Here is a 72089-nt window from a genome sequence, read left to right on the forward strand (position 1 = left end):
TCATTAAATAAGGTGATAATACTCACACCTCTGCCGCTAAACAATAATGAAGATAATCCATAATCTGATAGCTTGCATTGCTTTCTATCAGCTATTAACACATTGTGAGCGCAAAGAGTTCCGTGGATGATCTTTGTAAACAAAAAAAAACAAAACAAAAACAACTTAATGATAACAATAATAAATAATTAAATGAATAAAATCCACAATTATATAATCTGGATGTTATTCATACACCTTTGATCAGCGTAATAACCCTCGTACCATACTGGCTTACTCCTCTCCTATTCTTCCACTTTCTTAGTCCATTTATGTAATTCTCATCCTTCTGGTATCCCCTCTGTCCTGTCCCCCTCCCTCTTTCCCCTTCTCCTTTGTTAATTTTATTCTATTGCAAGTCATGAAATAAGGGTACCTTCTTTGATGCAAGATACTGCATCCCTTTTGCAATTTGCCAAGCCAGGTTGAGTAGACTACCTTCATCGATACGAACTCCGTTTGGTTTGAGATTGCCGTATGTGGGTTGGGATTGCACCCCTGTGGTCTGTAGATGGGTGAGTAGGGTACCTCCAGAGATGAACTCATACAGAATGCTACCTGCATCATCGGCAATTCGTTCAATTGAAGAAATAAATGTATGAAACTGATTTGTAACATGTTTCATTAGACATCATGATATTATATTGGAAACGTTTGGGTTTATTACTAAATACAAATGACTGTTCTTCCAAGACCCTCTTGTTTTACTGATTGAATCGTTTTGGGTTCTTCAGAGGCGGAGTCTACTTAAATTGCTACGTACCTTCAGGCAGGATAGAATAGCTATACTGACTTGAATACAAAGGTTGCGCTCCACATTATTAGAAAAAAAACGCTCATATTCAAAATAATATGTATATAATTAAACAGACACTCGAAAGATTATTAGTTGACCGAGGGGTGTTTTACCTTGTTCTTGACAATATCCCAGGCACTTGACAACATTCGGTTGATCCGGTAGCTCAGAAAGGACCTTGACAGCTCGAAGAACGTTGGTTGATATGGTCACTTGATCTAAGAGAAGATACATCTTATTTATAACTATTTTGACTATTTGGGTTTTCAAATTCGAAGAGAGTGGTGCCGTAAGATCATTAGCCAGAAGTCAATCATACAGCTGTAAATACAAGATCGAGGTAAAACCGTTTAGATAAGTATTTATAGATACATAGGGTTAACAGAATTACTGTTCAAGCGAGGCGTTACTTTATACGTTTGTTCTGGTCATACTGAAATATAACTTTCTAGAAAGCTGATGGCATATCTCTGTTTATCAATGATAAAACAACATCTCGTAAAGTTCCATTTTATTGTAGGGTACATTGATATACATCAAAGTGATTTGCCTTTAGGTCTTTTTTTTTTTTTTTTTTACTCATTATTGTTTTATAGGGAGTGGTTGGCAAAACCCACCTGGAATCTGCCTGATAGCAACGTCTACTTGACTTTGATTCGAGCGGAGTTCCCCCTTCCATACTCCGCCGAAGTCACCCCGTCCAATTGAACCGAGTCTGGTGAAAAACGTCACGTTTTCAGGAGCAATGATGGGAGAGTCGGATGGACCGAGTTTGAGAGATGTGTATGCTACAAAGACAAACATTAGATTCTTATTAAAACGATTAAAATACTTGAAATATCAAAAATACAAGCAATCTTTCACCCTCTAAGCAGGAATAAGGCTACCCTTGGATAATTTTTTCTAGATTTCTTTCAAATATAAATCGAAAGTGAAAAAGTATTCACCATAAACTCATAAGTGGTATGTGTATGTGTGTGTGATTGTGTGTGGGTGTGCGTGTATATGTGTGTGTGCGTGCGTGTGTGTGTGGGAGGGAGAGGTAAATTTGCGATATTAGAGGTAAGTCTTAAAACCCCTGTTAAATTAGTTGGCCTAGCACAATTCTGATCAGGGAGAATGATTAAGCTTTTAATGTTTCCTGTGGAATATACTTTAATTACTGTAATTAATCAAGTAATACCCTTAATAGTTACGATGTAATGTGCAGTTTGGGATAAAATGATTATCATTAAGTACTATAGTTTTTGTGTGGTTGTGAGACGTTTTGTCTACGTTGTTATGGCAATTCACAACCCTCTTTTACTTCGTGAGTAATCTTCGTGGTACTAATGCTTACCTCGTTGTAAACTCTTGAATGATTTTACACATTTTCTCACCTTTATCTCCGTTCTGAATCATCTCATACGCCGTGTTGTCGTTTGCCTCATGGGATACATGTCTTTCTTCTCTGTGAAAAAATGAACAAATTGTTCCTTAATGAGGCATTAACAGCGATACTGAACAAATGACCTTTCTGCCTCATCCTACTATTCAGTCAGGCGCGGATCCACGGGCTCAATTCTACGGGCCCGGCTATGGCAAGCCCATTGTGTAAAAACTAGATAAACTCAGTTTATCAGAAAAACTGTGTTTATCAATATTCAGAGCCATCTATATACACAGAATTTGGTCAACCCGATTCGAGTCGGACACAATATGGCGACTACTGCTTTCTTGGGCAGGCACAAAACAAAAGAATATACGCCATGCTGTGACCCAGTGAAACCAAGATGGCCAAACTCTCTGCTCCTTTTTTATTTCACAGCGCCATCTCATGGCCATCTCACCGAACTAATTTCCAATGACTCGTATTAGAGCAGTTTTTTTCGTCTTATGTGATAAAGTACATAGGTTTATCAACTTCGTTTCCAAGATTACGAAATATGTCTTCATTGTGCATTCAAATGAACTACTTTTCAATGCCCTTAAATGTTGTTTCATATAAATACTAACTCGAGTTTCTGACTTTACTTTTTACGTATGTGAAACGGAAACACATGAATAATGATATCATCCTAAATTGCAGTGGTTTCTCATATTTCACTACATCCGAATATTGATGTGTGTGACTGTGTGTATGAGTAAGAGAGAGAGAATGTGTGTGTGGGGGAGAGTGTTTGTATCAATATTTATCGATTGATACATATATCTCAATCTTCTGTAGAATATTTCTAACTGCTAAATACTAACCTAGAAACAGTTTTGTGTGACTCTTCAAAACCTGAAAAAAGACAAAGAAGAGGATGAGGCAAACATAGAAATGTTGTAACATTTTCTACGCACTCTAAACATATATAGCACATTTATCAAGAAGGAAGTAAAATTTAAGCTCAAGTAAATGGATCTCTATCCTTAAGGTGTTGATATGGTATGGGTAAATTCATTGAGGAAAGCGATAGATGTTATAATATGCAAGAAAAAAACTTTCGCTATCAAATTCCAGTAGTATCTTTCCTTAACCTCTTTAAGCAATACCAAGTTAATATGCTCATGTGCTTTGGTAAGGCCCCATCCTCATTTCTAGTTTCTAAGCCGTCAGGTAAAACAATCATAAAACATACATTTACATAGCTTTTCTTTGTTCTGATTCCATCGTTTAACTATTCTAGTAGAATTGATGAATGTAATCACCTGGTCTGGTCTCATGTCTCCTCAACATGATGAATTGAATGATGTTGATGATGACAGAAGCCACTAACAGGATAGCTAAGACAGCTATACCTGCAGAAGCCCCAGAACCCAGACCAGTTGGCACACAGGTACATGGTGTGGGATCTGGATGGTGAACAAAGTTGCATGCAAGATCTAAAGACACAAGCTTCTACACTGTCGCTCATATAGTTGGAATATTTTAGTTTTACCCCAATTTATGGAATTATTTTAAAAATAATTTAAAAATAATAGATCTAGATAATAGTATACATTCTCAGATTTTATTGAATAATAATTTGACGATGTGTGTTTTGCGTGAATGCTAAAGCATGTGTATGCTACTATGCTTATCAAATAGGGGACCTACATCCTTTAGTCATAAATGACAGTTATGAGGATTAATGCCCCACAAAAGGGCAATAATATAGCACATCGACACGGTTTTGATCCTGGGGCCTCACAGTTACGAGGCCATTGCTTTGTCACTTAATCATGACTGTACGAGGCGGGGGCTAGGGTAGGGGGCAGTTTCCATAAATAAAATAAACACAGAAAATGCAATAAATTTTCAATAATTTATTGCATTTTACCCCGGTCCCCAACATAAACAAATCCTCTGGATAGCCATGCGTTATGGTACAGTGACAAAGCAATGGCCTCGTAACTGTGAGGCCCCAGGATCAAAACCGTGTCGATGTGCTATATTAGTGCCCTTTTGTGGGGCATTAATTCTCATTACTGTCATTTATGACTTAAGGGCGTAGGTCCCCTATTTGATAAGCATAGAAGCATACACATGCTTTAGCAGTCACGCAAAACACACATTAGCAAATTAATATTTAATAACATCTGAGAATGTATACTTTTATCTAGATCTTTTATTTTTTTTAATTACTTTTTAGAATAATTCCATAAATTGGGGTAAAACAAAAATATTCCACCTATATGAGCGACAGTGTAGATGAAATCATCAAACCTATGATGACACATTCTAACGGGACGAATGCTCCAGATCCATTCCATACACTAACCAAATACTATACTTCATCCTAACCCTTACCCTTAACCTAACCGCAAAATCTAATCGCAACCGTAACCCTTACCCTAAACCTAACCTGAAACCCAGTTACAACCGTAACTCTTAATCTAAACCTTACCTAAAACCAAATCACAACTGTAACACTTACTCTAAACCTAACCTAAAACCCAATTGTAACCCTTACCCTATACTTTTGACGAAAATAATAACAGGATAAAAATTTCCCCCGAGCAAATGTAAGATCACCATACCTCCTCAGCATCTGTCTCGAAAGACAATAATATAACATATAGGTTTCTATATATATATTTATATATATACAAATTCAATAATCAAATTTATGCCCAATAACTGTTTGTTTTTTAAATACAATAACAACCGTGTTCAAGCTATACAAAACAAAAATACTGTTCATCAAAAAGAAATCTGTTCACATTTTACCGACAGCAACCCTGAATTTTTCTATAGTAGTTTATCTAATTACCTAAGCATCTTACACATATATCTTCTAATTACATATTACAGAGCTTTATTCCCAAGGGGTCTAAAAAATACAAGCCATGCTTTTTAAATAGACTCCTCCACTATTCTGTACTTCTGTGCCAATCTTAAATGATTTATTAACATAATTTTATAATAATTTGTAAAATATTTTGTTTATATTATGTTATTGAATTTGTATATTACTTATTTATTTGATTATGTTTATATCTTGTGGAAAATAAAGAAACATTGAAACCTTGAATCTTTCAGATACTGAATCAAATATATCATTGGGAGAATTCCCGATTGAATTTATTCTGATCAAAACAGGAACCTCCTGATGAAATTGAGGAACAATTTTGTATGCGTATTCACTTATACCATGATGCCTCGCTTCAATCAATGCATTAACATGACTTTGGACTCTGGTCCGTGTTCACAGATACATTGTAGGTTAATATTTGTAAAAGTAACAAGGAAACAATATACATTGCTTGGATGAGAACACATCCTTTGACAGTGATCTTTCTGATATTTGTATATCGCATATCATAATTTATACTGGCATAGTTTGTAACAATGGCTTATTCATCAGATGCTTAAAGTGATGAATTACTTGTATTGTAAAAAAAAGTTCATCAGAAATATTGTGACCGAAGCCTCCCTCTCTCTCTTTTTGAGGAGTTCATCTAGCAACGTACTGTAGTCTTTATATTCAGATCTTAAAGAGATATATATTACTATAAATTCTGTTATTTTCATCAGGTGTTTAAAGTGATAAAGTACTTATACCGTTGAAATTGCACAGAGAGTTTCAGTTTACACTCCAATCGAAAAGCTAAATTGTAATGTGAACTCAAGCTTGTATCTTCCCTTCATCTACCCTTCTTCCACTAACGTTCTATATCAGATGATAATAAGGAGAATGGACGGGTGTGTGAGACAAATTCAACATCAAATTTACTTCTTTGTGTTTAATCATGATAAATATTTACCCCGTATGATTATGTCTATCATTTAAAGAAGTAATTGATAAGACATATAACACGCGCAGACACCGAATAAAGCAATATCAAACAAATGAAAGTCATACATTCCATTATTTCCCCTCATCTCACTAAAATGTATTGTTCACCTATTCATCATTGTTTAGATTTGGAGAGATAACAATCACAATAATACACCTCAGTTTATTACCTTAAAACGTTAGAAAAATAACTATATTCTTGTAAGTCAAACAAAGACATTTTTTCCACAAAGATGTTCAATTAAAAATAATGAACAAATAACCAAAATGAGAATTATACTTTTGAAAGTTAATTCAAATATTTTGAACAAAAATGTCCCCTCACCTGACGAACTGCTCGTAGTTCCTTCTGTTGTAATTGGTTCTAGTGTTGTGAGAGCATATACAGAGTCGTTAGAATTGTCATACTGTATATGGAGGATTATCTTTTTGGTGTAATTGTCATTTTCAAAGAGAAACAGGAATATCCTATCATTAAAGCTTGCAAAGTCCACAACAACAAATATTAATTATATATAATAATAACTTCAACTTTATATAGCTCTTTCCACATGACATTTTTCAAAGCGCTTCACAATACTGATGCTAGTAAAACTATAGAGAGTAATGGCAAGAGAACAAAATTAAGATTATCAAAAATAAGATAACAAGGTAAGGTTACAATACAAATTAATAAAAATGAGAATAACACTTTTGAAAGTTAATTCAAATATTTTGAACAAAAATGTCCCCTCACCTGACGAACTGCTCGTAGTTCCTTCTGTTGTAATTGGTTCTAGTGTTGTGAGAGCATATACATAGTCGTTATAATTGTCATACTGTATATGGAGGATTATCTTTTTGGTGTAATTGTCAGTTTCAAAGAGAAAAAGAAATATCCTATCATTAAAGCTTGCAAAGTCCACAACAACAACAAATATTAATTATAATAATAATAACTTCAACTTATATAGCTCTTTCCACATGACATTTTTCAAAGCGCTTCACAATATTGATGCAAGTAAAACTATAGAGAGTAATGGCAAGAGAACAAAATTAAGATTATCAAAAATAAGATAACAAGGTAAGGTTACAATACAAATTAATACAAATGAGAATAACACTTTTGAAAGTTAATTCAAATATCTTGAACAAAAATGTCCCCTCACCTGAAGAACTGCTCGTATTTCCTTCTGTTGTAATTGGTTCTAGTGTTGTGAGAGCATATACAGAGTCGTTAGAAATGTCATACCGTATATGGAGGATTATCTTTTTGGGGTAATTGTCAGTTTCAAAGAGAAAAAGGAATATCCTATCATTAAAGTTTGCAAAGTCCACAACAACAAATATTAATTATATATAATAATAACTTCAACTTTATATAGCTCTTTCCACATGACATTTTTCAAAGCGCTTCACAATATTGATGCTAGTAAAACTATAGAGAGTAATGGCAAGAGAACAAAATTAAGATTATCAAAACTAAGATAACAAGGAAAGGTTACAATACAAATTAATAAAAATGAGAATAACACTTTTGAAAGTTAATTCAAATATCTTGAACAAAAATGTCCCCTCACCTGACGAACTGCTCGTATTTCCTTCTGTTGTAATTGGTTCTAGTGTTGTGAGAGCATATACAGAGTCGTTAGAATTGTCATACCGTATATGGAGGATTATCTTTTTGGGGTAATTGTCAGTTTCAAAGAGAAAAAAGGAATATCCTATCATTAAAGCTTGCAAAGTCCACAACAACAACAAATATTAATTACAATAATAATAACTTCAAGTTATATAGCTCTTTCCACATGACATTTTTCAAAGCGCTTCACAATATTGATGCTAGTAAAACTATAGAGAGTAATGGCAAGAGAACAAAATTAAGATTATCAAAACTAAGATAACAAGGAAAGGTTACAATACAAATTAATAAAAAATGAGAATAACACTTTTGAAAGTTAATTCAAATATCTTGAACAAAAATGTCCCCTCACCTGACGACCTGCTCGTATTTCCTTCTGTTGTAATTGGTTCTAGTGTTGTGAGAGCATATACATAGTCTTTAGAATTGTCATACCGTATATGGAGGATTATCTTTTTGGTGTAATTGTCAGTTTCAAAGAGAAAAAGAAATATCCTATCATTAAAGCTTGCAAAGTCCACAACAACAACAAATATTAATTATAATAATAATAACTTCAACTTATATAGCTCTTTCCACATGACATTTTTCAAAGCGCCTCACAATATTGATGCTAGTAAAACTATAGAGAGTAATGGCAAGAGAACAAAATTAAGATTATCAAAAATAAGATAACAAGGTAAGGTTACAATACAAATTAATAAAAATGAGAATAACACTTTTGAAAGTTAATTCAAATATTTTGAACAAAAATGTCCCCTCACCTGACGAACTGCTCGTAGTTCCTTCTGTTGTAATTGGTTCTAGTGTTGTGAGAGCATATACAAAGTCGTTATAATTGTCATATTGTATATGGAGGATTATCTTTTTTGGGTAATTGTCAGTTTCAAAGAGAAAAAAGGAATATCCTATCATTAAAGCTTGCAAAGTCCACAACAACAACAATATTAATTACAATAATAATAACTTCAACTTATATAACTCTTTCCACATGACATTTTTCAAAAGCGCCTCACAATATTGATGCTAGTAAAACTATAGAGAGTAATGGCAAGAGGACAAAATTAAGATTATCAAAAATAAGATAACAAGGTAAGGTTACAATACAAATTAATAAAAATGAGAATAACACTTTTGAAAGTTAATTCAAATATTTTGAACAAAAATGTCCCCTCACCTGACGAACTGCTCGTAGTTCCTTCTGTTGCAATTGGTTCTAGTGTTGTGAGAGCATATACAAAGTCGTTATAATTGTCATACTGTATATGGAGGATTATTTTTTGTGAGTAATTGTCAGTTTCAAAGAGAAAAAAGGAATATCCTATCATTAAAGCTTGCAAAGTCCACAACAACAACAATATTAATTACAATAATAATAACTTTAACTTATATAACTCTTTCCACATGACATTTTTCAAAAGCGCTTCACAATATTGATGCTAGTAAAACTATAGAGAGTAATGGCAAGAGAACAAAATTAAGATTATCAAAAATAAGATAACAAGGTAAGGTTACAATTCAAATTAATAAAAATGAGAATAACACTTTTGAAAGTTAATTCAAATATTTTTGAACAAAAATGTCCCCTCACCTGACGAACTGCTCGTAGTTCCTTCTGTTGTAATTGGTTCTAGTGTTGTGAGAGCATATACACTAACGTTAGAATTGTCATACTGTATATGGATGATAATTTTCTTTGTTCGTCATTGTCAGTTTCAAAAAGAAAACGAAGCATCCTATTGTTGAAGCTTACGAAGTCCAGAACAACAGAAAATATTCAACGAGTATAAGTATGTCTAAAATGATTCAAATCAAAGGCGATTCATGTACAATTTAGATTTGAGTTTGATTCTAACTTAGTTATAAATTAGGAACAATTCGTTGGTAACTGACAATATTAGCATATGTTTGAAAGATAACGTAAACAAATGTTTGTTTTTATAATGAAAATAAATGAATTAAATAAATGATAACAGAACAGAAGACAAAGAGTATGGACATACCGGCCGATGGTGTAGGGGTAGTTGTGCCTGTTCATGGTTTGAGGAAAAAAGCAAAAAGAAAAAGGGGATTTTAGAAGAAAAACGGCAACCCAAGAACATATGAAGCTGATCTAAAAGACAGATAAGATTGCGGACAAGGAAGAACGGGTTCCTTCAAAGGAGTGTCCTTTCTTCTCTATTGTTTAATATCTACACAGTGACCAACCCATCCACCCAGTCACCAGGAGCTTCCTCTATCATGATGCTTATGCACTGCATCTCAGAAGCATCTGTTTTAAGAAGTAGATGTTTCACTTAGCAATGCACTGGACGGTCTCATCCCTTTCTATACCCCTTTCACCAATCATCCCAGAGCTAACCCAGACAAAACGCAAATAATCGCCTTTTATCTGAAGAACATCGCTTTATATCAACTACAGATTAGCTGGTATGGGATACGGTTGCAACACACCACCAAGCCAGTCTATTAAGGGGTCACACTTGACAGGTCCTTCACATGCAAGTATCACCAAGACTAAGGCGAAGGTGCGATCAAGGAACAGTATCCTCAGGAAGCCGATCAATATAAAGTTGGGCGCTGATGCTAAGACAGTCCGTACTATATAGTGCGTCCCAGAAAAAACGAAACCGAGAATTATCGATGTTTTATCATAACTTAATAATTGATAAATGACACATATTGTTAAAGCTTAGATCCTCCTCTTTCTTTTGATGCAACTCATATGATGCATATTTCACGCATGAGTGATTAAAAAGTGGTATGTATCTTTGCCGAAGTCGACCACCTGTCACAATATGCAATACAATAGCAACATACAAGTTGTTATGTCAGACATGTTGTAGCATCACCAGGAAGACGAAGGCAATGATCATGTATTGCACATATGTATGGAAGCATTCAATTATATTATGAATGTGGGCTAAGCAATGTTTCATACAAGGTCTAAATACACAAGCTTCTAGATAAAATCATTCAAACCAGTATTAGTATGACACATGTTAACGGGATGGTTGCTCCGGATCCATTTCATACACTAACCGAATTCTTTGCTACAACTCTAGACTAAATACTATACTTAATCCTAACATTTATCCTAAACCTAACCTAAAACCTAATCGCAACCGTAACTCCTACCCTGAACCTAACCTAAGACCCAATCGCAGCCTTACCCCCTACTCTAAATCTAACCTAAAACCCAATCGCAACCCTACCCTAACCCTTACTCTCAACCTAACCTGAAATCCAATCGCAACCCTCACCATAACCCTTCCTCTCAACCTCATCTGAAATCCAATCGCAACCCTCACCCTTACTCTAAATCTAACCTTAAATCCAATCGCAACCCTAACCCTTACTCTAAATCTAACCTTAAACCCAATCGCAACCCTAACCATAACCGTTACTCTTAACCTAACCTGAAATCCAATCGCAACCCTCACCCTTACTCTATACCTAACATTAAACCCTATCGCAACCATTACCCTTACTCTAAACCTAACATTAAACCCAATCGCAACCCTAACCCTTCCTCTCAACCTTACCTGAAATCCAATCGCAACCCTCACCCTTACTCTAAACCTAACATTAAACCCTGTCGCAACCATTACCCTTACCATCACTCTCAACCTAACTTAAAACCCAAATCGCAACCCTAACCCTTGACTTTAAACCTAATCTAGGACCCAATCGGAAACCCTAACCCTAACCTTTACTCTAAACCTAACCTAAAACCTAATTGCAACCCTGACACTAACCCTTACTCTAAACCTAACCGTAAATCCAATCGCAACCCTAACACTAACCCTTACTCTAAACCTTACCGTAAACCCAATCGCAACCCTAACACTAACCCTTATTCCATACCCTACCTAAATCCTAATTGCAACCCTTACCATAAATTTTGACGAAAAACATACCAAGAAAAAATTTCGCTGAAGCAAATATAAAATCACATACCAATAATATACCATAGAGGTATCTATATATATAAAACAACTTTAAGAATCAAATTTATACCCAATAACTGGAATTTAACCCTTACTGTACCCTTACCGACATTTTCGGAGATCGCGCCGCAACCGCTCAGAATTTCGAATTGTCGTTTCATGACTTTTTTCCCTCAAGTCTTACGCACATTTTAATACCATTTTCGTCGAAATCGGATATACCTGTAAGGTGTTACATAACAATTAGTATGCGCATGTCATCAAAAAAGTGCTATAATTGCATATATTCATGTACAAGCAGAAATGTGAAGATATGAATTGATATCAAATTGCTTTTATATGTTTCTCAAAGTAACTTGATGTATTTCAGAACAAAAGAATACATTAGAAATAAAACAATAGATATAATAAGACAAAAAAAACAATGAAATACATAAGAAAATAAATAGTTGAAAATCGCATTAAATTTGCATAAATTATCATTATTAATTACATCAAATAACTATTTTGTGTTAGACAAGAAGTTTCATATGAATAATGAGTTTCAACATTACAAAAGTGGAGTCTGACAATTTTTGTAATGATTCTAGTTCCCTGTATATTTCCAGATTTTGAATTAATGAATGCGTAATTTGCATATTCATAATTTATGCAAATTAACCTATGCATTTTCAAATATCATAAAAATAATGAAACCTCATGAATTTGAGATGAAGGAAAGATTTATTCAATACATTTTCAAGATTCTTCACAAGTCTACGGACAAATATGTAGAGTTTTCTGTAAAATGCATAAAATTAGCATTTTGCATAATTAATTAGGCTATAACGACAAAAATTTGCATATTAGGAAAAAACTAAGTATACCATCTTGTTCCTTACGTAAATATCTACAAACATGCAAATTTTCGCGTTCATCGGACATTCGACGGCCGAGATCATAGGGGGGGGGCCTCCCAGGCCCCCCCCCCCCCCCCCCCAGTCAGAGAGTGCTCGAAATAGCCCAGTACAGTAAGGGTTAAACAATACAATAACCAATGTGTTTAAGCCATACAAAACGAAAATACTAAAAAATAAAATAATAACCAGTTTCATTCTAAATATGAAATTTAAGATTTTAAAAATCAGTTCACATCCTACCAACAGCTACCCTGATTCGGTTTAAAGTAGTATACTATTCAGATACTGAATCAAATAAATAATCAGGGGAATTCCCGATTTAATTCATTCCGATCAAAACAGGAACTTCCTGATGAAATTGAGGAACAATTTGTGTAAATGCGTTTTCACCTACTATATATGATGCCTCACTTCAATCATACAGCATAAATACGACTTTGAACTCTGGTCTGTGTTCACAAATATACTGTAGTCATATATTTGCTGAAGTAACAGGGGAACAATATACATTGCTCGGGTCAATACACATCCTTTGATATTGATCTTTTTTAATATTTGTATATCTCTTACCACACTTTGCAATGGCATACTTTAATACAATGGCTTATTCATCTGGTATTTAAAGTGATGAAATTACTTATATTGTTAAGATTGTACAGAAAGTCTCAGTTTACACTCTAATCGAATTGCTAAATTGTTATGTGAATTAAAGCTTGTTTCTTCCCTACATGTATGCTCCTTTCATTCACGTTCTATTTAAGTTGGTAATATGGAGAGTGGATAGGTGTTTGATACAAATTCAACATCAACTTTTACTTCTTTGTGTTTATTCATGATAAATATTTACCCCGAATGATCTTGTCTATTACTTTCTGAAGTCAATGTTATGACATAACACGCGCATACATCAAATAAAGCAATATACAACAAATGAAAGTCATACATTCAATTTTCCTCCTGATTGAAATAAATTGTTCACCTATTCATCATTGTTTAAACTTGGAGAGATAAAAATAAAAATAACAAAATTTGGTAGAATAAGTTAGCCATTTGTTTAATGAATCTTTACAAAATGTAAGCTAGATTCTTGTAAGTCAAACAAAGACATTATTTCAACAAAGATTTCAATGTTCAGTTTACTCCACACACAAAAATGAGAGTAACACTTGAACATCTTGAACAAAAATAATTCCCGTCACCTGACGACCTTGTAGTTGTTCCTTCTCTTTCAATTGGTTCTAGTGTTGTTAGAGCATATACATAAACGATAGAATTATCATACTGTATATGAACAACATAGAATCCTATTTTTAAATCCAACAGAAAAGTATTCAAAGAGTATACGTCTAAAATGATTAAAATCAAAGGCTATTTATTAGGCACCTGTTGTTAAGTGCAAATGGCGGCTGTAATACAAGCAAAGAGAGCCATCTTAGATATCTTAAAGCATATTAAATGTACCTCTGAATGGTGCCCTTTCTACATACATTTTATAAACTTTCAGAATATTTTATTTTATTATTAACAAGTTACACAATGGCAAGTTAAATTACCACATTCAATTTAGTTCCACAATAATGTTTAAAAGCTAACCTTTCATGTATGTTTTAAAGAGAAATATATGGTTTTAATGTAAATGTATGAATAGCCTGGTGTGTACAAAAATTTTTTACTTGAACAGATTCAATACGACACATGAAAAAGTTTTATCTAATAAAATGAATGATGATAGAACGGAAAAAAAATATGGAGATACCGGTCATTGAAAGAGGGGTGGTTGTTCCTGTACATGGTATGGAAAAGAGCAAAAAGAAATTAAACAATAAAACAGGGGATGTTAGATTAAATAGATGTTTGCATGACACATGACATATCTTGCCCAAGAAAATATTGAGTCATGTTCATGTTCACTACATGTAAGTCTGAAAATAACTAACTAAGTTGTGCTACAGTTTTGTGCATTACGCTTTCTACCTTTGTACCCATACTCATAATAAAAGGATGAATAATATTTATTTTTAAAAAGATAAATATTATGGCTACAAATCCTTACATTTTTGACAACTCTGATGTATCTTTCGAGAGTTAATTCACTCTCCGATTATATGTCTTTTATATACAATGGGACAGTACAGTTATGTAGATCACATGAAAATTCTCACACACGGGTCCTTTTCAGAACGATTCACGACTGAAGCTCAATCACACTTAATACAGGAATGGCTGAGGATTACTCTATAAGACCACATCTCTTGCAGTGCGGCGGAACGGGGTGCACAGATGAAGACCTGGCTCTTGTTAATGAAACGGCCATTGCAGCAATCGAGCGATGGAAGAACTTGATTGAATTTAATTTAATTTTAATTAAGGAACTTTACATAACTATCTTGATGTAAGGAGACACGAACGAACGAACGAACTCTAAAAGCGCTCATACGGCTGTATGGTTGCCAAAACAGGTTCTGTCAAGATCAGTCGAAACACGAAGGCGAATATACCGTTATCAAACATCAATGATCTGGGCCCTGTATCATAAACAGTCCCGATTGCTCTGGATCAATCACAGCTTAATATTTATCGAAACTGTGTACTTCAGAAATATGAGAATGGGAATCAGCATGATAATTTAAGCATACTCATACTCGATAAAAAAAAAAATCATTGTACATGTGTAGATATCTTTGCAACAGCTCCGTCATACATATATTTTGCAGGTAAAAAGCATAAGAAACAAGAACTGGGGGAATCTATAGGTACCTCGAGACAAACAAAAATGAACCTGTATCATATTTCATATGAGGTAGAATGTAGAATGCAGATTGTTGTATTTTTGTGGGATATTTTGATCCTCTGGTTTGATGAACAAATTGTACATTTTGTTTGACAGTAGAGAATGCAAAGTAGCGACTGAAACATTTGCCACATGTTAATGTGGCTTTGCAGTGGTCGTTAATACCACCTGCAACATGCACCCACAGCGTCAAGAAATCAATTTCTTTCAAATGAATTATATTTTCCGCTCCTTACTTTAGACGCCCTCTGCAGTCCTTTCGCTTTCACCACTCCCAGTACGTCTCCCTCTCTCTCTGTCACCAGGCACCCCTCCCCTCCTCTTTGTCTCCCCCCCCCCCATTTTCACTCCCTCTCTTCCTCTCCCTCCCTCCTTCTGCCTGCCTCTTTCTCCCCTCACCAGCTCTCTCTCTCTCTCTCTCTTTCATTCTCTCTCCCTCTTTGTTTCACTCTCTCTCTCTCTCTCTCTCTCTTTCTACCCCTCTCTATGTTCTCCCTCTCTCCCTCCCTCTCTATCTCTCTCTCTATCTCTATTCCTCTCCTTCTCCATCTCCCCTATACATGTATGTGCGAGGGTGGGTATATGAGGGATGTACATACACATGTATATAATAATGTGATTTGTATTGCAACACCACCATAAGATACTACGCAAATATGAACAATTATCATTTGTAATTTTCATGTGTCATATACAGGTATAGTTCATTGTAATGGAGATCTATGTGTATTTAAATTCAAGCAATTAATATTGTGTGGCCTCACCTACTACTGGTTTGAATTCAAATTTGAATATCTTGAACTCAACTTCATCATTATTCTGTGAGTACTCAATGGGTAGATGAGGGGGGGGGGGGTCCTCGTTACCGCTCTCCATCTTGTCCAGTCATTTCCATGTCAACGTCTTCCTTAATTCTATCCACCTCTTCCTATGTCTACCTTCTTTTCTTCTTCTTCCTCTCTGCTGCCCATCTAATCAGCTCATCTTCATCTTTCCTCTTCACCTGTCCATACCATCTCAGCTCGCTCTATCTCTCTCTCTCTATCTCTCTTATCTCCTCCCTTATACAGGCGCGGATCCAGGATTACGTAGGGATGGGGGCCCAATATTGCTCCCGAAGATTTGAAAATCGCGCCGGCTGAAGATTTGCTCTGTGGGGGTGGGGGAATTTGCACCCCCCCCCCTCCTTGAGCGCCAGGGGGGGGGGGGGCCGATCTCCCCAAAAAGGTTAAATTAACGTGTTTTTACCCCTTTGATCCGCCACTGCCCTTATCACAGTCACTTTTACTTCCTTTTGCACCTCATCATTTCGCCTCCTCTCCTTAACTCAGCATTACATGCAGAGCTAAACAGAACATCACACTTTCTATTACAGCATGAGCATTGATTTAATTGATATTTGGATGGTTCTTCATGACCACCCCCCTCTCCCAGCACCAAGTTAACACCAAACACAGCTTTGGCATGTAATAAACGTACAAAACACAACAATAGAAAGGAAAAAGATGTGAAAAAACATGCTCATCTCTCACATCACATCACAGACATACATGTACAGATAATGAATCAAAATGACTTACTGCTTGGGTCATATGTAACTGCTGCACTCAGTGGTGTATTTCCAAGGTAATTGCCAGCCATACATGTGTAATTGGTACCCTCCTCAGGATCTGAAACAGAGACGGTGTTGCCTCCTTCCATGGATTCATGTATGGGTGCGCCATTGGAGAATATGGAGTAGATTCTCATGGCTGGGCTAGGTTGGATTAGGGCAGTACATGACACTGTGATGCCTGTTCCCTGGGTTACATAAGCTACATTGACAGTGGTATCAGCAGATGGGGAGGCTGGGTTGGTAGGAGAGAAATGAGAAAATTAAATTTATCTATAGCTCTTCAGTAGTTTTAAAAGAAAGACCGACACTCTACATCTCTATGGAGACCTAAGGTTGTACACAGTTGAATTGAAGACATATTTTCAATCTGATCTTTCAGTGCCACATATACTCTACATGTACTGTACATACTGTTCAAGCTTCTCTACATTAAATGTTGCCTTATACTGTGGTTTCAAATACCGGTAAGTATTGCGGTCAAGACAAACAGGTTGGATTATGATTGTCCACACAAAGCCTGCTACCCCTTAAAACGTGATTAATAAAGATGAGACGAAATTTTGCATGAAATCTTAACTGAAAACCTTTTATCTTCACGGTTTATTATCCAATTAAAAATATAGTTGCTATACTCATTCAAATCTGAATATTAAGTACTCCTGTATATAATAGGTATGAGGACAACATTTTTATCCATGCGGTTTATTTCCCTAAATAAAAACATAGGTTTACTGACTGTACTGTCTGTACATGAAAATGCTTGTATTTTCCCAAACATGTAACAGATGTAAACAATGAAAACATTTGCCTGCTTCTATCCAAAATTTAAAATCATTCTTACCATGAATATCTAAATCTATAGATTTATCTCCATTCAGCTCTGTAAGCACATCATGTCCAGAGACTTCACAAACCAAGGTCTGTCTATAATTCTCTAAAGTTGCAGGAAATGTGAACTCGCTCTTTGAGTTAGATAAAGGTGCGGTAGCTGTTGGGTTTGTATCAACTATCGTGTTCCCATTGCCATCAGTCTGTGTAACTCCATTGAGGGTCCATGTAATTGTCTCTTGTGGCTTGCCTCCAACAGCATCACATGTTGCTACGTACATATCCTCATTGTCTGTCACGATACTAGCCAGAGACAATGTCACAGTTGATGCAACTACAAGGAAGAAAAACAATGGCAGAAGTCTTAATCAGCTTTATATTAGCCTTTATTTTCATCACACACATTATAAAATGCCAAAGAACGAGTCCTGATCCAGAATACCTGATACGTGAAACATCAATGTAAGTCTATCACCTACATGTACACAGCGGTGTAGAATGGGTCAAGCCATGGATGAAAAGTATTGCTATCAGAATCATGTTACCATGGTCTTTACTATCTCTAAAGATATGCAATTAATTTCATTTCATGTATGAAAGCCTATTATACCTTGCCACTCTACACACAATTCATAAAATTCATGGATTGTACTAACCTTCTATCACCAGGTCTAGAGTATTGCCATTGGAGTCTGTCGGAATGCCACATCTATAACCCCCATCATCCTCTACTTCTGCATTCTCAATGGTCATCACAGATTCAGTTGCTGATAATGATGTCACCTTAAAGTTAAGGTACTTATCATCGGTACTGAAACGGTCTGATCCTAAATAGATAGTTTGAGTAGGACTTGTACTATCCTCAATCCACTGAATCACGCTCGCTGTTCCACCATTCACAGTACATGTGAGAGAAACATCAGTGGCAGCTGCTGCTCTGGAAGGACCTGATACTACAGCCGTTTGACCTCTGGTTCCTGGGAAGGAAAAAATATACATTCTACTTAATATATCGCGCACCATATTAAAGATAAGCTTGAGTTCTGTTAATGATACAAAAATAAATTTTCACAAAATCCCAATAAACCTACACTGAATGTTCAAGACTTTAAATAAATGACACGTGCCAAACTATTTTTGTATAACATGTATATGGGCTGAGTAATTAGAATAAAAAAAACAGAAATCAAGGTAAGCAGGCCCGACATCATGTGCCCAACATTTTTATTGAAGATAATTTCCAGCAAGATTTGTTAGGTTTTTATTTTACTGGTTTAAGCAATCAATCTACTGCAGGATAAAAAAAATGATAGCTTTTTTTTTCGACATACAATTCCCATACCAGAGCTGGAGATAAGCTTTAAATATCTTATTTATAATCTCTACGTGCTTTACATACATATATACTGTAGGATCATAATATGCATGGACCAATAAAATAATCTTGAATCTTGAATCTTATAAAATCATGAAAATAAAAGCTGAGTATTAAAATGCTATTATTATCTTTATATTTGTGGTACAATAAATCAATGTATTTAATATCTTTAGCGCAGTACCCGGATGACTGATCAATATTGTTTTCGTATTGCAGTCATCTGGGAACTTCAACTATCGATATCGATATCACACGAAAAAAAAAGCCATATTTACCGAAGCAAGTCAAATGTTGCTATTTCGCTAGTCGGCCTAATATAGATAATAATAATAATATTACATGGTTTTGTTTTCGTGTGATACAAAAATATATTGCTCGAGCTTTCGTTCGAAATCCATTTGAAATCGCTTAAACTCGTATTTTTTATGAGAGGTTTAGAAACACTAAAAAATCATAAGTAATCGAACAAACATGTTCATTGTAATTATCAAACAATAAGCAAGTAAATGTCAAGTTGTTGTAAATTCATTATGCGAAAGCCCTGAGTAAGAACATTTGAAGATGTAAATAATATTCGGAATGCAAAATCATAATTATTCATATACTGCTTGTCGAGACTGCAGTTTATGTACGATATACTCCTGTATAACGGCACTAAAGAAAATTTCAATCAATTCATGACCTTTGATTGAACGGTAAATGTTGGCTACTTATAAAGTCATAAAATATTATTGACGGCAACAGAGGTCAGTTTATATAACCAACCTGTTCATCATACGCTTCATACCCTACTTACGTAATATAAAAAGTATTTAATGAATAGATAAATTAAAAACCATTTACCATGAACAAGCACAAGGATTAGAAACAACTGTGATCCAGTCAAACTATCCATGCTAAGAGTTCCGTTGCCGGTGCCTCCTTGTTGAGAATTATTGGCATCAAATCTCGCTGATTTAGTTCCGGCTTCAAATAATTTCAAAAATGTATTTTGCATGACAGATCTGGGTATACAAGTTTTGTTAAATGTCTTAAAATAAATAAACGTGATTCGAAATCTATAGAGCGGTTTACTAATTCCACGCATACTTCTTCAAGCTTTCCCTTGATAACTCAAAACACTTGCCAGAGGCTCGCCATACATACCAACAGTGGCGTACGCAAGATTTGTTCAAGGATTTTTTTCAAGGATTGTTTTTGTTTTGTTATTAAAAGAGAAATGAGGGGGGGTCATCAAAAATCACATACATAACAAAATGGAGGGGGTTCAACCCCCTCCCCCCCCCCAACAACAACTTATGCATGCTAACTGGATTCCACCTGCATACATGAAAATATGTATAAGAGGGGAACCAAATAGTTTTTATTAACCAGAGGTTTTGGAGAGAAACAATTACACACAAACATAATGAATATAGGACAACTGATTAGAAAGTTACGAAATTTTGAAAACTTAGCGGAAGAACATGACATTCTGTGGAGAATTTAGTAACCCAGTCATAAGTCTGTAATGTTATTATCTTATATTCAATCCCCTTATCCTCAGTATAGAATTTATCATTATTCGTGGTAAGGGGACACTCTAAAATCAGCCCCCCCCCCCTTCAAAAATGTCCTATATAGCTTTATATCGACACAGTTTCAGGGCGCTTCGCGGGTTTTAGTCACAGAGCTGGAAAATACGCCTCTGTTATGAAAGTCGATTTCATGTCCGAGACGCGCGTTTGAATGATGAATCTGAAAGTTATAGCAGAAAACTACTAAGTACTTTATCATTTACAGACGGACTTTTTGTCACAAATGATAGAAAACGGAATGGATTTACAAGGTCGAGCGTTTACTCGCCCTAACATGAAGAGTATGTTTACCACCCACACAGACACTCAGTTGTATTGTCACTATCTTTGGGGTTCTTGGTTTATTTTGCTTGACAAGTGAATGCACAGTGCGTTCTTTTATATTCTCAATAGTCTAGCTGGTACATGTATTAGTCAAATTCTAGTGCAATCAAAATGATCAACTGCATGCGGATGTTGCCAAAAGGAAAGCTCTATAAAATGGTATTTAAACTGCAATAAATACATTATTACAGTGCAATTTCAGATTTTCAGTAACATAGTAGTGAGAAGTAAATACAAGGTATTGAGAATAGCGATCACACTCACCTCTACAGCTACCTTCAAGTTTCCATACACATGGTACTAATGTAACGGAAGAGCTTATTTTTGTATAATAATCAAAACAGTAAAACCCCGCGTGATGCGTGAGGGCGTATTGTAGACAAGTTCTACTCAGGTGTTGTTTCGTCAACATATAATGTTGCAGAGCATACGCTATACATCATAATAAATGATATTATGACATTTTTATACGGAATCTTTTAATGGGGCTAATGTTTGTAAAATATCAGGACTCATTTTGACAATCCATAAAACTATCTTTTTTTTTGGGGGGGGGGGGGGGAGGGGGGGGGGGAGGGGGATATAGATGGAACTCAAGACCTGTCAATAAAATTTGAATTGAATTGAATTGAATAATGGTCAAGATCTCAACTTAGGCTTCGGAAAGGGGGCGAGGTGCAAAGAGGGTTGATTCGCAGTTCATGCCCCCCCCCCCCTCCTCCATATTTCAAGATATTTTTTTTCAAATCATTATTTTTTTCTTTTTCTTTTCGAGGGTGGGAGACTCGTAAAAAAGTTATATGTTATCATGTTGCATTACTGTATAATGTGGACTAGTTTATATTTTATGTAGATCGATCGCGGACTGGTTCGTTATGCACATTAGTTCATTACACATGATTTCGCGGATGGATAATCGATTGCGTAATACGTTGGGCGGACGGTGGCTTTGCGTTTGCCTTTCGGCTGCTCTTGGGAAAATTGCGGCCCCCGCAGAAATACCATGGGCGCCCTAGGACAGCCTTAAGGAGGCCCTTTCGGGCCAGTACGGTGGCCTTGCGGGCGCCTTGGTTTTTGTCACAAACCTACAGCCGCCGCAGAGACGCCCTGAAGCGGCCGTGCGTTATCACTTCAAAGGTAGTACGGCAGCCGCAGGTTTTCTGTTTCCACAGTATGTGACCGTGGGAATGCTGCGGCGGCCCTATAATTGCTATAGGGCGTAGATGCTTTAGACCCCACGGCCGCCACGGCAAATGTGACTTTAAGCGTAAGAAACACGTGGCTTACCTTTGGTGAAGGTTTTTCTACAACTGTTTGGCAGTCTTAATGAGTAAGTTATGCTTATAGAAATTGATATTGGGCTTTATCATGTATCAAAGTGAGTGAGAATGCATAGGTTGAGGTGGATATAGATGTCTGTTTGAATAAATTATTTTAATAAGAATGCCTGTTAATGATATTGAATAGAAGTTATGGTTAGGGCTTTAATGTGGTCATATTACGCTGTTTATACACAAAATGTTACAGAAATTTGTGATAAAGTTGTTTATGCAACAATTTCTGTCGACATATATTTGGTAAGATGTTTTTGAGAGAATGCAACGATGATTTGAAGATTAATATTCAATTTTTGTATTTCGTGCACATGTGAAGTAAATATGTATGTTGACGTTGGGGGCGCAAGATGTAAACAAACCAAAAAAGTTGCGGCGCCCATATGAATCACAGATGAGAGTTGAAGGTTGTTTTAATGTACACCTTAAATGTACGATATGAAAAATATTGTTGATATTTTCCCGTGATGTTAATATACCTCTTTTCCATTAACTGTAGATGGTATGGGAACTTACATTTGTGTAATTTAGAGAGCAAATACTTGTAACTTTTTTGTTTTGTTACATTAACATTATATTATAGGGCCAGGAGGACTTGCAGTTTGTGAATCAGTTACACAGTTACACAGTGGTGTTGCTGAGTAGATTGATGGCTGCTTGGTGTCTTCCTTCTTCCATTGAGGGTACCGTACTGTACTTGAGGGCTTCAGTTGGTATTATTTGATGTAGACCTTGGGTACGTTTTGGCGACTTTCTGTTAGAAATTTGTAACAGACTTGGTGTAACTTTACTGAATCTAATACTGCAGAGTGTATTATAATCATGCGTTATAGAATTAACAAGGTGTTTAATTGATGTTTTCCACGTTTGTCAGAAACAAGTGTCATGTTCTGACTGCTATATTTATATTACTGTTTAATGAGATTCTGATAGCTGATTTGAGTTAAGATTTAATTACTTTATTCAGTAAATGATTATAACATTGCATTTCAGTGATTAGACCAGAGAATCAAGATGAAACAGATTTCATTTGGAGATCAATTTGTAACTACAATATTTCAGTTTAGTAATTAATTTGTCTTTTTTCATCAAGATAATCATGTTGAGGTGACAATGACATTTATAATTGATTGAAATATTATGACATGTTTTGTTTTATTATTCTGCCAATTGCAGGGTTTGGATTTCTGCGTGAACACCGATATTCAACGGTTTATAAATAAATAGCTAGAATTACGCTAACAAACGTCTACTAGGCCTTATTTATCGACTCACCGTACAACGACATTACAACGATGTACCATAAGGTGTAGTGCTCCTAGATACAAACTTGCATCATTTAAAAATCAAAAACTATCACGCTCGGTCACTACGTTCCATCGATTATCAATAGACGCAGTATGTCTTATTAAACACTGTAAACAACTCTGTCTACAAGTTAGAGAAAAGAAAGATAAATGTTCGCAAACTATAACATACCTGAAGCTATAAAAAGTAAATAGAGATTTTTTTTTTAAGGAAAACAACATTTAGATAATGTTTAAATTCAAATTTGAAGTGTGAAAACGTTTTTCTTTTTGTAATTGAGAGTTTAAAAAAAAAATTGAAGAGAGCTTCAAAATTGTATAACATTTAAATGAATAATTTATCGATTTGCCCCCTTGGGGGGTACATATCCCTTAAATGCCCCCTCTCTCTACGCCAATGTGTATTTCTATTGATATTGGTTGATATGAATTGGTTGATTTACAAATATATATACGAGGTCTAATATAACTGCTTACAGAGTATCATAAATTTGTTTTTTAATATAGTAAAAGCGCGCTACCTTCCCATAATAATAACAATAATAATAATAGTTTTGCTTATATAGCGCTTAATACGTCGGGAATGTCCGAGTCTCTAAGCGCTATACATTATTACCCCGGTCATCGGATTCTGGCTTGCCCGCACACAATGAATGCACTTTCTCCACTCCCTGGGGAGCATTCCAATAAGAGCTAATAGGCTCAAATTGCTAAGCATACCACATTGGCCTTCGCATCCTATAGGGTACCCATTTACCGATCCTTCATATCTCTCTCTCTCTCTTTCTCGCTCGTATTTCAGAGGTCCTGCTTTTGTTACTTTGTAGTGTTATGGAGGGAAGGGGAGACGGGGGAACGGAAACGGAGTATATGTAGACGCTTCAATCGTGCTATATCAAGTTATTTATTTAACCAATTTCAATTCAAATCAATTCAATTTATTTCAACCATAACAATACATAAACAATAATTCATGTAAATATAAAAACATGGGTTAGGAGCCCCTAAAGAAGTTGAAAAGCAAACTTGTGGTTGGGGCACCAACCATGACATATATATCGAGAAATTAGAAAAATCGACAAAAACAGCATTAAAAGCAAAACAAATATATACAAGAAAAAGGATTATAAAGACATATGTATGACCATAAAACATTTACAGCAAAGCACCAGCCACGAGCGCACATGCACACGGCGTCAAGCGACACTGCGTCCCATGCGCCCTAAGTCGGTGCTTTACAGTATTACAAAACATGTGGAGGAAATTATTCATTATTTAATTTGTCGTATTTTTAATACTGCATAAACATTTCATTTTTCAAAAGTGTTTGTAATATATCAACAGCATTTTTATTTAGTATAACATCATTGTCTAAGTCATTCCATAACTTAATTCCATTACAACGTAAGGAATTTTGACTGATTGTAGTTTTGGGAAGAAAATTGATAAAAATCTACGTATTGACGGGTGAAATATGAGTGATAAGAGGCACTTGTATTAAAAAAGATCATTAAAAATATCTGGCAAGGCATTTGTATCATGATAATGACACATAAACATATAAGTATACATAAGTACAAGATCAGAGGTTTTCAATGCTTTACATTCAAGGAATAAATTGCTTGTGTGACTATTAAATGGTGCATTACAAACTGTTCTTATTGTTTTTTCTGAGTAACAAAAAGTCTATTCAGGTATGATTAAATGTATTTCACCAAATCATACTACAGTAAGTGAGATGAGGCAAAATCAAAAGTAATCATAACATGTCTAGGTAAAGTAAAATTAAGTCTGCGGGGGACACCGTTAGGTCTGCATAATAGAGTGCATAATTCATCAATATGTAAGTTTCCAAGATAAAAAAATCATTTATTTTGATACCTAAGAAGTTAATATTTGATACTTGAGTAATAATCTTGCCATCCATAATGACTTGTGGAACATCATTACCAGCCTTTTGTATTCTTTGTTTTAAAGAGAACATACTTGTTTTTTTTCCAAAATTTAAAGCCAGTTTATTGCATTGCAAACAGATAACAACAATATGGAGTTCCTTATTTAACAGTTGAATGAGTGTACTGTTTTGTTGTGGAAAGAGTATTACTGGTGTCATCCGCAAAAAGTATTAAATTAAGAATTGAAGAACAATTTCTAAAATCATTAATATATAACAAAAATAAAAACGGGCCGAGAACAGACCCTTGCGGAATTCCGTATAGTACATGACTTAAACATAAAGTTGAGTTCTGTTCATGCAAGTACATTGTGAAAGAAACAGTGTGGAATCGAACAGAAAAGGTTGATCATCTAGCATATAAGTATTGGTGTGTACTGCAAGGTTCTGGAATCATCGAAATTATAAGAAATTTGACCCAGTCTTGGTAAAATTACAAGCACTGTGCACAGAAAGATGTATATGGGACTACACAAACATGTGGCATACAAATCCGTCCCGATTGTTATGCTGTTACACACCATATTTAGAATATTAAGGCATTTGGAGAGCCATGCTTTTCAGGGAACAATTTTTATCTGATGTTCTTCCACACTTGCATAATTACAATGTTAATGCTCACAAATTATTTTTCACCTCTTCCCAGAACTCAACCTTTTCTTTAAAATCTGATTTGATACCGTTGACCACAATAACTGCATACAATTCGATAAATAATCTTGAAACCAATTAAGAGCATGACCTCTGATTCCATAATGTTCCATTTCTTGGAGAAGTATGTCATGGTCAACGGTGTCAAATGCTTTTGAGAGATCTAAAAATATACCAACAGTTAAATTACCCTTATCTATTTATTGCGTTATACGATCACGCATTAAACGATACGAATTGTTTAAATCTAATGTAGGTTGATTAGTAATTAATTGTAGTTTGTAAATATGATACTTTTGTCTAAGATTGAATGTACTATTGTCTAAGAATCGCCACTTTTTGTAAAGCGCTTAGAAACGTTTTGTGTTAAGCGCTCGAGACTGAAATGCAATGTATTATATATTATTTATTATATACCTCACTTAAGAAATCCAGCCATCTGATTGGTCGAATTGCATTCATAAACTTCAACTGTTCCTGTAAAATTCCCGGTAACCATGCATAAAACATTTCAATATTTTTAATAACCATGGTTATTAAAAAAATAGGTCAGTCTCCATGGTTACCCCATAGGTTTACATGTTAAAAAATGGTTTGAGCGATGGAGGATACCATACGTGTGCGAAAAATTGGTCGGCAATTTCAATACAATTGAATCTCGATCGATCTTACCGACAATTTTATCTTGCATTGTTGACATGAAGACGAAAATTAACTCTCAAAAACAAAAAACAACATCTGCCGATAGATCTTGATCTAAGTTCGTGCCAATATGCATTGCAAAAGTAAAAGAAGGGTCCGTTTCATGGAGCTTTTGCGAAGCATCCCTCACGCGGAGCCGTTTTCAATTCATTTTAATGTATATATTGGAAAAAAACTGCCAAGCATGTTAACGACGCGCGATAGCCGAGTGGTCTAAGCGTTGGTTTTCGATACACCTCTTGTTGTACGCAAGAGTTCGAATCCCGTCTTCGACAAAATTGAAAATTATTTTTTATTTTTTATTTTTTAGTCTATTTTTTTTCGGCATATAAAAGTATTAATGACTGCTTTAATATTCGAGAAATAGTTGTTTTATTACGCTCTCGGGAAGGTTACAATTGGGCTATTCCCCTCGGCAAGCCTCGGGGAATAGCACAATTCTAACCTTCCCTTGAGCGTAATAAAACAACTATTTCTCTCAAAGCAGTCATTAATACTATATTATTATTATTATTATCATTTATCATACATATGAAATATTGGCATGTATGTAGGATATTTTTTACGAAAACCGAATTGTTGCAAGATCAATATATTATTATAGTTCAGAAAATCATATAAACGTTCAAAGACAATTTGTTAAGAATATTTTTGAAAAGAAGGGTAAATAAGAAATTGGTTTATAATTAACAACATCCTTGCGGTCACCCTTTTTAAAAATTTGAACCATTTTTGAAACTTAGAGTGTGTTAGGAACTTCGCCATATTCAATAGACATGTTAAATATATGACAAAGAGGAAAACATATTGATGTATACATGTTTTAACAATAGATGGTTGGCTGTCGGGAAAAGGCTGACTGACTACGGGAATAGACCGTTGGCGATCAGGAAAGACTGGTTTCATCTAACATGGACAGAGCACAATCACAAGATATCATACTGGCTGGGACGTCGCCCAGGATAAAAAGGTCCCAGGATCTAACGGATATTGACCAGGAAGCAAACGACAATGATTTAAGCCTGCTGGTTTTATCGACTGATGCGTGATTTGTGAACGTTAATTCAAGGGCGCTAGAGGCGTGAAGATACATCAAGCAAAGACGAAATATGTTGGGTCTTTGAACCGATGATCAGAAAGAGGGTCTGACAGTTCTTGGCGAACAGCTTCACCAGGAGGTTTTGCTCATAACGAGGAAAGAGAGATCAGCGAAAAAGAGGGAGAGAAAGAGGACAAGGATCAGTTTCATGCAAAACTCTTTCAAAACCGCTAAGAGTCTACTTGAACCAGTCTCGAAGTCAGAGCTAACTTGTTCAAAGGATGAGTTGGATAGACATCTTCAGCAAACATACTCAGCTACTTCAAATGAGGAGTACGAACCTTGGCAGGATAACATCCCCCCAGATCTACCGTCCGAGCCTTTTGATAATGCGTTACCAGCTTTTCAGGAGCTCACGAATGTTCTTCGCAAGACCAGGAACGCTTCTTCTCCCGGGCAAAATGGGCTTCCGTATAAAATGTACACAAAATACCCGCGACTTCTTAAGATTATTTGGAAGCATATGTTGGTTGTATGGAGAACCAAATATACTCCCGTACAGCGGAGAGTTGCCGATGGGGTATATATTCCGAAGTCAGCCACACCAGATGAGAAGACAATTACAGATTTTCGCCATATTGCTTTATTGAATGTTGAGGCAAAGATGTTCTTCGCCATTCCTGCAAAGCGTCTCGAAACCTACATGCGAAAGAACGGTTATCTCGATACTACAGTACAGAAGGGAGGAGTAGGAGGTCATCCTGACGTATGGGAGCATGTTTCTACGCTTTGGGAGGTTATCAAGGTTGCAAAAACTTCTCAAAATAATTTGTTTGAAATATGGCTGGATCTCGCCAATGCTTTTGGATCAGTTCCTCATGCAGCTATTGCTTTCGCGTTGAAATGGTACCATCTGCCGGAGTCCTTAGTTTCACGGATTGACAATTACTATGCTGGGCTTTACGCTAGATCTTCCGTCAAGCCCTGGAACTCAGAATGACAGAAATTTTCAGTAGGAATTTCCATGGGGTGCACCCTTTCACCAATACTTTTAGTCATCATCTTCAATCTCTTGAACGATTTTCTAAAGTCGACGCCTGTAAAGCAATATCATTATGTAGAAAAGAGACTTCAATGTTCCTGTAATGAAGGAGTATATGGATGATATAACTATCGTTACTGCTTCGGTTAAAATGCTGGTTCTATACTTTCAAAAGTGAATGACTTCATGGAATGGAGCAAGATGAGAATTAAGCCAGTGAAGTCACGTTCCTCAGTAGTGCATGGGGGCAAAGTAAAGCATATCGAGCCATTCGCCGTCGACGGCCAGACGATACCTGGAGTACATAATAAGCCGGTGAAGTTTCTAGGACGTCTGATTGATGGGATCCTGAAAGACAATGTTGCTCGTCAGGACATGATGGATTCGCTTGGGAGATGGCTTCATATTATTGACAAGTGTGTTTTGAATAGCGTCATGAAGTGCTAGATATATCTATACCTAATTGTACCAAGAATGCAGTGGAAACTTATGATATATGATGTACCAGTCTCAAAGGTAGAGAAGATGGAGACACTTGTCTCAAAGAAGCTATGTCACTGGCTAGGAGCAAGCAAGAACTTATCAAATATAGCACTCTACTGCCATCAGACAAAGTTGCGTCTCTAGTTTGAAGGACTCACGAATACAATGAAGAAGACGGTGGTGAATGCGGCACTTCAGTTGCGACACATCGAGACAATGTTGTCACTAGTATCAAGCCACAGTCTCGTCATGGCCGCAAGTGGGATGCTGATAAGGCAATATCTAGAGCGGAGGACAGTTTGCGGATGGGGGACATTGTGAGAGGTCAGGTTGGACGACGAGGATTGGGGGCTGGTCAACTCCGTAAACCTGTAAGAAAGCTCACTCAACGTGAATTCAGAACAAAAATTAGCGAACTAGTCGTCAAGGAGCATGATAATTTGAATTATGTAAAAGTTGTACAGATGCCAGTTCAAGGAGCTTGGACGTCATGGGAAGGAGTGCAGCAAAAGAAGCTGTCCTGGAGGAATCTATTTGATACCAGCCCTAAATTGCTGCAATGATTGGTTCGACAAACGACACTGTAGCAACACCAGCAAACCTGAAGCGGTGGGGATTAAGTGAAGACGATGCTTGCAAGCTTTGTCAACAGAGAGCAACGACTGCTCATATTCTTGTTGGCTGCCCAACAGGTCTCCAACAAGGCCAGTACGCTTGGCGTCACAACCGTTTACTGGGTATCATCGGGGATGCTTTGAAGACGAGGTTAACAGAACACAACCAAAAGCCGACCCGAACACAAGCATCCTATATCTATATCGTCAGGGAAGGAGAGGCTACAAATGGTTCAGGCAGAAGTTATACAGGAAGGCAGAGGACTTGCACTGATGGAGCTAGCGATTGGAACATTCGAATCGACTTGGGGGAGAAGTTATTTTTTCCTCCATCCATTGTCGTGACAAATTTGCGGCCTGATGTCGTAGTTTGGTCCCCCACTTTAAAGAGGTAATTTCGTCTGGAGCTGACGGAACCTCATGAGGCAAATAAGCAGCGAGCTCACGAGAGGAAGAACAGGAAATACGAAGAGCTGCTTCTAGAGGCTGAGCAGAACGGTTGGAGAATTGAACTTTGGGCCCATAGAGATAGGATGTCGTGGTTTCTCCAACAACACACTCCTCCGTGCTCTCGCTCGAATTGTTGTGGGCGCAAAGCTGAGGAACAAGATAGTGTCACTTTCTTGCTCATGCGCAGTAAAGGCATCATTTCATCTATGGCTCAGGAAGGATGAGCGAGAGTGGACACGCCCTATATATATTTAATCAGACATGACAACGCATCGTTGCTACATACGCGCAGCATCACTACAGTCTACAGATGCGCAGTTTTGTAGCAACAACATAGACGCATTTTCAAGCAACAGGTTAGTTTGAAATCCGTCTGGCCAGGTTGTAGACCACTTTATGTGTGTCGTCTGCATCAGAAACGGATTTAATTTTTAAACATCTGTCACATCTGGCCACTGAAGAAGAGTGTAACACTAACCTGTTTCTTTTTCTGTTTTTCTTATTTCTTGTTTGGACAAGTCATCGCCCTCCGCCTGCCGGGTGGAGGGTTTTTTTAGGCCTTTTTGTGGTTATTCACATGTCATCGGAGCTACAAGAAAACGGTGATTTCAAGGAGGAGCAGATCTTTAATACTTCATTTATATTAGTAGATTTCATACACATTCATTTGGCATTGTTACTGCCTAAATAGCTCATAAAATCAGTGCTACATTGAGGAATGTCATTGGCAAAATGTGTACCTATATTAACAAAATATTTATTGAAATACATGGCTTTCATTTGATTGCTTGCAATACATTCATTCCTACAGTAAATTGTGTTGGCAGAGAAACATGAGCATTTTCCCCAAAAATATTGTAACGAAATTTATTACAACTGTTACGCACACTAAAAGATTATTATAGTACACCCGTCAGCATGATAACACGGTCTGTACGATTTTATCTTCTATATTCACATTGAAATCGTACTTACCTGATATTATAAGATAAAAGAAACTCAGAACCAACACTCCAAAATAAGCCATCGTCATGTTACTTTTCTTGTCTTAAATACGTGTTTAGATCTCAAATATCGAGATATATAACACACGAAATATAATTAAAATCAACACGCGAAGACAAACTTCAGCTTTTGCATTCACCTGTGCGGAAATACTATGTGCGTGTGCATTCAGTAGGATACATGACATTCATGAATCAGTATACATTATACGACTAGGAAAATATTCCTCATCATTGTGGAAGTGCTAGAGTACAGAGATTTGAAATTTATGCGAAATGCTGCGCCGTGGAACGGGAAGGGGGGCGCAGGGCCCTGGTTCCCCTCACACCACGGTACAAAAACCAAGAAAAGTACCCTTTCAGCAACCAACATTTACGCTGATTTGTTTTTGTTTGTTCCGTCATTACAGCTAACGTGATCGCAAAGACTTTTGATAAATGTATTCAAGGGCAATTTTTATTTTGTGAAGGTCTTCTTTTAATTTCAATTACATTTCTCGAGAAAACAGAATTACCAAAAAACACAGCATAAAGATGTATTGAATAAATACAGAATAACTAAAGCTCATCTAAAGTGTTGGGAGCTCCAAATATCCTCATGAGATATTTTCTTTCTTCTCTGAGAAAAACAAATAATTATTTGTTCCTATATAATGCATTTATATCGACAGCGTACTGTTTATTGTACAGCGCCATCTCATGGACATCTCACAGAACTGATTTCCAAATACTCGTATTAGAACAGTTTTGCTAATTGTATGTGTTATAGTACATAGCTAATCATTTTCGTTTCCCACATTACAAAATATATCTCCATTGTGCTTTTAAATTAACTACTTGTCAATACCCTTGAATGTGAAGAGTTTCATAAAAATACAAACTCGAGTTCCACTTTACAGTGAAACATGTTCAACATGTAAACATGTGATAAATGACGTCATCCTTAATTTTGGTGGTTTCTCATATTTTATTACATCTGAATATTGGTGTATGTGCGTGCGTGTGTGAGTGTGTGTGGGGAGGGGTGTGTGCAAGTGGTCGCATGTGTTTGTGTGATATATATATATATTTTTGTTTCTGTTTAATATTTCGAACTGCTAAATATTAATCCAAAAACAATTTTCTCTTACTCTTCGAAACCTGGTTTTAAAAAAAGAGAAAGCAAATATCAGAATGTTGATTCATTTTATTTGCGCCAAAATAGGAATATGGCACATTTATCACGAAGGAAGTGAACTTTGGTCACAAGAAAATGGATCTCAATTCTTAGCTATTGATTTGGTATGGTAAATACATTCAGGAAAGCGTTATGACATGCAAAAACAAAATATCTTCCCTATCAACGTCCAGTATTATGTTTCCATATTCTTATTCGACAATAACAAATCGATGAAGACTGAAAAGCCTACATATGCATAACATAAATAAGCTTTTCATAATAGCCCATGAACTTTAAACATATTATATAGGGAATAAGTTTGTTAGCTCGCTTCGGATATGCTGATAAGGATTTTTTTTATTCTTCAAGTTATGAGCAAAATTATATACTTCACCAATATATGTAGTCAAATCTAATCATGTCATTTTCTTTCACTTCCATAAGATAATGCACTCGCTATGACTTCTATTTTAAACATTATGTTTGGCTAAATGATATTATGTGAATAAATAAGAACCTATCATGTATTTCAATTGTTTCTTGATATTCTGACTTTATTCATTAAGTTGAAAGCTTAGTGGATCAGTGAAACACGTACAAGAATTCTCGTTGTTTAATGCTAATCTGATAAGTAAAATTATTGATATGCAGCCATAATCAGATTTATAAATCGTATCAATAAGGCTTGTTTTGGGGCTTATTCCTTTGTTTTTTATTAATTTGTTTACATGGATTATTTTAATTGTCAATCGATGGTGTCAAATTCTGCCAATCTTTCTTGGAAATTAACCTTTCGAATAATGTATAGTTTTGTACGTTTTAATTGTCGGGCTTATTCGAGGAAAGCGAATGGGGGGGGGGGGTGAAAGGGAAGAAACAACACTATTTAACCCCCCCCCCCCCAACTCCACCATCTTTAACAAGAATTGTTTGTATACTATAAGGAAATGATGTCAACTTAAAGGGGTCATTTAACATTGTTAAATCTGAGATACACGGTCCTACATGTTACCAGTGTCTGAGATACGGTGTTATATGGAAGCCCTACACAAAACGATCAAGAAGTGCCTCAAAAAAGTAAAAATCTTTGAGTGACCGGTTTTACCATACTCGTTTTCCTCAATAGACTGTAGTGTTATGAAAACCGTTCGGCCAACGGTTTTCAAAATTTGTAATTCCAATCATTAATATCTTGATAATCAGACAGGCAATCGGCTTGTAAAAGTAATGGAGTTCCTGACTGACCTAAAGGTTTATAATTATCATTGCAGCATGAGCTAAATCAAGGATTATTTCTAAATGATCTAAGACAAAGTTACGGGATCCCTTTAATGGAAATATATCTATAGTTACTGTTATCTGGGAGGTGGGATCTGGTGAAGCACAAACAGATCATTCGTAGGGGGGGGGGGGAGTTTAGGGGTAAACCTGATCGTGTTGCTTTTCCTCTCCACACAATGAATTAAATGATGTTAATGATGATGAACAAATAACGGGATGGATAAGATAGCGATGCCTGCAGAGGCACCAGAACTGAGACCATTACAGGTAGACGGATAGGGAAATGGCTCTGTTTTAATTAGAAATATCAAGTAAACATAAGAAAAATAATTCAACCACATGCAAGAATAATCAATACAGAAAGGAAACGAATCCTAACTGCCCCTTGATTTCATGATTGATGTTACTTCACTCATCAGTTAACAAGCTGTATTTACATACAATGTTTATCAGGTTCTCAAACAATACATACATGATGCTGGTAGAGCAATTCAACAAAATCAGGAAGGAAGCCTATAGGGTAGAAGTAAGACATGCCTGTTGTTAAGACATATTAAGACATATTAGTTGCTTTTGACAACTTTCTCCTCCTTGTTTCCAGAATTGTAATTCATTTGGGATCTTGTGTAATCTTGTTACACAAAAATGCTAAACCAGAATCTGAAGTCATTAAAGAAGTATGTGTTCGACTTCTCTCATATTGCTCTCTTGAAACGCACAGCGTGAACAAGATACACACACACACAATAATAGATCACATCCATATAATTAAAATACTTCTTACATGTTATTAATCTAGTATTGTGCATTTTATATTATTTATCAACTGAGATAATAAAATAGTTCCAATAATTAGATCATTATTCTGGGTTTACAAAACTGCATGGCATAGACTTAGACTGTAAGAAAAACACAGTCACCTTCTGATATTTCTGTAATCGCTTCATCAGGAGTGAAAGATTCCGTTGGAGAAGATAAATATACTTAGTATAGGTTATCGAATGGGCGCAGACGATACGACACGGATCATTTCAACATTGTTTGTGTTATAATTATTATTATTTGTATTATCATTATTGTTATTTGTACTGCTGCCACTACTATTACCACTACTGCTACTACTACTACTACTACTACTACTACTACTACTACTTTTATTATTACTATAATTGCTACCATTACTAATATTACTACTACCATTACTCCTAATACTATCACTACTGCTACTACTACTACTACTTCTACTACTACTACTACTACTACTACTTCTACTGCTACTAATCATAATCCGTCTTCTACCACTACTACTACAACTTTCCCTATTTAAATGAAATAAAAGACATGCCTTTTGTTTTGAAAAGCCAGTTGATATAAGTTACAAGTTACAAGATACAACTTGGTCCTTGCTGCACTTTTTCCTATCTGAAAAGTGATTATTACTGCTATGATACCTTTAATTGCTGTTATCACTTCAAATGCAATACTTTTAGGCAGATTAAATATATTTTGAATATGTACGGTGTCGATGGTAGCAAATGCACATCGTATGAGGCAATATCATCCCTAAGAAACAATGAATATGGAAATAAGAGAAGTATCTATGAGAAAGAGTAAAATAGTTTTAGGTAGACACGTCCAACATCATCTACAAGCTTTATGACTCACTGGTTTTAGTCATATCTTGTTGGTTGACTTGTTCTATTTCTAAGATGATTTCCTGTTACACAAGTGAAGTCTGTCCATTGGTCAAATTCTGATTCTGGAACATCCACAGTTTCAGATTATCATTGGAGTATATGTAGTAGCTCCCTGTGCGTGGATTAGGTTGGTTTGCATCAGAAATGTCACATGACACTCTGAGGCTTGGATCAAGAAACTTGAATCCCGTTATTATAATATCAGCACAGGAGACACCTGAATAAAAGTAAGCATGGACAATTAAAATATACACTGATGGGATAACTATAATTAATCACAATTATTAAAACAATTTATCGAGAGAAAACAAATCCAAAACAAATTTAAGAATAGTTCACCGAAAGATGCATACCTGATCCTACAGTTTATCCTTCTGATTGCAGCCTTTACAATGTCCAATATGATAACCTCATTTGCATAAAGTAGGGATAAACAGTCTTGATTTAAAATCTATATCATAGTATGTTGCATTACAATTGGATATTACATAGACATACATGGATATCAGGAGAAAAAAATAGAGTGTCTTAAATTTATGAAAAAGGAAGAATCATTCACATTGTCTGTTTGGATCCATACAGGTGTTTACTCATATCATTTGTGTGTAAAAGTAATCATTTTGTATGAATTACTACGAAAAACAATTTTGCTATATCTATTTGATTTCAATTTTCCCTTAAATAGTAAATAAATCTTGGGTCATCGGGGGGCGTCGCAAGACAGTCCTACGAAATTGTTCAGCATCGTGGCATCATGCACCTTTTTTGTTCGACGATTTTTTTGTTGTTGGTGGTATCAATGTCTTGTGGCTGTCGAGAGTCTGTCATACTTCAGTCTTACGACTGTTGCCCAGAAAGTTCATTTTCCTTGTAAATGCAACTATACTTTAAACAAACATAACTTTGTTATTCCTGGCTCTTTTCTTCTGATTGAGGTGTCAAATGAAAGAGCAGAAAATGAACTGTTTGGAAATGTGATCTTCTCTCTGAAATTCAGATACCGTTTGCCAAATGACTTAATTGGTACCCTTTCTTCAAATTGTTTTTAATCACTCATGCGTGAAATATGCATCATATGAAAGAGGAGGATCTAAGCTTTAGAAATACGCGACATTTATCAATCATAATTGTGATTAAGTTATGATAAAACATCGATAATTCTCGGTTTCGTTTTTTTCTGGGACGCACTGTATATAAAATGTTTCTATTCTAAAAAGCTTTAATTTGCATTCAACGCGCCTGAAGGCCCGGTCACACAGGGAGGACGCATGGGGAACGCACGGCCAGCGCATGGGAAATTTGCAATTTTGGCTAGTGCGTTGTCGTGCGCCCAACTTTTGTCGAAGCTACAGCGAGCTGACACCAAATGCATAGCATGTTGCTAGCGCGCTGGACGCATACAGGGCGCATACAGGGCGCATACAGGGCGCATACAGGGCGCACACAGAGCGCACATGATAACAACTTCCACGAATGCACAGCGTGTTGCTAGCGCGCTGGACAAATGGTCCACGCATGCACCGCGTTCTACGGCGCACGGCCAGCGCATTGGAAATCGGAAAAGGCCGTGTGCCTAACTTTTGTCATGATTTTGGAAAAGCTAGCGAGCTGACAAAAAATGCACAGCGTGTAGCTAGCGCACTGTGCGTATACAGGGGGTGTGCTCCGCGTATGTCTGGCGCTGGTCTGGCGCGCTCCACGCATGTCTGGCGTGCCTTTGGCGTGTACATTCATGCGTCGAGCTCCGCGCACATTTTTGAGCATGCTAAAAAAAAAAACGACGCACACAGCGAATGACGACGAATGCATAGCGCTGGTCCAGCTTTGGTCCAGCGCGCTCGACGAACGAGTAACGAATGATGACGCACGCCTAGCGAACGACAACGCACTGGCCCAAATTTCCAAATGCAAATTTCCAATGCGCTGGCCGTGCTTTCCCCATGCGTCCTCCCTGTGTGACCGGGCCTTTAAACACACATGGAAGGGACAAAAATATGCTGGGTGCCCCAAAAGAACGCATCATCACAGGTCTACAATTTCAACGAGACCATTGACACAATGTTATTCGTTATTTGTAATGGGCAATCAATGCTTTTCTAAGTAGAATGACACCAGCATCATCAATTTTGGGTTAAGCGTTTTAATTCCACGTATATATTTATGAGGCAATGGCGGTTTCAAAATTTGATACTTTTGCAACCGTTTAGTAACGCTTGAAGCTGTGAGAAATGTGGGCATTACGGCGTCCCATACAATCGATTGTGGTGAAGAGCAGTAGGCCAAATCGTGGCAATAACAGGCCTACCGATGTGGCTACCAGGAGTAAAACAAAACCATTAGTAGATTTGATCTTCAGCAACAGTATTTGCGAATTGTATTTTTCGCTCTACTCTAATTGACTATACTTGTAACACTCGATCGAGTTGCCTATATTATTACCTCCGTTATGAGGATATAGGAAAATTATATTTCTTGAATTTTGCGTTTATAGTCCGGTGTAAATGGATTAGGCCAAGAGCCTTTCCTTAAATAGTCACCACATTTTACCTATTATATTTCACCTCTCAAAGTTATTTAACCCACATAACTCATTTACTAAAATGTTGTCAGCCTGAATATTTTGACGATATGGTATACTCGTTCTTCTAAAAGATTCCCCATCTACTTGTACCAATGAAATTTGCTCCACATTATTGGAATTATGCTAGTCCATTTTTATAATAATAATAATTATAATTATCCTTGCTTATATAGCGCCTAACACTTACTTTATCAGAAGTCTCTAAGCGCTCTACAATAATGCAGCACAATTACCCTGGCTTTAGCAGTGCAGCTGTTATGGGTCACCCTGTATATCAGCGTAGGTCCGGTCTTTGTGGAGTGGCTTGTGTAATGGGGTGAGAGGTAAATTGGATGAAACGTGAGTTAAAGGAGAAGGTACAGTTGGAGTCGAATTACCTTCTTTCACGTTGCTCTCCTCTGTTCGTTTCTGGAAGAAGAAAAAATCTTTCCTACACCCTCTTTTTCTCTATTTCACTATTCGAATGGGACAGAAGAAAAAAAGAAGTTTTCTTTTCATTTTGCAAATCGAGTTGTAAGAAATCTGTTGTGCCAAAAATTGTTTATAAATGTACACAAAGACAACAACTAAAGCATTTCTCTTACCAAAGAATACCCTTAATTTTATTTGTACCTGCTGAAAGGTGTATTATTGGAATAGAGTACAATTAAAGTATAAAAATGTTAATACATATTTATGCAAACTTCCCCATCACCCATCTCTCTCTCTCTCTCTCTCTCAATCACTCTCTTGATATATATTTGTTCTCTTCTTTATGTTTCTGCTTCCAAAAACGAACGCCTTTACATGTTTTTCCTGCGTTGTAGTGCGATAGGGGGGAGGTGGGGTCTCATGAAATACAAAGTTTTTTCTTTTATTAAGCTCCCACATACTTTCCATATGCCCTCATTGTTATAACGGTTATGCGAATGTACGCCATACAAATAAATGAGTATCATTTCATTATCAACTTCTTGTAATTGTTGCGCATATTTTGTTATGTGCTTCATAAAACAGAGAGTCATTTAAAGACAGTGAAATTTCATCATTTTGTAAATACACAAATGAAACTGATACTCACATTTATTTTACTCAATTTTTTCCATATCTACGATTGGCATTAGCAATATATAATCAAGTGTTGCAACATTATATACCTATAAGAAATTGTTAGATAATTCGTATTTACGCCCAGTCATTAATATGATATCATGATCTTTTGACAAATCTTCGTCAGCTTGATTTAAATCATCATTGTCAAAAGTAAATTGAAGTTAAATATTTCTAGAATAATAGTACTTCGCCATAATACATTATGAGAAAAGAGCAACATTAATTAAATTCACAATCATACCATTTTTTTCTTTACCAAATATATTAGTAGGCTTATAAACAATAACAGGTGATATACTTTTATCAATTGCAAATAGTAAGCTTAAGGTTCGCGATGTAAATGAAAGCTAGGGATTGTATACAAAAAAAATATGAGAAGAAGCTATGAATTATAACACTTGGCAAATGTCATACAGTATATCCATTCTATATAATTAAAATGTGTAAGAAGATAAATACACATATTTTTCGGGGGCCTCATTAGAGGACTTATTAATTTACATTCAAAACTTACTAATCAGTACAAAATTAATCTTACAAACATAACACAAAAGGTAACTATAAACTTTCTCTCTCTCTCTCTCTCTTTCTCTAAGTTCCATATCGATTTACTTTGGCGATCATGCTGTTCCACAACCCTCGGCTCCTATAGCCTTCTCTATTAGCACCACTCCCAGTTCCTTTACTCTTCTCTCTTCTAACAATTTCTGCAGACTGTACATCCAAAGTATCTTTCTTCTTCCCCTACACCTCCTTCCCACAATTGTCCATGGCAAGGCAAGATTCTCTAGGCCTTCTTTACGTGTAATGTGACCCATGAACTTCAACTGCATAATCAGCATCTCACGTATCATTTTCCTTTGCACTCCAGCTCTTCTAAGAACTTCCTCATTACTAACTTTATCCGTCCAATTTAGCTATGAACATCGAATTGAAGTACACACACATCAGTCAAATGTGTAAATTAACTTCAACAATTTCATTGTTTTTGTTTTGTCAGTATACTTTCCTTTCTGCTAAATTGCATTTCTATGCTTTCTCTGATTTCTCTTTCAACATTTGTTTCAATTCAGAATCTCTTTTATCTTTTCCAGATGTATTGTGTTGTAAAATAACTTTATATACACTCCAGAATGATAAGGTCAGAAATAAATTTGGTTGGCAATTACTTTTTTTATTTTTAGTAAGCGATGAGCCATGTACTATAACACGTTACATATGTAACACAGTATATCCTTCATGTGTAAAGAGAATGTGAAAAAAGAAGGTGATTTTTTTTTTACATGGAACTTCTTTATAATTATTTAATAAGCAACGCATTGCGAAGATATACACCTCAAAAACATCGCAGAGTCTTACAGTGAAATGCTACCATCTAAACAATTTTGACATTATGTTGTCACAGTTATTGGGAACTTAACATTACAAATATACTTTTAATATTCATAATCAACACAAACATACACGCACTCACACACGCAAACGCACGCACTCGAACACACATAAACGCATACACATATTCACTGTTGCCCACAAAGTAGGAATATTTTTTCCTTACGTCTTTTATGAAAATATTGTAGCAGTATGGATTATTCTTGACAGATAAAGTTGAAACCTTCTTGGAACTAGTCCCAATATATATACCAAATCCTAACCCTTACCCCAAACCTAACCTAAAACCTAATCGCGACCCTAACCATAACCCTAAAACTAACTTCAAACCAAAACGTAGACCGGACCTTATAATCTTGAATTTTTGCCGGAGCAAATGTAAGCTAATACAACATGTATGTATTAAGTATATAACAATTTTAATAACTGTAAAAACAACGTACCACAACAAACGTTTTTGAGTGAACATAACACAATACAAAATCAGTATCATTTTAAACATAGAATTTTAAAAAAAATCCATGTTCAAGAGCAAACCTGACTTCTTTTTAGAGTTGTATATCAATCAGATATTGAATCAAATTAATCATCAAGATAAGAAATTCAGAAGAATTCCCGATTGAATTCATTCCCCTTTAAAACAGGATCCTTCTGATGAAATTGAGGAAAAATATTATGATATGCATTTTCACCTACTGTGATGCTTCACTTCAACCATAGTATAAACAGGACTTTGGACTTTGGTCTTTGTTCACAAATACATTGTAGGTTAATATTTGCTGTAACAAGTAACATGGGAACAGTATACTTGGCTTGGAGCAATACACATCCTTTGATATTGATCTGTCCGATATTTGTATATCCATATCATAGTTTACATTGGCACACTTTATTACAATGGCTTTATTCAAGTGGTTCAAGGGCTAAATTTACTTATATTGTTAAGATTGTACCGGAACTCTCAGCTTACACCCCTTTCGTATATTGCCGAACTATCATGATTGATATGGGAACAGTGGGAAACAAACGATTGTATCCTCCCTACATTCCCTCCTTCCTTTAACGTTCCATATAACATGATAATAAGGAGAATAGATTGGTGTTTCATACAAGCTTCACATAAAATTTTACTTCTTTATGTTTATTCAAGACAAATATTTATAGACTAATATTTTATCAAAACTCGCGCATGAATCAAATAAAGCAATATCTTACTCTAAGCTGACACTTGATTATAAGTGATATGTATCTTTAAGATGTAAAAGAGCCTTGCCTTTTGCAGAACTACCGTACCTCCATTCATTAAACATATTTTGTAAGCCCTAAAATAACAGATTATTTATATCTAGGATATCTTAATCGTTGAGGGGCTTGCGTCTAACAAGCTTTGCTTATTTCATTATATATACATTTAGGCCAAAAATGTACCTTTATCATGTTAATGTTTTCGATCTTTCTTTTGTTGTCTTTTATTCAAAAATAAGGCATTGTTTTATGTCATTATTGAAATTGTCGAGTCTTCACATTCACGTTAGACCACTAACGACTATACAGGTTCGGTGATCAGTGTTCCATTAGAATAGATGGAGAATGTACTCATGACACGAACGGCTGGAGTTACCGCATTATTGGAGTAACATTACACTGTGAGATCTGTTCCATCACCATCAGAACCAAACACAATGCCTTCAGAATGTTGTGGATCTGGAAGAGGTCCTGGAACAGTGCATTGGATAAGGTTTCAAAGGCTGAAATAATTCCATTTTGCCTGCATATTGGACAGCATCTCTCCATGAAATATTGCTAAATAGAGTTTTACGGGCATATTATCAAAGATGTTAGATATTGCCATGTATCAAGACTGTTATTATTTATTCCATTAATAGAGGTGTCAACTTAGTAATTAGCTTTACATGTTGTGACTCTTTAGAACCACTACAAGGTGCAATACTTAACTATAGCTGTATTTTTCTGATCCAGAATATTGAAGAAATGCGGGTTTTTCCATTAATTAATAGAGGTGTCAACTCTTTAACAATTATCTTTACATGTTTTGCACAACATTGTCGGGAAGGGTATTGACAATATTTTGCTATTTACTGCCAAATTGCCTGTACTTTCTAGGTACTCTGAATTTCTTGAAAATGCTGAAATGTTGACCATCATGTGCAGGCGCACCGTGGCCTTCGGAGCGGACGCGACGATGCGTTGCAGGCCAATCCATTGTTGTCTTCTCTGAACGCTTCGGTGCGCCTTCTCCTGTGTAGATGTGTATAAGAAATGTATTAATGTTTTAATGCTACGTTTATCTACCTTGTTTCTTATTTTGTCTTTTAAAGATCTTTCCTCCCTCTCTCTCTCTCTCTCTCCCTCCGTGTCTCTCTTTCTCTCTGCTCCCTCTCTCTCTCTCTCTATCTCTCTTTTATCCCCTTCTCTCTCCCCTCTTTTCTCTCTCTTCTCTCTCTCTCTCCTCTCTCCTCTCTCTCGCTCTGTCTTTCCCTCTCCCCACCCCTCTCTCTCTCTCTATACCTCACTCTCTCCCTGTCTCTCTTCCCTCTCTTTCTACCTTCCTCTCTCTTCCTTCTCTCTCCCTCACTTCCCCTCCGTACCTCCCATCCCCTCTCTTTCCCTCTACCCTCTCTCTTTTTCTTTCTACCCTCCCCTTTCTTGTCCCTCTCTTTCTCTCTCACCACTTATTCTTCTTCTCTCTCTCTCTCTCTCTCTCTCTCTCTTAGTCATTTCTCTTATTTTCGATTTCCTCGTCATATCTCGCCTTAGTCTAGCTACATCTAGCCAGCCGTTGTGTATTGTATTGTAACCATATTTTCATGTGTGTGAAACAATATGTTCTTCTTCGGTGTATATTCTTTAGTTCAATTTTGTTTACACTATTAAATTTCATTGTAAATCAACCATTTTGAGTTCCTGAACTCTACGTGTTGATGTTTTGAAACCGAATAAATAATAAATAAATAATAATAATTATTAAATGACGTGTGTTTGTGCTTACTCGTGAGTCGGGACATACCTCTCTCGGTAACGCACTTGACTTCCAACCTCGAGGTCTCTGGTTCATGTCAGTCTTTGGAACGGTCAGATAACTAGGCAGTACACAGATGATAGTAAGTTGGTCTCATGGGGTGTCGGCCTATTTGACTGTCAGTCTATTAGACTGTCGATCTATTAGGCTGCCAATCTACTGACCTGTTGGTCTGTTAGGCTGTCTGTCAGGTTGGCTGTCAATCGACTGACCTGTCAATCTACTGAGCTGTCGGTCACGTGGGCTGTTGATCTATTGGGCTGTCACTATATTGGGCTGTCGGTCACGTGGGCTGTCGATCTATTGGGCTGTCAATCTACTGGGCTGTCGGTCACGTGGGCTGTCGGTCTATTGGGCTGTCAATCTACTAAACTGTCGGTTTAGTGGGTTGTCGGTCACGTGGGCTGTCGATCTATTGGGCTGTCAATCTACTGAGCTGTCGGACTATTGGGCTGTCGGTCACGTAGGCTGTCGATCTATTGGGCTGTCAATCTACTGAGCTGTCGGTCACGTGGGCTGTCGGTCTATTGGGCTGTCAATCTACTAAGCTGTCGGTATATTGGGCTGTCAATCTACTAAGCTGTCGGTCTATTGGGCTGTCAATGTACTAAGCTGTCGGTCTATTGGGCTGTCGTTCACATTGGCTATCGATCCAGTGGGCTGTCAATCTACTGAATTGTCGGTCTATTGAGCTGTCGGTCACATTGGCTGTCAGTCTATTAGGCTGTCAGTATATTGGGCTATCAATGTATTAAACTGTTGGTGTATTGGGCTGTCGTTCACTTTTGCAAGTCTCAACCACTCGCAAAATCAAAAAAAAAATCGTGCACGCGAAGTTTTTATTTTTTACGCCAATTAATGAGTCGAAACATATTTTTATCGAAACATGAACAGTGATCAAATTGAGATCTTGATGGTTATTAACCCCTCTCTGCGCTCCCAGGTTCACACCAACCACAACTTGGCACTTAACGAAACAGAACAATAGTAAGGAGAAAGATGTGCACACAAATGTTCATCTCTCACATCAGCGACATACATCTACAGATAATAAATCAAAACTACTTACTGGTTGGGTCATATGTTAGTGCTGCACTTAGTGTTGTATTTCCAAGGTAATTGCCAGCCATACACGTGTAATTGGTACCCTCCTCAGGATCTGAAATAGTGACTTCGTTGCCTCCTTCCATAGATTCATGTATGAGTGTGCCATTGGAGAATATGTAGTAGTTTCGCATGGCTGGTGTAGGTTGGTTTTCAGCTGTACATGACACTGTGATGCCTGCTCCCTGGGTTACATAAGCTACAGTGACAGTGGTACCGGCATCAGATGGGGAGGCTGGGTTAGTAGGAGGGAAATGAGAAGAAAAAAACAAATTCATCTATAGCTCTTCCGTAATTTTAATAGAAAGACTGACACTCTACAACTGTATGGAGACCTAAGGTTTCTGCTGAATTTTGTTAAAGTTTAAATTGAATCCGATCTGGATCAGTGCCATATCTACGTGTACATACTATCCAATTTTGTTTCTATATTAAATATTGCCTTATTCTACCGTGGTTTCAAATAACTTTATATGGCCAAGATGAACAGGTTGGCCAAAGTAAAGATACATGTATGACTTTTCAAAGCCTGCTACTAATTTTTTATTTGTATACTTCAGACTAAGTAAGTAAATTTTGCATAAGATCTTAACTGAGTATCTTTTACTCACACTGTATATTATCCAATTAAAACAAAAATAGTTGCTTCACTCATTCAAATCTGATATTAAGTAATCCTGTTTATAATAGGTATCAGGACATCATTTTTATCCATGCAGTTTATATCCGAATATAAAACCATTGGTCTACTGACTGTGTTGTCTGAACATGAAGTTACTTGTATTGTACCAAACATGTCGAAAATGTGAACAATGAAAACATGTGCCTTCTTTTGTCTTAAGAACACTATTCAATTCTTATTTATTTCATTTCCAACAGAAAGGTAAACAAAGATATTACATTTTGTTCATACGTAATTCATTTTTTCTGGGACTATACAAATACACTTTGCACATAATAAAATTATTACAACACTATAAACTGCTATGGGTAAAATAGGAATCAATAACGTCTACTTTGTTGTGGTAATGACCTTTGTACCAAGGTAGCTAAGCTTCTTTTGTTATGCTGATCAAGGTTGAAAACCTGTTGTATTGAAGCGAGTGAAGGGACGCCAGACAAGGAAGTGATTGTGTAATCATCGAACCGATATGTCACAATGGATACTCTGTATGTAGTATTGTACAATGTAGTATTGTACAATGTAGTATTGTACATTATTACCCGTATCAGACATCTGAGCTGGTCATTTACAAAACCGTATTGCCCTAGTTTTCACTAGCAGTGGGAACGGAGGGGTATATTCTTTGTATTTTCCTTGGTCTCCCTGCGCGTATTGATTTTGCGTGTAGCTAGAGACGAGTGAAAATATACCTTGGTATTTTCCACGGTCTCGCATCTGACCGCGTCGCATTTTCATTGCGCATCTATTATGCGTACGAGAACCTGCGCACTTTGCGCGCACTCTATTGTGACGTAATAATCAAACCAAATACACACTGTTTGCAGTGTATCGAAAATGTTGTCAAGCACTGGATGCACAGTGTTGGTTTGACAAAGTTTGTTCAGTTCTTGAGATTGTCATGGTGGATGTCTGTATTTGCTCTAGATGTCTGATTTGGATAACAATAAAAATATTGACTGGCTTTACTTTCGGGGGATATCAGAAATATTGACCGCGCTAAGACCATATTGCCCTCGTCTTTCGACTCGGGGCAATATGATCTAAGCTTGGTCAATATTTCTGATATACCCCTCAAGGCCAGTAAATATTATATAAATGTACATGTACATGTGCTGTTATACACTGTAGAAACATAAAACGAGTCTCTTTCTCTATGGTGCACAATGTACATGTATCTGAACCCTGTGTATTGAGTCTATGGGGATTAGTTGAGAATAAAGTATTCCTAGCGCTATTATGCTGCTAATGTCATCATTATAGATCCAATGCATATCATGTGCACAATATGCACATTGATATAAAATTGTATGCCACTGTACCACCTTCAAAATATGTTTTTCTACCCTTTGAATATTTTCATACTTTCCTTTTTTTTTAAACTAATATCGGAAGAATGATCTTCTTCTTATATATTTCACCTTTCACGACTAGAAATTTCTCCAGACTACATGGAGATCCAAAATGTCTAAATGTGTTCAACTTTGTGTTACACGGCTCTCCAAATCGTCACTCTAGATCTCAACTCTCCAGAAAAATACAAGTATGGAGGGTTGATCCACAAACAGAAAATGAAATTGAAAACTTGATTCTAGTTCGTAAAGTTATGAACCAGAGCAAAATAACACCGAGTTCCTGTAGGAAATCTATTTATTCAGATGGTCATATCTCAGCCAATACTTAACATATTCAATTGGTTTTTGACATTATTTTTGATGCTCTTTCTGAAAATATTGAGTAATTCTAAAAATAGATTTTTGATAAGTTCACACTTCACCACTCTATACATAGGTATTATATGACAATCTCTCTCTAATGATACATGTAAGCTCCTACATACATGTGTAGAGAGCTAAATGTTATAAATGTGCTACCATTATGGTGCATATAGATTTATTGAACATTACATGTTAGATTATTAAAACAAGCTACTCCTACTTTCAACATCACTATCCAAGGAACCATAAGGTAGAAAGGGGGCATTCCTATCAATTCCAACTGCAACACACAAACTCAGAAGAATTCACAAACTCTCTTTTTTCAATCATACGGTACGCTAATATCTCACTTCCACTGTGAAACAACCAGCAGTGTCCGCTTTTAAGAAAGCATTCCTTTCTGATCCACAACTTAAAATTAAAACAATTAGACCACTCTCTTCGACACACCTTCAGTCAAAACTCCTGTTGGAGAGTTTCAGATGATTACCAACCAAGAGCCAAGTACCAGTTGCCTCGGTCGTAAATATTGTTTCCCTGGGAGATTTAAAAAAATGAATGTTTGAAATGACAGTGTTCTATATTTGTAAAAGTACCTTATTAGCATAGCATCAAGCGAACAGTGTGCTCACATTCTCTAGGACACTTACAAACTCCATTAGTGTGGTTCAAATGCATGCAAGTTGTTAATAAGTGCAATTGAAATATCGATCTCTATTTGATTGCTATCAAGTTAAAACTATTAACAAGTTAAAGTTGTTAAAATGAAAGCTAAAATAGTTGTATAAAGTGCTTTAATATGCAATGTTATAGATGAGATAATTATTTGTTAGCAATGCATTGTGGCTCTAGCTTGGGACCAACATGTACATGTGTACATTAATTCAATTCAGAAAAAAGTAAAATCTAAGTTATAACAGGTCTTTCCCTTACTGTTTCCCTCCCTTACATGTGTACTTTGAAATCATTATAACAAAAATCTCAAATTAGCTTTCTGTTTTAAAATACACTTTTGATTCGAGACATATTTCTTAATCTATAGCTTCCAATTCAGAAGAAATGTTTACAAGCTGATTATATTACAAAAATATTGCACAAGACCTATCATTGTTATCTTTTATAATTGGGCCATTATCTTTCCTGGGCATATTTTCAAATGCTGTCTTAATTTCATAATAACAATTAAAAAATCATACATTCAATTCTTTCCCTCCTTTGATTAAAATGTACTGTTCACCTTTTCATCATTGTTTAAACTTGGAGAGAGAAAACAAATAATCAAAATAACAAACTTTGGTAGAATAAGTTAGCCATTTGTTTGATGAATCATTACAAAAAAGTAATCAAAATTCTTGAAAGTCAAACAAAGATGTCGATGCTCAATTTATTCAAAAAACAAATTAATCAAAATGAGAAAAACTCTTTTGAAAGTGAATTCAAACATCTTGAACAAAAATTCCCCTCACCTGGCGTAGTTGTAATATTTCCTTCTGTTGTAATTGGTTCTGGTGTGTTTAGAGCATATACATAAACGTTAGAATTGTCATACTGTATATGGATGATATATATAAACAAATTATATTTCTTGTCAGTTTCAAAGAGAAAACGAAACATCCAAATGTTAAAGCTTGCAAAGTCCAGAACAATTAAATAGAATATATTTAAAGAGTATATGCCTAAAATGAAATGGTTAAAATCAAAGGCTATTCATTTAGCGGCTGTAGTACTAGCAAAGAAAGCCATATAAGATATATTAAAGCATATTAAATATATCTATGAAGAGTGTGCCCCTTTCTAGTTTCTACAACCCTAACCTTACGAATATAATGTTATTCTTTACAGGAAGCATAATGGCAAGTTAAATTACCAGTAATTTTAGTTCCAAAGTTCTATTTGAAAGCATAACGTAAATGTACGTTCTAAAGAAGAATAAAGGGTTCTATCATACATGTATGAAGAGTATATACTGTATGTAAAAAAACAATACTTGACCAGATTCAATGCGACACATAAAAAAAGCTTTATCTATTAAAGCAAAGTGAAGAAAAGAGTTAGGTATGAGGTTGGTCTAAGAATTTAGGTCTCTTTACTCTCTACAGAGCTACGATGAATAGTCCATATCTAAAACAATAGGGCCTACAATAAATGTTAACTGCGGGTAGGAAACATTTGGAAATGGAATATATTCTACTTTGAATGTTTTAATTTGAAAATAGAGGACAGGGTAAATAAATGTGAAAGGATATATTGAAATCTATACAGAAACAATTCAGGAGTACATTGAATGCAATATGTGGAAGTGTCTTGTATGTTGTGGTCTAAAGTGAAAGTCAATGTTTTTTGTGGAAAAGTGATATTATTCTGCATCATATTCACATACACACATGTGCATCAACTACAGACCAAATTTGAATTAATATTTTGCAAATAGTGCTTCTGGAATCCTCATTAGAATAATGAATAGAGTTACACGACAGTTACTATCAATACTACAAGCTAATATACCTTTCAAGTAACTATTAAAGGTTAGTGGCAAAGGTTATGAGTAGTAACTTACTAATAGTTACTTACTAACAGTGGGAGGACATAACTATTAGTACATGTACAAGCAAATGTGTGTGGCCAGATACATATCATGCATGAATGAATGTTAGAAGGAATACTGATATGAGTTTCATGCACATGAAAAAGGGGGTGAACAGTTAAATGTACGTCAAAAGGATGACAAAGAAATGAAGAAAACAGAAAATGCTGACACAAAAGAGGACAGGCAAAACCATTGATAGGGAATTTCTAAAATATGAATAAATCATGTCTGACATAAATAGATTGACTAAAAGTAATATAAAAGCTAAGAATAAGAAAATGATCACAATGTTTCATGAAACAAGTTCATTGCATATTCGAATCTAAATTAGTTATAAATTTAGTATAATTTGTTGGTAACTGATAATAAGTATTTGTGTGGATGATAACACACACAAATGTTTGTTTTATAATGAGAATAAATGAATAAAATGAATGATAATAGAACGGAAGAAAAAAAATGGACATACCGGTCGTTGGAGGAATGGTTGGTCCTGTTCATGGTATGGGAAAAGAGCAAAAAGAAAATAAAACAAATAAAAATTGAAATGTTAGAAAAATAGCCATTTGTATGACACATGCACAATCTTACCCGGGAAAATATGAAGTTGTGTTTATGAGCATGCCTTACATGTATGTTGGACACTATCTAACTGAGTTGTGCTACAAGGACATTCTTACAAGTGCATTACGTTTTCTACCTCTGTACCCACACTCAGAAAAAAAAGGATAAAAGAGACAAATATTCATGGCTACAAACCCTTATATTTTTGACAAATCTGATGTATATTTTGAAGTTAATTCACTCTCCACTCCTCTGTGTTTTATTGACAATGGGTCAGTACAACACCCAACGCTTCTCACACACATGACCATTTCAGAACAATTCTTGACTGAAGCTCAAATACACACAATATAGGAATGGCTGAGGATTACTCTAAAAGCGCTCATGCGGCTGCATGTACACGTATGGTTGCCAAAACAGCCAGGTTCTGTCAAGATCAGTCAAAACACGAAAGCAAATTTACTGTTATTCACTAATGATGTGGGCCCTGAATCATAAAGAGTTGCGAAGGATTCAAAACAATCGCTACTTAAAGTTAATGGCAACTGTGTACTTCAGAGATTGGAGTTGTGGTCAATTTGAATCAATAGAAACTCTTTATAACTTCATAAGCCTCAAGTTTAATTTGTTTAAAATGAAGCTTTGAAAAATTATTACAGGTAAATGCGGTGTAAACCAAAGAGCCATGCATTTTGCAAACCAAGGAAGAGGAAATCAACCTGTGAAACATGTCAACACCAGACAAATTAGCAGGAAAGCAATTTTTAAAATCTAATACATGTACATATTCCACTGCTAACGCTCGTTCAGACATAAACATGAGGCGGCAAAACAGCTATGGCTGTATCTTATAACACATACATGTAGTTCCGCGAATATGAGCAAGTCCTTTTTGCATGCAGTATTAAAGCAAATATTAACAGACTACGAGGGTAATGGTACAACTATCATTGCCGAGGTGATCTCGGGGCTACTATCATCCCGAGCCGTAAGAGTTGAAGCGTACTGAATAAAGACCATGGTAAATGTCTATACAGCTTTGCAACTACTCCTTCATACATTTATCTTTTGCAGGAAAAAAGCTTAACAAACAAAAATTGTTTGTGTACCTGTAGTCCTATACCCTCAAGACAAAAACGTTTAGTGTAATTCATATAAAGGAAGAATGTAGAATGCAGATTGTTGTATTTTTTGTGGGATAGTTTGATCCTCTGGTCTGATGAACAAACTGTACACTTTGTGTGAGAGTAGAGAGCGGAAAGTACATGTAGTTAACGAAATATTTGCCACACGGTGCTTTGTAGTGGTTACTAAAATACCAAGTCTTGCAACATGCACCAACAGCGTCAAGAAAGTTTTCATATTTTTCATTTTAATGAAATATATTTGTCTTTTCTTTTAATACTTTTCATTGCCTCTTCTGATGTCCTCTCGCTTTCACCACTCCCAGTCTCCCTCCCTCTCTCTCTCTCTCCCTCCCTCTCCCTCTCTCTTTCTCTCTCTCTCTCTCTCTCACACACAATCTATCTCTCTCTCTCTCTCTAGGTCTGTCCTCATCAGTCTGAGTTGGCCAAATAGACCGCTATTTTCTGATCTGGGAAATTAGCCCGCAGTTACAAATTGCGTTCTTCATCAGCTTGAAACTCGAGCTCAAGAAATTTGCTCGTGTTTGCGCATGCGTAGTGCGATATTGGACCTTCGAGCTAACATATTAACGCGCCTGCCGGGATCAAGAAGTCTTCAGAGTCTTTGTGTGAGGGTGGGCACATGATGGATGCACATATACTGTACTACATGTAGTGTACTGTACATGTTTATGTGATTTGAACGATTGCAACACCACTGTAGGCTAAAACAAAAGAGTGAACAATAATTATTTGTTAATGTCATGTTCATGTATATTCATCATTCATAGTAAGGGAGATCTTCATGTATGCATGTTTATTAACTTCAAGCAAGTCATATTTTGTGGCTTCACATTCTCTTCCAATCGTACTACTGGTTGTAAACTGAATTTAAATCCCAACAGCATTGACAAAATTTGAATATCTTGAACTTAACTTCATCATCATCCCGTGAGTACCCAAGGGGGGAATTGGGGATGGGGATTTCCTTGTAACCGCTCTCCATCTTGTTCTCTCTGTAACCATTTCCAACTCAATTTCTCTACCATCTTCCCCAATAAAATCTATCCACCTCTTCCTGGGTCTTCCTTTCTCTCTGCTGCCCATCTAATCACTTCATCTTCATCTTTCCTCTTCACCTGTCCATACCATCTCAGTCTGCTTTCTCTTATCTCCTCCCTTATCACAGTCACTTTTACTGCCTTTCACACCTCATCATTACATAACACAAACCTCTCTTCCAGATTTACACTACAAACACATCTTGAACATAGAAAACAAGGAGGGCTATTGAAACCAGAAAAAAATCTGTTTAAAAAAGAGCATACTTTGGAACAATGACTGCATTCATATAAGAGGGAAATATATACAGATTAATAAGCCAGTAAATAAATGCAAATATGATGCAGCCAATCTCATATACATGTAATATCAGGGATTGTGTCTGGTACATGGGTTACAGTATTTCATGACAATCATAGTGTAATACTGAACTGTTGGTTCAGCTTATTTCAACATACCGATACACAAGACTTCCCTAAAGACTGGGCCAGCTTGTGCGCATGAGCATGACTCTTTCATGAATATCGCAAGTGGTCTATATTTGCAAAACTTTCATGCCACGTGACTACATTTTTATCTATAGTGAACAAGGTGCATTTTTGCAACTTGAAAACTATATTGCTGTAAAAATTGCTATCACCAACAATTTCAAAAAAAATCTCATGCCATGAGAGTTTCTGGTATTACAACAGCAGATGATCACAAAACATGTCACATCTGTTAAACAATTGAACCCTCCAAGACATAAAGAAAAAGGATTTACTCAGAAAAGATTAATGAATGCAAATATGACTTGTAGATTGAAAAAGTGTACCCAAGCAACAAGATGGTTTGATTGAGTTTGAATAATGGTTTGATACATCAACAAGATCAAATCATTCCACACTAATCATGACATCATAATAAACACATCAATTAAGCACAATAAAGTTCACTATACCTCAACACATGAAGCATCAATTAAAGACACACACACTAAAATGAACTTCATCAATAAATGCGCAAGCATGAACACACTTTCTCAACATTCCTTCATTAGGAAGTGGATTTAGACTTCAATTTAAAGTTGAACAAGTTGGATGGTTCTTCACCCCTCTCTCCACTCCCAAGGTCACACCAAACACATCTTACCAACACAACAATAAAAAGGAAAGAGATGTGCCAAAAAATGCTCATCTCTCACGTCAGCGAGATACAGGGAGCTGCCTCGACAGAACCTTATGGTTTTATTTGCAGTTTCCCCAATTCATTTCTATTGCTGTTTAACTTTTTATAATTCCGATATATTTGTAGACATGTTTCCATTTTGTGTGTATTTTGTGTTTTCTATATTGTATATAATCTGTATCTTATATGTTTTTTATAGACTTGAATTGAAATAAAACTTGAACTTGAACTTGAACATGTACAGATAATAAATCAAAATTACTTACTGCTAGGGTCATATGTTACTCCTTCACTTAGTGTCGTATTTCCAAGGTAATTGCCAGCTAAACACGTGTAATTGGTACCCTCTATAGGATCTGAAACAGAGACAGTGTCGACTCCTTCCATAGAATCATGTAAGAGTGTGCCATTGGAGAATATGTAGTAGTTTCGAATGGCTGGGCTAGGTTGGTTTTTGGCGTTACATGACACTGTGATGCTTGTTGCCTGGGTTGCATAATCTGCAGTGACAGTGGTACCGGCATCAGATGGGGAGGCTGCGTTGGGAGGATGAAAAAAGAAAAATCAGATTCATCTAATACTATTAAGTAGTTTTGAAAGAAAGTTTGACAATTTCACCTCAATGGAGGCGTAAAGCTTCAGCTGAATAATTGTAGGTTGAATTGAATATGTATTTCCAATCTGATCTTTCAGTGTCACATGTACATGTATACACCGTCCAAGCTCTTTTAATACATTAAATATTGCCTTGTACAATGGTATCATATTACTATTATGGTCAAGACGAACAGGTTGGATTAAATATATGACCGTCCATCCTAAGCCTGCTACCAACAAAAAGACGGGATGAATAAATTAAAAACGGGTTTTCGGGGGCTACGATCAATCAAAACTACAGACTAAGTTATTTTGCATAAAGTCTTAACTGAATATCTGTTATCCACACGGCAAATTATCCAAATTTGAAAAACTAAAGTTGCTATACCCATTTTAATCTAAATATTAAGTATTTACTTCTGAATATAATAGGTACCAAAAAAAAAATATTTTTATCCACACATTTTATTTTTCCCATATAGAACCATTGATCTACTGATCGTACTTGTAAAGAATGATAATATCTGCCTCCCTAAATCCAAAATTCAAATCATACTTACTATGAATATTTAAATCTGTAGATTCCTGTCCATTCAACTCTGGTATCTGATGTCCAGAGACTTGACAAACCAAGGTCTGTCCATAGTTCTCTAGAGTTGCAGGAAATGTGAACACACTCTTTGAGTTAGATAAAGGTGCTGTAGCTGGTGGGTTCGTTTCCACTATCGTGTTCCCATTGCCATCAGTCTGTGTAACTCCATTGAGGGTCCATGTAAGAGTATTTTGTGGTTTGCCACCAACAGCATCACATGTTGCTACGTTCATGTCCTTACCGTTTGTCACGGTACTAATCAGAGTCAATGTCAAAGTTGATGCAGCTACAAGTAGGAAGAAACAATGGCAGAAGTCTTAAACAGATTGATATTCAGATTTGCTTCCAAAAGAAAAACATTATGAAACATTATAAAAAGTAACATACAGTATTATGATGTAGCAAGCACAAAAACACAATTGATATCTCAAGAAATACAAGATGCCATAGAGTGAGTCCTGCTTAAGAGTACCTAAAAATATACTGATTCATAAAAGAGGGTATTTGCTAGCAACTATCCTATTGTAATGTAATACAATGTAATGCATTTTTTGATGTACATGTGCTCCACCCAGACGAGGTAAATCGGTACTTGGTATTAAGTCTTTGTTAAATGCCTCATTACAAATAATGTTATTCACCTGTTACAAATAAATGTATTTCAATAGTCAGAATGCGAATTGCATACATTAATTGTTGCTAGGTAGGACTAACAATATACTTGCCCTACCTAGCAACACCTAATGTATATTATTCGCATTCAGACTATTGAAATAAAAATTATTATGTACAATTGTTTAGCCAGAATTGTTTCTCTGAATTAAAATGAATGAAACATGTACATGTAAGAATCTTTAATTACAAATAGGCCTACAGTCAAAAGGATTCTAGAAAAATTACCCCCTGGACAGTTACCCCCGGAAAACATCCACCCAAGGACAACAACCCCCCGAAAACAAATCTGCTTTTATTAAAACCAACTTATTATCAGGGTTGACTTCCCCTTAATGAACAGGGGGTGGCTAATTATCGTAGGGGTAATATTCAGGGGTGGGGGTAATTGTCCTCTGGAGAGGAAGGTAATTGTCCATGGTGGATAATTGTCCGAGGGGGTAATTCTCTATGGGGTAATTGTCCTCGGGGGTGGTTGTCCTTCGGGGTTTTTTTTCCGGGGGATAATTATACTGATACGGGTTAAAAGTCGTGTTTCAAGAGCAAGTTTGTTTGATTGAATTTCCCTAATTTGTCAACATAATATAAATTAATGTAGGAACTAGTTACATATCTATTATTATCAAAAGTTAAAATACATATATAATTATATAATAAATCAGTTAAATAACAATATCTTTCAAAAAAGACAGTTCGCAAATCATTTCAAAATTGAAAAATGCAGGAGACAGCCATCTTAAGCTTGAACTTGAGCGCGATGGAGGTCCCAACCGATTTCATTTCTCAAATATAAACTAAAATACCTTGCCATTCTACGTACACAATTCATAAATTGCATATATTGTACTTACCTTCTACCACCAGATTTATAGGACTGGCATTTTCGTCTGATGGAATAGAACATATATACGCCCCATCATCCTCGACTTCTGCATTCTCAATCGTCATCACAGATTCAATTTCTGATAGTGACGTCACAATAAAATTAAAGTATTTAGATAAAGTACTGAAACGGGTTTGTCCATGATAGATAGGTGTATAACCGCCTCCAGTAACATCTATCCATTGAATTAAGGGAGCTGTTCCACCATTCACAGTACACGTGAGTGGGACGTTAGTGGCAGCTGCTGCTCTGGAAGGACCTGACACAGTTACCGTTTGACTACTGGTTGCTAGAAACAATCAATAAAATAAAACCTGTGTGAATGCGACTGTTTTATGTCACTTTCATTAACAAAATTCACTTGAATTGGGTTGAAGACAAAAGTAGATATTATAAACAATATTCAGTGTTATGTATGTATAGGTTAAAACAATAACAGAAACGACGTGATGAGTAGAAAAATAGGTACATTGTAATAGGGCATGTTAAGCATTAAAAGGCAATAATAACATTCATATTGAAAGCACGAACACGAGCCGACTAGTAAGCCTAATCCTTTATCTCTTGGCAATGCCAGGGGAATTTGTTTATAGAGGACTCATATTGGCCTTTATAGCTGCATCTGGAGTATTCTTGAATCAATTTATTCTAAAAAATTAAAGATTTATTTCAAATTGTACTAAGGTCATGTATCAAAACAAAGCGGTATGTATTTTTTATGTGAGGTGTATACCTCAATCAAACCACCAAACAGACTTTACATCGACTCTTAACCGACCTGTTTCTGACCATTCAGAGTAATTAATTTTTGTTTGTGTGTGTAGTCAGACGATGCCGGTTCCGTTGGTGTGACTAAGGTATTAGCAAATTTGGAAAATCAAATGCTTTTAATCGAGTTTAATAGATTTGTATTTCATGAAATGTATACATAATATTATACAAAAAATAAACAGCAGTAAGGTCATTAGTAATAATTACCCACACAAGGTAACTTTGGGACGGTCTAACACGCCGGAGGTCACATGTACGCTCTCAACCAATCATTTGATTAGAATCCGCTTCATCATCTTATAAATGATTATAATAGAGAACTCTTTAGTATTCAGGTTTCATAGCAAAAGAGGTCGGTTCATCTTACCAACCTCTTCATCATATCCTCCGTACGGAATATGAGATGTGTATTTAATAAATAGATGAATTAAAAACTACTTACTATGGACGAGTAGAAGGACTGTAAAAACCTGTAATGCAGTCAGATAATCCATGCTAAACATGTGTATTGTCGATGTCACGTTGCAGGTAAATCTTGGCTTTAATTCTGGCTGACTCTTAAGGAGAACGTTGAATTCTTCCGGCTTCAAATTATTTCCAAACTATTTTGCATGACAGATATGGGTTCATAAGTTTAAAAAATATTTCCCAATACATAAACGTGATTCAAACTCTTAACCGGTTTACTAATTTCTTCTTCTTGAAGATAGGTTTCCCCTGACAACTAAAACACGTGCCAAAGGCTTGCTATACATGCAGACAAGTAATGCATGCAAAGCGGATTCCCCCTTAAGATATAAATTTATGAATAGCAGTGGAATCAAACAGTTCCATGTAGTACCAAGACAAACCATTAAAAAACATAATGAAAAACATTAACAAACAAATTAATGGGAAAGTTATGCAATTTTTAAAACTTAGCGGAAGACGATAATCACTGGATAATTAATTATCTCACTCATAGGTCTGTAATGTCATTATCTTTATAATCAACCCACTTATCCTTTTTTTCATCATTTTTCTTGGTGGTGGTGACAATAAAATATGCCCCCCCCCCCACCCCTTTTCCTTTCGACATGTCCCATACTGTATAGTTAACGACATATTTTCAGCAGTCGTCGAGGGGTTTCGGTAAGTCCGATGCTCGTGTAGAAACGCACCTTGTTTTATGAAAGTCGAACTCACGTCCGAGACTTTGAATGATAAGTTGGAGAGCTATGGCAGAAAACTGCTAAATGCTTTACCGTTTACAGACGGATTTTTTGTCACATATATGAAAGGATTAACAGGGCCGAGCTTCTATACACTAACGTGACGAATATGTTTACCACTCACAAAGGTAATTGTAATGTCCGTGTTCGTTTGGACTTCCTGCTTTATTTCGCTCGGCAAGCGAATGTGTGGTGCGTCCTTTCAGATTCTTTAAAGGCTAGCTGGTACATGTAATAGTCTAATTCTAGATTGGACTGCAATCAGAACGATCAACTGCATGGGAAAGTTACCGAAAGAAAAGCTCTATGAAATGTATATTAAACCTGCACTTAATACATTATCACAGTCGTATATTTGCCATGTACAGTGCAATTTCAGTAACATAGTAGTGAAATCATATATAGGCCTACAAGGGAAGGAGAATAGCGATCACACTCACCTCTACAGCTACCTTCAAGATTCCATACACATGGTACTAATGTAACAGGAGAGGTTATTTTTAGTAATAATCAAAACATTAAATCCATGTACGGTCACAGTTGATATGAACGATTACAAAAATTGAACCCCGCATGCTGTGTGAGGGCGAATTGCAGACAAGTTCTAATCCATTGTTGTTTCGTCAACATATAATATTAGAGAGCATAGGATATGCATCATAATAAATGATATTACGACATTATAAAGAATCATATTTAATAATGCAAATTAATTAGGACTCGTTTAATCCATAAAATCATGAAATTATCTTATTTCTTTCATTCATGTTTCTATAAATATTTCAATTCTGTGTGTTTGTTTGTTGTTTTGTTTTGTGTTGTTTTTTTTTTTTTTGGGGGGGGGGGGTGGTGAGATCAAACTCAACACTTTTCATAGTCACATTACACCTATCTTAAAAAATCTCCATTGGTTGCCTGTAAAAGAACGTATAATTTTCAAAATCCTCCTTTTAGTTCATCAAATCATGAACAGAACAGCTCCTGAATACAACCAGTCTTTATTTCACCTCTACCAACCCACACGTACCCTCCGATCTTCCAACTCTGGTCTTCTACACATACCGCTTTCAAAGAAATCTTGGGGGGAACGAGCTTTTGCTCATGCCGGACCAGCCCTGTGGAATTCACTTCCACAGGAGCTGAAGAACTCCGACTCTTCAACATCTTTTAAGAGCAACCTTAAATCCCATTTGTTTAATTTTGCGTTTTGAAGACAGACATTCATTCTTTCATTCTTTCATTTTTGCATTTTCTTTCTTATGTAAATGTACACGATTCTTTGTCATGATGTAATGTGTTCCCTTATATTTTGAAGCGCCTTGAGCATTTAATCAAAATGGATAATGGCGCTATATAAATCTCATGTATTATTATTAATGATAAATATCTATACTGAGGCTTCGAGGGGGCGAGTGCAAAGGGGGCAGAGTTGGAGTTCCACCCCCCCCCCCCTCCACAATATAAGATCGTTTAAATGTTTATATTTATTTTTGGTGGGGAAGGGGGTACCCACATGAAAAAAAGAAGTTACTTTTATTGTTCATTAAACCCATGTATCATAAGTTTTCAGTGGTCCTAGATACAAACTTGCATCATTTCAAATTCAAAGAGAATCCTATTTTTGTTTTCTATATAGTAAAAGTGCGCTACCTTCCCATTTTCCATCTCTCTCTCTCTCTCTCTCTCTCTCTCTCTCTCGTATTTCAGAAGTCCTGTTTTTGTTAGTTTGTAGTGTTATGGGGAGGGGAGACGGAGGAGCGGAAACAGAGTATTTATTTACGCTTCACTCGTGCTATATCAAGTTATTCATTCAACCAAAATAATGCAAAGTTTTGGGAAATTTTGAAAATGGATAGATAGTAATTCTTTAAATGTTTGATATATTTGGATGCCCCTGTGGGTGTATTATAAGCACTAACAAATTTAGCCTTAGCTAAAACACTTCTGCTTTCGAGTAAATTGAATAAATCAAAATTTACCGGTACTCCCTGTATATTTTAAATATTTAAAAAAGCGCCTAAGGCCATTCCACGGTAGCTGTGACCATGACAATCTCAGAATATGCAGTTCTGATATATAATTTCCAAACGGGAGTAGCAAATCGGTCGATTGTAGACAGGAAGCATTGTTTTAAAGCTAAAGTAATATCAGTCTTGAGAGGGCGCTATACAACATAAATAGTTTATTATTTACAATTTCATCACTTTAGACTCGATTTTAACCGCGACAACGATTATTGAATTTTGTAAAATCGCATATGCTTCCAAAATGTTTATTTGATCCAAATTCATGACCCCATACCAAAACTTTGTAATACCGTTAACTAGACGATTTCAGACAAGGGCCTATTGACGTAAAAATCAAAGTGTCGTTTTTAAAATTAAGTCTCCAACGATATTTTTCAATACGCCCCAATTGCAGCTACGGTTATGCAAGTGTACCCTACGAAAACTTTGTCTTATTTAATTATTAACTTTTATTACGTAGATAAATGTCGCTAAATATATTACTCATTGCGGATGTGGTATTGAAAATAATATCGCTAGTGATATTCGTTTGTCTCGCAATGTAGTCAATAAGGAATCTAAAAGATCACGACGTTTCGCTACAACACTTCGTCAGGTGATAAAAACTAATGTAAGCAAGGTTATTTTATACTTTACGGGATAGGCCTTGCGCATTAGCCGAACCAGCGGCCGAATAAGCGGCCTGGTGATTGGTCGATCACCGTGTGCGTCGACTAATAGGCATTGTGCGTTATTGTTTCCAATTATCGACCGAATTATTGACCGCTCCGCCGGTCCTCCCGTAAAGTATAAAAGGCCCTTGTTTACATTAGTTTGTTATCACTTGACGAAATGTTGCAGCATCGCAAGAAACGTCGTGGTCTTTTAGATTCCTTATTGACCACATTGCGAGACAAACGAATATCACTAGCGATATTATTTTCGATACTACATCCGCAATGAGTAATATATTTAGCATTATTGATCGAACATACGGGCGCCCTGCCCCGAAACTGATGCGTAGATATGAAAGTTGTAGCAAGAAGGTGGCCCGGTTCACCAATCACTTAACCTTTTTAGTTCGTTGCATTAAGCCCCACTGTCCTACTTGTAGCTACTTGCTCCCTCTATATAGAAAACAATGCCTAATCGGTGACCATTGGTCCCCCATGATCCTCTTTTTCTTATGTTAATTGAGAGCTGAGTTGATGAGATAACAACCTGTCCAGTGACCTTACAGGGTAGTATAATCCCTCCTATAAACTAGGACAGATAAGCTTTAAAGCATCCGTGGTCCCCAATGACCTACGGATTAAACCCCCGATGCGCACCATGGGGGCAAAGAAGGCAGCTGAAACGGCATCCTTTTTCTAACCAGACGCACTCTTGGCTCTGTCAAGACCGAATATGAAACTTTGAAGGACGAAGTCATATCGAACTTAGTCCCCCAACATAGCGATGAGATATTGAAGGTTAATGAAGTCATCTATCGAGATGTCTTCATGAAATGTAAGATGAGACAACAAACGAAATTTGATAAACTCACACAGCCAAAGTCGACCAGGACGGTGACCTCGTTTAATAGCGAATGAGGAGAAGTGGGTTATTAACCTTCTATTAATCTTCTAGAACGATCACTTCTTTGGAAGAAGAAATTCTTAAGAAAGGTCTCGGCTTTGCCGTCTCCCCTAGACGGATTCCAGCTACCGAAATAATTGCGGAAGTTGAGACAGCGGTCAAGAGTCTTGATGCGGAGTCGGCCGACGCCGCCCGCAGAGATGTAGACAACATCCTACAAAAAGCACGCCCCCTAAACACAACATTTCGAAAGAAATACACACCGCTTTCAAAACTTGTAAGGCTGATGATAGTATTACTATTCTTTCAGCCGACAAAGGTCGTGCCACAATCATTCTAGACACCACAATGTACAGTGAGAAATTAACTGACTTATTGGAGTCTGGTCCGTATCTTGTATTAAAGAAGGATCCCACAGATCGCTTGGCTCGCAAGCTTTCCAGCACCTTGCTAAACCTAATGAAAGACAATGTGATGGATGAACCGACCTATCGTAGACTGAAACCCACACAAAAGCAACCTCCTAGAATATACGGGTTACCCAAGATACACAAACCCACAGTACCATTACGACCTATAGTGTTTATTATGCATAGGCTCTTTTGCCTATAACCTCTCAAAGTACCTAGCTGAAATTCTTTCTCCGCTCACCGGTTTGACTGAATATACGAATCCCAATTCGAGTGGTTTTGCAGAGTTCATAGTAGCAAACCATCGGTACTCAAGTACGCATGGTCTCGTTTGACGTAGCTTCACTCTTCACCAATGTACCGATTGAGGGCGCATGCAATTCTACATTGCAACGCCTACAACAGACAAATGTAACTAAAACTGAATCATCTTCACAATTATTTTACTTTATATTTGCCATATCTACGTTTGGCATCAGCAATATTTCATATATTGTATCAAAATTATATCCCTATAAGAAATTGTTAGAGAATTAGACTTTTAATATACTTAGTCATGAATATGATTCCATGATCTTTTGACAAATCATCGTCGGTTTGATATAAATCATCATTTTCAAAAGTAAATTAAAAGTATAATAGTAGTACTTCGCATCAAAACATCGTTAAAAAGAAGCAGTATCAAATAAATTATAACAAATTTTCTTTATCAAAATGTTAATAGGTTTATAAGAATACAAAACTGCGATTTCCTTTAAGCCGCTGCTTTAGTATGCTTAAACATAAAGGTTCATGTAATTAACTCATAGCCTGCCATGAGGCTGCATGCACGCTACCTATTGAGTGACATGTGCGTGCAAGGGCGCTTTCGTAATAGCAGTTATTGTTCATGTTCGTTGGGCTGTGCTGTGTGTTTTGCACTCGCCATTCATAGAACCATCGCGTTAATCAGATTATCTCCAAAACAACCTAATTGTATGAAAAACATTGGAATATATTTATTTGCCTTATTACAGGGCTACAAATCAATAGAACATCAATCAAAGACGAATAACACGAAAGTTAACTACAAGTCTTACAACATCATAATCAAGTTACACATATCAGTCACATTATCAAATTATCAAATTTGGGAATTTCAAAATTCCTTTGATAAGTCCTATTTTCGTTTTGTTTGTATACTTTCCTCTCTGCTACATTGTATTTCAATGCCCTCAAACGCATGTTTCAATGCAAAATCTTTTTTATTTTTTTCAGTTTTGTTGAGTTGTAAAATAATGTTATGTAAACTCCAGAACGTTACAATCAGGACTAATTATACAGACAATTTTACTTTCTATATTTAGTAAGTGCTGAGCTGTATACAATAACACCTTGCATAATTATGTAACATATAGATCAATTTCCTATAAATAGAATGTGCAAATAAAAAAAAGGGATTCCTTCATATGAAAACTTGTTGACAAGTATTGCATAGAAAACATCGAAAAGCCATACCGTCACATTTTACCATCGAAAATGTGTTGACATAACCTTAGCACTTTATAGTACCACTCATATTTCTAATCAACACAATCATGCACGCGCATTAAATAACGCGCACACAATCACGCGCGCACACACACACACACACACGTACACGCACACACACACGTACACGTACACATGCACACTCACAAATCTGTGATGGGGGTGACCAAAGTTCGTCGAGACTTTTTAAAAATATTAGGAAATGTGATATTCGATCCATGATTTCTCATATTCTACACATATTTCTTAGTTCAATACCGAATGGATAACAAAGTTTTTGACTACAAATTGGTTTAACTAAAACATTTATCGTCAAAGAATCTGGAGATATAGCGATCTCAAAATTCGATGTCATATTGGAATGTGCTGAAACTAAAGAAAGCGTCATTAATAAACAAGACATTAAAGGGACTTGTTAACATTGTTCAGATGAGAGAGCATGGTGCTAAGGTAGTGACGTCAATGCTGAATGTACAATTATAGATAATCTGAAAGTTTGAGTGAAAACGGACTATTATTAATGATACATATTGACAAAACTGATCTGACCGATTCCTTAATTCCCCTAACTATATTATTACAATTTATTTACATTTAAGGTGAATTTAAATCGTCACAAAGCAATGAATTGGCCCTATATACCATTCTAGACATTTAAGTGTTGAAAGATTTTTAAAAGCCTGTCTTATGTCATTTTTTCATTGAAAAAAAAGTTCGGAAAATTCTAAAATGGTTTGGAGAATTTACGGTTTAATAGAGGATGTTGAATAGTGACGCCGTAAAAGAAAACCATACATATCTTTGTGGTTTAAGAATTTTTTTTCAGGATTTTTCGTATGTCAGAGGGTAAGTACAAAAGGAAAAATATAATAAGTAACATTTCATACAAAAATAACGCAGCTTTTTCATCAACCTCCAACAATGTTACCTGGTCACTTTGTGTTTAAAAGATATGCATCGCAGCCCCCGGGCTGAACTGTACCATATTCTTACAAAATAGTTTACATGGTAAATGTATATTAGTCATGAGGGTTATACACACGTGAGAGTATACCATTAAATGACAAGTATATGTTTTACATGTATAGATGGAGGTTCAGAGAGAGCCAGAGCGAGAGAAAGAGAGAGTAATATAGAAATAGAATGACAGAGAGAGAGGAGAAAGTTAAAAGAGGGAAACAGAGGGAAAGAGACAGAGACAGAGAGTGCGAGAGAGAGAGAGAGCGAGATAGATATGGATTGAGACGGAGAAAGAGGAGAGAGACAGAGAGAAGAGGGGTGATGAAAAGAAAGAAGAAAGGGAATAGGTGGTCATATACATAAAATAATGCTATGAAATGACAATGGTAAATCACGAGACTGTACTGAAGATTGTATGAGATCATTTGCTACACACCGGACCTCTTGATATCCAACAATTTCATGTGTTGTGTTAATAGCTGCACCTCTAGAAGTTTTGTATATTACTTATTTAAGTAGTTTTTCCAAATTTCTATCAAATGATCTTTAAAAAAATCAAACAAAATCAAAAAGACATTTACTGAATGCAAAATTTATACATGTATTTGCGATAGCCTGATTCTGCACTATTGGATAAATTAAATACAAGTTAGTCCGTACAATGTCCCTAAAGTCCCCGCTAGCTCGGATCCGACCATCGTACATCATAAAAGATGAAAATGCATTGTAGTACCGCTGCACATCCGAACACCCCTGTATTTCACTTGTCCAGTGTAGACGCATACAATCATTCATCCAAGTCATTGAGAGACAAGTAATTCTGTGAGAATAACAATAATGATAATAATAATGATGCATAATAATAACAATAATAATAATAATAATATTTAATTTTTATATAGCGTTTAATACAAATGTCTTTCAGCGCTTTACAAATATACTATTACCCCGGTCATTGGATTCAGTGCTTGCCCGCACACACTGTGTGCACAATCTCCATTCCCTGGGGAGCATTCCAGCCGGGCGTTACTTGACGCTCGCAAGCTTTTTGACCAACAATGCATGAAAGTAAGATACCATTATGAGATATGCTAGGTAAAGGAAATTTAACATTATTGAAGTGAGCACCCCTCATGCCTATTCCTCAAACGGATTAAATACCAAGATTTGAGGATAGAAATAGAGAGTATGTCGAACGTCAAAGCAGAGATGACTCCATTAATCATCAGACACACAATCATGATGAAAAGAGAATTGAAGGTATCTCATCACCACGATCTCCCCACATCTACACGTCTAAGAGCTGCAGAAGACTGCTGTACTGGCACAACAGCAAAACCATAATGTAGCATAAAGTCGCTCTTAATAGCACTTCGTGCTTTTTGTTTAAACAAAGTATTCAAGAAAAAAATACGGACTTGATCGTGTTTTGCAATTTATTAATGGTAATAATAATAATAATATTAGCAAAAACGGGAATAATGATAATGATAATAATAACGATAGCTACATGCATATCCCGCACATACCCACCCAGGGGAGGCTCGAGGCGAAGTACTATTGTTATTACACTGGCTAAATCGCTAAAGGTATTCAAGAAATAAATCCCTTCCAAGTACCCAATTTCTACACCCGGGTGGAGAGTGGCAAATATTGAATAATGTTTAGCCAAAGGACATTAGTGCCACGGCGGGACTCGAACAACGAATCATGTACTCCACAGTCCGGTGACGTATCAACTAGACCATGACACTTACAGTTAACACCCGGTAGCCGACCACAATTAATGACTCTCACATTATCATTTTCATGTTTGAAATGAAGAATGAAAATTTGCTAAATTGAAAAGAAATGTAATGAATCACCAAAATTGCAAAAATGATAAAGGTTTAGGGCTAGCAATATTGTCATTTTACCTTTAGAACTGAGTTTAATGTAATAACGGAATCATACAAATGGATATGTAATAAAGAAAACTAAATAATGTATTAGACATGTTAGAAAAAGGCACAATTTGAGTCCATCTTACGTGAGTCTTTTCTAGAATCCTCTCCAAACTCTTGACGATCTGATCAAAGTTACTCCGATTTATAGCTTCCTTCTCCCAACAACCAGACATGACTTTATACCTGAAAGATACGAAAGAAACGATCCTTATCTAAACAAATATAATATAAATACTAAAATGATTTTAATACAAAGACAAATACAAAATTCCGACAATTTCAAAGTTCATGTGCAACAGCAGTTTCATTAGTATTGTTTCATTATTTTATGTGCGCACCAGTCCGAGTCGTTTTACTCCACCGGAAGTGTTGAGACGTATTATTTTCAGCTACAGATTCAAATTTAGTTTTATATAGCACAGTCAAGTTAAATCATGTAAATTATTGCTGGGAAACATGTTCGCATTTGATACTCAACATCATCATGAAATCTTACAACTAATTAAAGCATCAGGTAAGTCAAGTAAATTATGACATTTACGGAACAATCCGTAAAAGACAGAGTAAAGACTGCTTAACAGACTATTATTTACACTTCTTGTCCACAATGACGAGGGCGTGGCATCTGGTATCCATAGGCAACCTCCTTTTGGACAGTGTCAAAGGTCATTTTAGGGTATGGCCTCGCACCTTTAAGAATCGAAGAAGAAAAACAAGCAAACATTTGTTTTAAATATACGAATATGTGACATCTAAAGCTATGGAGAGAAATTATATTTATCAGTTACATGTTTATACAATTTTTCATCAACCCTTGATAGTACAATCGGAATTAGCTGGAACATTTTTCACTAAATATTAATCATATCTAGGACAACTATTTGAATACGAATAATGCAATTTTTTTTTTTAAAGCAAATATTATTGGTGGGTCTCATAGAGCGGAATTCTTCATCTCTAAAATGATCAAACAAGTATTAGTTATGATATATTATGATTATTCAAGTGCAATGATATATGTCCCTTTAGTTCATAACACCATATGATACACGTAAAGTGGAGGGATCGTGGTCTAGTGGCTCATTCTCTTGACTCTCAATCCGAGGTTTAAGGGTTCGAATCCAAACTCGGCACTAACTTCCTTTGGCAAGATAATTATATGAGGGCGATACCACATATTGCCAAAACTATACACATATTGCCCCTAGTCAAAGACTAGCGCAATATGGGTCTTGTGAGGGCAATACATCATGGTACAGTGTATCTCCCGAAAGTTAAGGCAGTTCATATTGTTATTGTTATCCAAATCAGACATCTAGAGCAAATACATAAATCAACCATGATAATCTCAAATAAATGAACAACTTTGTCAAACCAGCACTGTGTATCCAGTGCTTGACGAAATTGTCGATAAACTGCAAACAGAGTGCCTTTGGTGTGATTATTACGTCACAATAGAGTGCGCGCGAAGTGCGCAGGTTCTCTTACGCATAATAGATGCCCAATGAAAATGACATATTACGGCGCGGTCAATATTATACAGATAGTGACTGGCAGGGGTGTAATATTATAGTATTAATGACTGCTTTGAGAGAAATAGTTGTTTTATTACGCTCAAGGGAAGGTTAGAATTGTGCTATTCCCCGAGGCTTGCCGAGGGGAATAGCCCAATTCTAACTTTCCCGAGAGCGTATGAAAACAACTATTTCTCGAATATTAAAGCAGTCATTAATACTTTTATATGCCGAAAAAAAATAGACTAAAAAATGAAAAATGAATTTTTTTTATCAATTTTGTCGAAGACGGGATTCGAACTCTTGCATTCAACAAGAGGTGTAACCGAAAACCAACGCTTAGACCACTAGGCTATGGCCCGCCGTTAACATGCTTGGCAGTTTTCTCCAATATATACATTAAAATGGATTGAAACCGGCTTCGCGTGTGATGAATGCTTCGCAAAAGCTCCATATACGGACTCTTCTTTTACTTTTGCAATGCATATTGGCACGAACTTAGATCAAGATTTATCGGCAGATGTTGTTTTTTTGTTTTTGGAAGTTTATTTTCGTCTTCATGTCAACAATGCAAGATAAAATTGTCGGTAAGATCGATCGAGATTCAATTGTATTGAAATTACCGACCAATCCTTCGCACACATACGGCATCCTCCATCGCTCAAACCATTTTTTAACATGTAAACCTATGGGGTAACCATGGAGGCTGACCAACTTTTTTTAATAACCATGGTTATTAAAAATATTGAAATGTTTTATGCATGGTTACCGAGAATTTTACAGGAACAGTTGAAGTTTATGAATGCAATTCGACCAATCAGATGGCTGGATTTCTTAAGTGAGGTATATAAAACGTTCTTCGGACTGCTGAAGGAAGTTATATTTTCCCAAGTGCTTATATTTTCTCAAAGCGCAGCGCTAAGGGAAAATATGGTCACGAGGGGAAATATAACTCCCTTTAAGTCCGAAGAATGTTATATACCTCCTGCTAGTCAATATCTGAAATATTAGATAGCCTTGGTTTGATAGTTTAGGGGGGGGGTCCATTTTTTTCGAGGACAACATTTTAGAAAAAAAGTGAGACAAAAAAACATTTCGAGATAATTCGAGAAAAAATAATCTTTAAAAAAAAAAGATGAAATAAGCCTAATTTCAACGGATAAACAAAATTCTAAAAAAAAATTCCAAAAAAAAAAAAAAATTGTGGAAAATTTGGAAAAAATAATTTTAATGGAAAAAAAAAATTCGAGAACAAAAAAAATAATGATTAAAAAAATTGGTATAATGTGTGTGATTGATGACAAACAGTCCTCAAGAAGGCCACATGCATTGATTAAAAATATATTCATTTCACCAGCTGGTGAATATAACACTGGAAAGTGAGCGGCCAGGAAAATATGACAATTACGATCCTTGCAATTGATATTGATGACCGCTCTGGACCAACTTCATCTCGGTATCTGTCTAAGCTATCTAATATGAGACTATATTTTCACTCGTCTCTACACGCAAAGTCTATACTGGTAGGGAGACCAAGGGAAATACAAAGAATATACCCTTCCGTTCCCACTGCTAATGAAAACTAGGGCAATACGGTTGTGTAAATGACAAGCTTAGATGTCTGATACGGGTAATAGGGACTTTTAGATTTGCACGACGAGAATGTGGACTGCTACGTGGACGGACATCATCGTAAGGCATGGTGACGTCCTGTTTAGGCACACTGTCGTGCACTGGCGATGCCTTAAGAGGACGTCACATTGCCTTAACAGGATGTCCACGTAGCAGTCTACGTTCTCGTCGTGGAAATCTAAAAGACCCTAATAATATAGAGATATCGACTGCTACGAGTGGACTGGCAGTTTTTTATACGCTCAAGGGAAAGTTGATCCGTTTCCATCACCCCGAGGGGGGGGGGTGGTTAGGGCGTTCAACCCCCTCCCCCCCCCCCCCCCTTGGGCGGCAAAAAAGAAAGAAAAAAAGAACGCACACTGGAGAGAAACCCTTTAAAGTGCAAATATTTTGAGAAGATATTCAACTCATCTAGTAACTTAACCAAACACATAATAACTCTGGATATAACTGCATTAAACTGTTACTTGATCATGCGCTGCTTTTTATGATCTCCATTGTGTTAGTTGATGCCAGGAAAACATCACTTACGGGGGTTTAAAATAGCCACACAAATTCGCGGCTCGTGGACGATGCTCCACATCGTCATTGGGTCAAACTGTTTAAACTGTTATTTAAAAGACGTTATCATGCACTGCTTTCTATGGTCTCCTTTGTGTTAGTAGATGCCAGTAAAACATGACTTACGGGATTCAAATTAGTTCCCCCCCCCCCCCCAAAAAAAAAAAAAAAATCGCCAGATCCGCCCCTGCCAGTCTTCGAGTATTAAAGCAGTCGATATGACTTTTATATGCCGATCGTACGAATTAAAACAAAAATGTACCAAGAATTCTTACCTTAGCCTTTTATTGAATAAAGATTCGATAAAACATCACAAAAAATCTGGGACACTGTCTGTTAATCTTTGCTAGAAAAATGACTGAAAGTTTCAATCATTTGGGCATCGCAGAAAAAAAAAACCTGTATGGTGTCCGCGCTCGCACAAAGACAATTTTAACACGTAAACCAATGGGGATCGCAGGAGGATGAGGGCACAAGTTAATGGATATTCCCTGTGGGCGGGTACGAGAGCACACATTAATGGATATTCCCTGTGGGTGGGGCATGGCTAAAAATCACGACTCCAATTTCGACCAATCAGATGGCTAGATTTCTAAAGTAAGGTATATAATAATCCATAATTGTCACTCTCCACCCACTCCACCCCACCTGGCAATAATATTGCTAGGGTACTTATAATGGAAAGGCCTGATGAAGAACAGCTGTAAAGCTCATAAGGCTTCCTACGTAAAGAACGCCAGGGTCTTTAAGATGGTACGCAACATTATATACGATAATAACATTATTTGTTCACCTAATGTCACGATTTCCCACAAGACGATACCAAAAGACCAGCTATCTCCTTCTGTTGATTGGTCACCAGTTACCATGGTTTCAGGTGAACTCCATCTTGTTGGTTTCTGAGATGTTGGAAAATACAAAGAAGGTTTAAAAGTGCGTCAACTTTAAGTTAAAGTTTATAATCATTTATTGATCGTTTAAAACAAATCCTGATTAGCAGACAATGGCTGTTTTTTCACAATTTACAAGCAGATTTGAAAATATATCAAAAACAATATTGCATATGGCATTTTTTTTTCAAACATCACGATTAATAAAATGAAAATTTAATGAAAATCAGGGTGTATACATATACCATTATTGATATAATATTTAAATAATGTATGCTGATGATATTTCATTAAATAAAGGCGATAATACTCACAACTTTGTCGCTAAACAGTGATGAAGACAGTCCATAATCTGATAGCTTGCATTGCTTTCTATCAGCTAGTAACACATTGTGAGCGCAGAGAGTTCCATGGATGATCTTCGTTAAAAAAATAGAAAATAGAT

General features: G+C 36.2%; 3 protein-coding genes across 3 annotated transcripts in view; all 3 read right to left on the reverse strand.

The window, feature by feature from the left end:
- LOC105444011 (tyrosine kinase receptor Cad96Ca) overlaps positions 1-3650 on the reverse strand; it is a 6405-nt gene extending 2755 nt beyond the window's left edge. Inside the window, exons 1-7 of the mRNA XM_030978303.1 lie at positions 3509-3650; positions 3068-3098; positions 2215-2285; positions 1453-1623; positions 949-1053; positions 416-597; positions 27-131 (exon numbers count right to left, since the gene is read on the reverse strand). Of these exons, the coding sequence (XP_030834163.1) occupies positions 27-131; positions 416-597; positions 949-1053; positions 1453-1623; positions 2215-2285; positions 3068-3098; positions 3509-3536 (693 nt within the window). The 5' untranslated portion in view covers positions 3537-3650. The remainder of the gene's footprint in view (positions 1-26; positions 132-415; positions 598-948; positions 1054-1452; positions 1624-2214; positions 2286-3067; positions 3099-3508) is intronic.
- Positions 3651-16905: 13255 nt separating this feature from the next.
- Positions 16906-18535, reverse strand: LOC115921386. The gene is made up of 3 exons (XM_030978826.1): positions 18439-18535; positions 17796-18116; positions 16906-17186 (listed from the first exon to the last, which is right to left on the reverse strand). Exons 1-3 carry the CDS (start codon positions 18533-18535, stop codon positions 16906-16908), a joined length of 699 nt encoding a protein of 232 aa, XP_030834686.1.
- An 11232-nt stretch (positions 18536-29767) lies between these two features.
- LOC576481 lies at positions 29768-56946 on the reverse strand. The gene is made up of 5 exons (XM_030978827.1): positions 56604-56946; positions 55049-55366; positions 54158-54427; positions 32772-32781; positions 29768-29942 (listed from the first exon to the last, which is right to left on the reverse strand). The coding sequence occupies exons 1-5, from the start codon at positions 56698-56700 to the stop codon at positions 29768-29770; spliced, it is 870 nt and encodes a 289-aa protein (XP_030834687.1). The 5' UTR covers positions 56701-56946.
- Positions 56947-72089: the final 15143 nt, after the last annotated feature.

This window comes from Strongylocentrotus purpuratus, unplaced genomic scaffold (genome assembly GCF_000002235.5).
Source record: "Strongylocentrotus purpuratus isolate Spur 01 unplaced genomic scaffold, Spur_5.0 spur5_scaffold_1, whole genome shotgun sequence".
NCBI classification, from domain to species: domain Eukaryota; kingdom Metazoa; phylum Echinodermata; class Echinoidea; order Camarodonta; family Strongylocentrotidae; genus Strongylocentrotus; species Strongylocentrotus purpuratus.

Bases quoted from the DNA above. Each gene is read 5' to 3' on its own strand.
- LOC115921386 (XM_030978826.1), bottom strand. From the start codon at position 18,535: ATGACCATTGAGAATGCAGAAGTAGAGGATGATGGGGGTTATAGATGT. The intron at 18,117-18,438 runs GTTAGTACAATC...TCTTCCTTGTAG, and splicing joins TCTAGACCTGGTGATAGAAG to TTGCATCAACTGTGACATTG. The intron at 17,187-17,795 runs GTAAGAATGATT...CTACCAACCCAG, and splicing joins TATAGATTTAGATATTCATG to CCTCCCCATCTGCTGATACC.
- LOC576481 (XM_030978827.1), bottom strand. From the start codon at position 56,700: ATGACGATTGAGAATGCAGAAGTCGAGGATGATGGGGCGTATATATGT. The intron at 55,367-56,603 runs GTAAGTACAATA...TCCTACTTGTAG, and splicing joins TATAAATCTGGTGGTAGAAG to CTGCATCAACTTTGACATTG. The intron at 54,428-55,048 runs GTAAGTATGATT...CTCCCAACGCAG, and splicing joins TACAGATTTAAATATTCATA to CCTCCCCATCTGATGCCGGT.